At 41.5% G+C, this 72,089-nt stretch overlaps 1 long non-coding RNA gene across 1 annotated transcript; it reads right to left on the minus strand.

Moving 5' to 3' along the window:
* Nucleotides 1–15,027: 15,027 nt before the first annotated feature.
* Nucleotides 15,028–44,448, minus strand: LOC138760607 (uncharacterized). Its single transcript, XR_011355738.1, has 3 exons — nucleotides 43,821–44,448; nucleotides 37,088–37,208; nucleotides 15,028–16,479 (listed from the first exon to the last, which is right to left on the minus strand). It is a non-coding gene; the product is annotated as an uncharacterized lncRNA (long non-coding RNA).
* Between the last annotated feature and the right edge of the window lie 27,641 nt (nucleotides 44,449–72,089).

Here is a 72,089-nt window from a genome sequence, read left to right on the forward strand (position 1 = left end):
AATGCTGGCATGCCAAGAAAGGTCCTTGATTCCATGACATCTACACCTCCTCTCCTCCTGTGGGTGACAGCATACCTACTTCCTGCTGTCCATTCTATTAGTTCCTTTATTCATGCCATTTCCATCTGGCCCCTGAGATGCTGTAACCTGCCACTTGTCTTTCAAAGCCCACATCTGCTTGAGATCAGTCACAGCAGTATCCCGAACATCAAGTTCAAATTTGTTATCCTCAATGGAAGTTCAAGAACCTTCCCAGTTGAAGTCGTTGGAGAAATGCATTTTATGACTAGGGTTGGTAAATCAACAAAACTCCAGAATTAATTATGAAATAACTGGATTCTACATTGAATGTAAGAGGAATCTTAAGAGAGGAATTAGGAAAGCTAAAAGAAGGTACGAGGAAACTATGGTAAGCAGGGTGAAAACTAATCCAAAAGAGTTCTACAAATATGTTAATGGTAAAAGGAAAGCTAGAGACAAAATTGGTCCCTTAGAAAATCAGAGCGGAAAACTGTGTGTGGAGCCTAGAGAAATGGGGGAGATATTGAACAGTTTCTTTTCTTCGGTATTCACTAAGGAGAAGGATATTGGGAGATGTGAGATAAAAAAAGCAAATTGGGTAAATATGGGGAATATAGAGATTACAAAAGATGTAGTTTTAGGGCTTTTGAAGAATATAAAGGTGGATAAGTCTCCGGGACCAGACGGGATCTTCTCCAGGACATTGAGAGAAGTGAAGGAGGAAATAGCAGAGGCTCTGGCGGTAATTTTCCAAATGTCATTAGATATGAGGATAGTGCCGGAGGATTGGCGCATTGCGCATGTGGTTCCGTTATTTAAAAAGGGTTCAAGGAGGAAGCCTGGCAACTATCGGCCTGTAAGTTTGACATCTGTGGTAGGTAAATTAATGGAGAAAATCCTTAGAGATAGTACTTATAAACATCTGGATAGACAGGGTCTGATCAGGAGCACTCAACATGGATTTGTGGGAGGAAGGTCATGTTTGACCAATCTGATTGAATTTTTTGAAGAGGTGACTAGGAATGTGGATGAGGGTAGCGCAGTGGATGTTGTCTATATGGACTTCAGTAAGTACCTTCAGTAAGGTACCACATGGAAGGTTAGTTAGGAAGGTGCAGTCTTTAGGTATAAATTTTGAGATAGTCAAATGGATTGAACATTGGCTGAAAGGGAGAGGCCAGAGAGTGGTAGTGGATAATTGTCTGTCAGGTTGGAGGCCGGTGACCAGTGGTTTGCCTCAAGGATCTGTATTGGGCCCATTGTTGTTCATTATATACATTAATGATCTAGATGATGGGGTGGTGAATTGGATTAGTAAATATGCAGACAATACTAAGAAAGGTGGAATAGTGGATAATGAAGAAGGTTTTCAAGGATTGCAGAGGGATTTGGGCTGCTTAGAAAAGTGGGCTGAAAAATGGCAGATGGAATTTAATGCTGATAAGTGTGAGGTGCTTCATTTTGGTAAGAAGAATCAGAATAGGACATACGTGGTAAATGGGAGAGCATTGATGAATACAGAAGAGCAGAAAGATTTAGGAGTAACGGTACATCGTTCCCTGAAGGTAGAAACTCACGTGAATAGGGTAGTGAAGAAGGCTTTTAGTATGCTGGCCTTTATCAATCATTGCATGGAATATAGGAGTTGGGAGGTGATGTTGAGATTGTATAAGACGTTGGTGCGGCCTAATTTGGAGTTCTGTGTGCAGTTCTGGTCGCCTAATTATAGGAAGGATATAAACAGAGTGGAGAGAGTGCAGAGAAGGTTTACCAGAATGTTACCTGGGTTTAAGCATCTAGAGTATAGGGAGAGATTGGACAGATTCGGTCTTTATTCTTTGGAGTGTAGAAGGTTGAGAGGGGATTTGATAGAAGTATTTAAGATTATGAAAGGGATAGACAGAGTGGATGTGGATAGACTATTTCCGTTAAGAGGAGGAAAGATTAAAACAAGAGGACATGAGTTAAGAATTAAGGGGCAGAGGTTTAGAGGTAACATGAGGGGGAACTTCTTTACTCAGAGAGTGGTAGCCGTGTGGAATGAGCTTCCGGGAGAAATAGTGGCGGCGGAGTCAATTGTATTATTTAAGAAAAGGTTGGGCAGGTATATGGATGAGAAGAAGATGGAGGGTTATGGGCATTGTGCAGGGAGGTGGGACTAGAGAGGGGTGTTTGGTTCGGTGCGGACTAGAAGGGCCTAATGGCCTGTTTCCGTGCTGTAATTGTTATGTTATGTTACATTAAGAGAGAGAAAATCTGATTTGAATTGAGCAATCTGAAACTGAAAGGTCTGCAGAGCTCAGTGTCAAACTGTGTCCAAAGTAATTTGGATGCCAAAAAGGGAACCCAATGAATGGGGTCAGATCTTAATCAGCAGAAAATATTTAACATGATCTATATTAAATAGTTTCCTGGCAGTTGAGACTACTCAGTTATTGATTTGTGAAGGCTTCTGAAGCAGTGGTGAAGAACGCAACAAAATAACGTGTTTTGATGTGCAACATAAATATAAGACACTGGACTCCTCCTCTTCCTTCCTTTCACTCACCCCATCCCATATAACCTTTAACATCTCATTGCTATCTGGAAGATAACCATCTCCAGTTTTGTGCAAGTTCTCCTTCTCAGTTTGCAACTTGTACCATCAGTAAAAAGTCCCACAACAGCAATGTAAAAGTCAGGGAATGCTGACTGATGGTCATGTTGCTTTAAAACCTAAAGAATATTTGTCTGGCTGAGCCTATATAAAAATACTGAATTGGTATGAGTTCAACAGAAGAGTTCTAAGTTACTGGGATAAACTGAGATATTTCAGCAATATCCTTTTGAACTTGAGCAATATGGAACGAGTTCTGTTCCAACAGTTCAAGGCAAATATTCAGAAACTTAATGACATCTACTGAGTCACAAAATTAAGGAATGAAAAGTCAGTTTAAATTTTAATTTTTGATTTTGTTTGTGGAAGTCCTCAGCTCTCCCAATTCATCCACACACAGCTTCGGTTTCCAAGTATGAGTCAAATTACATTGATCCTTTTCTGAAACAATTATGTGGGATTTTTTATTTGTTTTAACTTTTAGACATAAAATATGGTAACAGGCCCTTCTGATCCCTGAACCCATGTCGCCCAATTGACCTACAACCCCGATATCTATTTTGATGGGTGGGAGGAAACCAGAACACCCAGAAGAAACCCACCCATCCAGACACTGGGAGAATGTACAAACACTTTACAGACAGCGCTAGATTTGAACAGAGGTCGGCTGGAGCTGAAACAGAGTTGCAGTAACTGCTACTCTAATTGTACCACCTATGATTTTAACACCATTATCATGATTCTGGAACTGATCTTGCAGAGAATGTGCAATTTTCGAAAATGTTGTCGCTACCGGAGCTGCTGTAATGGCAGCACTACCGCTGATGCGGACCCACAGGGAGCGAGAAGTGGAGATACAGTGCTCCCATGGGGTCCAACCACCTAGTCAACTGCCTTCAGCTCCATACAGGGTTTGAATGGCCCATTAAAGGAACTAATGGTAGTTTTGTTTAAAATCCCAGACCATGGGTTCTGCACCCAAGATGGCGGTGCCCATGATCGAGGGGTTGCAGTCTCTGGGGAGCAGAGGCCTGGCACAGGGCACCAGAAAGCAAGGTGATCATTCCCCCCCTCAACCCTTCCCCCCACCGTTTGAGAAGACAACCCATGGGACAGAGACCATGACAGTGACCATGGCAGAGGACTCTGTGGCTGAAAGACCCATGCATGCAGCGGGCTGCTGGCAACTGGAGGCGAGGAACCCACAAAGGCTATGGACTGCTGGAGACTGCGGTCGAGAGACTTGCACTGGGTTGTGGACTGCTGGAGATTGACTTGGGACCGGCTGAAGGGGGTACCAGGTATTGGAACTGAGATGTGAGAGGGTGCTGAAGGCGCTGAAAAGTTCCTGAACATGTTGGAGTTTCATAATGGTTTGTTCTGGACTCTGTGTGGCTGTGGAAGTGCTGGAGATGAATCTATGGACACTTGTTGACTCTGGGGCTGGTGGGGGGTGGGAGGGGGTGGACACTCTCTTTTGCTTCTCTTTCTCTGACTGTAAAAGGCACTACAGGCAATTTCTGCCGATGGTGATCTATCTGCCTCATAGCAGGAAAAAGCAATTCCATGTAATATGACACTGATTTATTACATGACAATAAATTGAATCTTGATCTTGAAATGACTCAAGTCATTGTAGTAAATCAACAGCTGGATTCAGATTAATGTCATTTTCTTGTAGCTGCAATCTAGTAATTTTAAACCAATTGAGAACCGTGTTCCAAAAGATGGTTTTCTATTGTCATATCTTGCTCTGAAGGGTCAAGAAAGGTCCTCTGAGATAGTGACTGCAAGGAATTTAAATCTACTTACCCTCTCCACCACTTATCCCCCAATGATCACTGGATCATACACCTCTGGTTTTCCATTCCTAAAGTCTACAATCAGCTCCTTACTTTAGTTGACATTGAGTGAGAGGTTGTTGTTATTACACCTTTCATCCAAGTTTTCAGTCTCTCTCCTACACACTGATTCATTGTCCCTTTTTATATAACCCACTATTGTGGTATCATCAACAAATTTGTAAACAGTGTTGTTGTCGTACCAAGCCACACAGTCATAGGTGTAAATTGAGTAGAGCAGTGGGCTCAGTACCTAGCCTTTGATGTTCCAGTACTGATGGAGTTGTGGAGAAGATGTTGTTACCAATCCACACTGGTTGGGGACTGGAGGTGAGGAAATCCAGGGTCCAATTACACAGTGAGGTATTGAGATCCATTTGCTGATCAGTTTTAATGGGGATGATGGTGTTGAATATCAAGATGACACTTTCCTTATTTTAATATATCCTAATTTCAAAGTATCATCTTCCACAGCGTGAGCTACAATATCTCAAATTTTGATCTCTTTAATCCAACAAATCAAACTCTGTTACTTTATATAGTCTTAATTCATTGATAAAATGGATAAACATTTTTCAGTTTCATATTAAGACTTTAATTACAATGAATAACAATTTCATTACAATGAATAACAAAGTATTTACTGTATAATGAAGATATAAAAATATATGAAGAATCAAATGATATAAAAAGCTTTTAAAGAAATACACAAATTTTAAAGAGATACACAATTCAAATAAAAATTTCTCATGCTTATACTTCCTTCACATTCTGTAGAATAACGAGCAAGCCATTAGTCTGGGCGGATAGTACATATTGCATCTTAGTCACTATGGTAACATTACAAACAATAGTTAACTTAAAAGACAGGCACAAAATTAACTAAGAATCAAAACACAAGGTTTTAACCTTTACATTCCAGCCCCTAATTATTATAATAGACATTAATAGTTAATATATAATAATTACTTTTACAGATATGAAAAGTAAATATAGTAAGTATAAGATTAAAAATCAAAACTTTCAGCTTCCTGTAAAAGAAATATTTTAGTATAGGTCTATTTAAGTAACCAGTCTTAGTTGTAATCCACACTTGCCAAACAAAACCTTTCTTGTCTGGAACTATTTCCCTAGCAACCAATTCTTGGTGAAGAATTGTCCATGATAATTACAATATCTCCACATACAAAATTTCATTTAGATGATTTTTGTCATTCTTGTAATAACGAAAGATATTCTTTAATCCATCTTTTCCAAAATAAATCTCCAATAAATTGCACTTGTTTCCATATGCATCTTGCATAAATACCTTCCTTTTGAAATTTACCTGTTCTACTTCTGGCACTATTGCTTTTTCCAATCTTCCTCCTAGTCTCAATTCATAATTTTCAAGAATAGGATTTAACTTGTAAACATGACTTGTTTTTGTAACATTTAGATTCTTCTTCAATTTTGATATCTCATTATCAAACACCTTTTTCTGACAAATATGAATTATCTCCAATTCAGCATTTGCCAACTCATCAACTGTTAGACTCTTTTGAGTCTTCAGATTCTCTTTCTTGATACAAATTCAAAGCATAATTTTTAACCTAAGAATTCATGCTACTGCCTTTTTCAAATGAAACTATGAAGAGTGATAGGAAATTAATTGAGAGATCAGATCATTTTCATGAGATATATGAATAGTATGTACATTAGTGTTTTGGATTTCAGGACCCTCCATTGAAATTTCTTACAACTCTTCTGGATTTTGAAACCATTCTTCTTGAGATTGCAAAAGAAATTGAGGACTGGACTGTTGGTTTTTTTCACAAAAGATTGAACTTTTAATCCTTGTGAAGCCATATCACCTGGATTATCCATTGTTTTAACATTGATTCGCATGCAAAACCTTTATGATTTCATTAACTCTGTTAGTCACAAAGGTACGAAACCTTGTGGTTTTTTTATTAATGATTTTAAGCACTGATGCACTATCAGTCCAAAACATAGAGTCTTCAAACTCCAGCTGTAATTCTCTTCTTAACACAGTGTCCATTTTGCTCGCCATAGTAGTGGCAGTCAATTCAATTTAACATAACAATTAACAATTACAGCACGGAAACAGGCCATTAGGCCCTTCTAGTCCGCACCGAACCAAACACCCTTTCTAATCCCACCTCCCTGCACAATGCCCATAACCCTCCATCTTCCTCTCATCCATATACCTGTCCAACCTTTTCTTAAATAATACAATTGACTCCGCCGCCACTATTTCTCCCGGAAGATCATTCCACACAGCTACCACTCTCTGAGTAAAGAAGTTCCCCCTCATGTTACCTCTAAACCTCTGCCCCTTAATTCTTAACTCATGTCCTCTTGTTTTAAACTTTCCTCCTCTTAACGGAAATAGTCTATCCACATCCATTCTGTCTATCCCTTTCATAATCTTAAATACTTCTATCAAATCCCCTCTCAACCTTCTACGCTCCAAAGAATAAAGACCCAATCTGTCCAATCTCTCCCCATACTCCAGATGCTTAAACCCAGGCAACATTCTGGTAAACCTTCTCTGCACTCTCTCCACTCTGTTTATATCCTTCCTATAATTAGGCGACCAGAACTGCACACAGAACTCCAAATTAGGCCGCACCAACGTCTTATACAATCTCAACATCACCTCCCAACTCCTATATTCCATGCAATGATTGATAAAGGCCAGCATACTAAAAGCCTTCTTCACCACCCTATTCACGTGAGTTTCTACCTTCAGGGAACGATGTACCGTCACTCCTAAATCTTTCTGCTCTTCTGTATTCCTCAATGCTCTCCCATTTACCACGTATGTCCTATTCTGATTCTTCTTACCAAAATGAAGCACCTCACACTTATCAGCATTAAATTCCATCTGCCATTTTTCAGCCCACTTTTCTAAGCAGCCCAAATCCCTCTGCAATCCTTGAAAACCTTCTTCATTATCCACTATTCCACCTATCTTAGTATCGTCTGCATATTTACTAATCCAATTCACCACCCCATCATCTAGATCATTAATGTATATAACGAACAACAATGGGCCCAATACAGATCCTTGAGGCACACCACTGGTCACCGGCCTCCAACCTGACAGACAATTATCCACTACCACTCTCTGGCCTCTCCCTTTCAGCCAATGTTCAATCCATTTGACTATCTCAAAATTTATACCTAAAGACTGCACCTTCCTAACTAACCTTCCATGTGGTACCTTATCGAAGGCCTTACTGAAGTCCATATAGACAACATCCACTGCGCTACCCTCATCCACATTCCTAGTCACCTCTTCAAAAAATTCAATCAGATTGGTCAAACATGACCTTCCTCCCACAAATCCATGTTGAGTGCTCCTGATCAGACCCTGTCTATCCAGATGTTTATAAGTACTATCTCTAAGAATTTTCTCCATTAATTTACCTACCACAGACGTCAAACTTACAGGCCGATAGTTGCCAGGCTTCCTCCTTGAACCCTTTTTAAATAACGGAACCACATGCGCAATGCGCCAATCCTCCGGCACTATCCCCATATCTAATGACATTTGAAAAATTACCGCCAGAGCCTCTGCTATTTCCTCCTTCACTTCTCTCAATGTCCTGGGGAAGATCCCGTCTGGTCCCGGAGACTTATCCACCTTTATATTCTTCAAAAGCCTTAAAACTACACCTTTTGTAATCTCTATATTCCCCATATTTACCCAATTTGCTTTTTTTATCCCACATCTCCCAATATCCTTCTCCTTAGTGAATACCGAAGAAAAGAAACTGTTCAATATCTCCCCCATTTCTCTAGGTTCCACACACAGTTTTCCACTCTGATTTTCTAAGGGACCAATTTTGTCTCTAGCTTTCCTCTTACCATTAACATATTTGTAGAACTCTTTTGGATTAGTTTTCACCCTGCTTGCCATAGTTTTCTCGTACCATTCAAGGTATGGTGACTGAGTTTAATGGAGCCACACTGGCTTTTCCCATTACAAATCCACAATGTACTTGCTCTTGGTTATTTTGTAGTACTAAATAACTGACCATACCAAAACCACATTTGCTTGCTTCAACAAAGTGGTGTAACTGAGGAAATGCGGCAATTCCAAAGTCTGTTGGTTTAAAACATTTGTTACTTTAAAATTTTCTAACATTTTAAGACTCTCAATCCAATTTATCCAATCTTATGCAATAGATTCTGGTATAGTTTCATCCCATCCAAATTTTCTTCTGCACAATTCTTGCAAAATTTTCTTGGCTATTGATACAACTGGTGCCAATATTCCCAACGGATCATATATTGAGCTTATGATCAACAAAAAAAAACTCTTCTTGTTAAAGGCTGTTCTTTCAAAATAATTTTGAATATGAAAACATCAGAATGAACACATCATTGCACCGCTAGAATTCTTTCAACAGGTAGAACATCACAATCCAAATCAACATGTTTTATCTCCTTTACTCTTTCTGCCTCAGGAATAACATCCAACATATCTTGACTGTTGCTAATCCATTTCGTAAGGAAAAAACCTCCTTTATTACAGCTCTCCTTTAACTCTTGATAAAGATCTATTGTTTCTTTTTCTGAAACAACTGAAATTAGACAATCTTCAACATAGAAATTATTTCTGATGTTACTTATAGCTTGAAAACTAAATTGTTCTTCATTACCTTCAGCACATCTCCTGAAAGCAAAATTTGCACAACTCGGTGATAAAGTTGCTCCAAATAGATGAACTGTCCTTTTATATTCAGTCATGTCTTTACTGTAATCTCCATTGGGTGACCATAATAATCGTAAAAAAATCACAATCTTCTGATGGTACTTTTACTTGATGAAATATCACTTCAATATCTGCTGCATTCACAATAGGTTCTTTACAAAATCTTATCAGAACACTTATTAAAGTACTGGTTAAGTCTGGACCTTGTAGAAGTTGTGAATTTAATGAAATTCCTTGAAATGATGTTCCACAATCAAATACTACACAATGTTTCTCCTTTTGTGGATGATGAGGTAAATACCATTTTTTTTACCATCTTTACATTTGAAGATATCTTTTGATACCTTTTCTACATAACCCTTGTTTATCATGTTCAACATGACATTGATATATTCCAAATGAAAGGAAGATTTTCTCTTGCATTTTCTCTTCAAATTCAGCATACGCTGTCCTGCAATTATTTTATTATCTGACATAGGTTTCTCTTTTTTTCAAGGGTAATGCTATACAATAATGACCATCAACATGTTTCATAGAATTTGAAACTAAATCCAGAAACTGCTTGTCTTCCTTTGAGGCTTCTTGAATATCTGTGAGACATTCAAGAAAATCAATTTTAAACTGTTGTTCCTACAGATCATTAAGTTTCACAACTGAAATTCTGTTGATGTTCACATTCATTATTCGTTTATCATCCTAATGGTTTTTCATCCTAATTGTCCATTCAAGCAACATTCTCACAGCATAAATTCTGTCATTTTGACTCCTTATGACTTCTATAGGTTCGTGAGCTTTTGGTACATCTAATCCAATTAACATCTCAATCTTGGCTTCAATCATAGGTAAGCAAACATCTTTTAGATGATCCCACTGTTTGATATCATCCTGATATGGAATATTCTCCTTATTCATAGGCATAGTCTGTTGAGTGTATATAACACTTGGCAGATCACAAAAATATATTGTTATTCAATCCAACAATCTCTAAACCTGAAACTATATTAGCTTCAATGTTCCTTTCGTCATTCATTGTCTTCAATAAGACCTGTGATCTTTTTCCATGAAGATTAAGGTTATCCATTAATTCAACAATACAAAATTCCTGGATCAAGAAATGCATACATCCTCAGTATGAAAATCCCCTTTTTAGCTTTAACTTGCTTGGGAACTACTGAGAGGGCTTTGTCAATGGCCCCATTAAGGCTGTTGGTCTGAACCGAAGCTGAAGCATACTCTCTGACTGTCTCATTAGTCTTGGAAACAGATTGTTTGACTTTCTTCTCAACTTTACCTCATTGAGTATGCAGTAACTTGCGATGCTTTAAACTGCATATATCATAAGTGAGTCGCTTATTACAAGTTTTGCTGATGTGTCCTTTACACAAGCAACCAAAACATATTCTATTCTTCTGAGCCAAGGTTAATTTCTTGTCATGTGACTTTTTCTCCAGTCATGAACATTTTACGAAAACATGCTTGTATTTGCAATACAAACACCTTTCCTGAACAATCTGATCTTCCTTTGCTTTCTTGTTCTTTCCTGCACTTGTATCGGACGCAGCAGTAACAAAGGTACTTCCCTTTGGTTTTTGTTGAGACAGTGACTTAGACTTCTTTACATCTTTAGGAACTATTGAAATATTCTTAATATTTCCAAATACTGGAACAGTGCTAACATGCACATGCCATTCCAAAAATTATACAACATCCTCAAAAGTGGCCTCCATTCCGGGAAGCATCTTAAGTTCTGCAGCTATGGTTCTCCATAAATCCTCCAGCTTATAAGGTAATTTGTTAATAATAATTGACAAATTAGCAAGCAAATTCAGCTCTTGCAAATGTACACTTCTTCCCATTGCATTACAACATCCTCTCAGAAAGAGCGTATATGTTTGTAAAGCCTTTGTATCCTCTGATTTTATTGTTGACCAAGAAAGAATCTTGTCTATGTGGGCCCTTGCGATTTTATGTTCCTGGCCATAATGTTTATGCAATAATTATTTTGCTCTTTTAAAACCTTGTTCTGGATTCATATATTGTCAACTTTTGGTTAACTCCTTCACCTGTCCTCCAGTGTACTGTTCCGAGTAATACAAATGATCTTTAGCGTTTCTAGTATTACTTTCAATGTGATGTTCAAAAGATTTCATGATATCGTAATGGATCTCCATTAAAAACTGGAATTTTCTTCTTAGGTAAACCATATGAAGCTCGTTTTGTTTTGCTATGGTAGTGATATGTAATTACACCACTAGGTCACCAGGGGTCATCCCAGTGACCTTGTATATAAAGCAGTCCAGAGCTATAGTCTAACCATCCAGGTTCATCTTGCAGAGGGACAAGACCTCCTAGTGTACATAGTAGTTTATTAAAGCTGTCTTATACTCACACTGCTGGTGTGATTATTGTCAGTACAGCTGTATTGTCTTGCCACAATGACTTGCGACTGATTGTCTTGAGATGAATGGAGAAAATGGATCTTGAACTGGTGCCATAAGTGCAGGACCTTGACTTGTAAGTGATGGCATTAATGAGAATCCTTGGGTTGCAAGTGGTGGCACTAGTGGAGATCCTTGACTTGTAGCTGGATCTCCAGCAACATGAAGAGACATTGATGTTTGACTATGATCAACTCACATGGTTTAACTTTTTAAAAATACCTTCTTTTCAGGAAGATCCTTATATTGTGCACTCTGGAGAGATTGAATGTTGCTCGCTCTTTCCATAGAATTGGTCATTGTCATTTGAGCACGAGCAGTGACACCCGTGGCTCCTTGATCGAGTATACAATACTCAATTCTTGTGGCTGCGGTACCCACATGCTACAGTAGACTCTGCTGGAAGGTTAGGTGCTATCCTTTTGGGTATGTCATTTTGAGTGACAAATCTTGCAGAAGCCTGAGCTAATGCTTTCACTTTGGCCATATTCATAGCACGTTGTTCCTTAAACTCAAGTCTTTTCTCTATTCAATAATCAATTTTGTTCTTCACTAGAAATTTGTAACCTTTTACGTTGCTCTTCTTGCTCCAATTTTTTCTTGATTTCAACTTCTTGCTCAGTTGCAGGTTCTTCATTTGAATCTCCTTATCTTCTAAAGCATATCTTTTCTCCACCCACTCTTCTTGTGCACAGACAGTAACCAAGTCAGCTTGTGCCTTGCATGCATAGCTGATATGATTGAAGTACGCAAAGCTGTACTTGCTCTAGAGGCCTTTGAAAACTTTGAAGATCTTCCTGCGCTTTAACATTGGAAATACTATCAACAGGATGCACATCTGAACTTTCAGATACCGCTGATTGAACCTATATCTTCTGCATTTCATTCGGTGCATCACCAATGGTACTGCAACATACATTCATCTGTTCCAGTTCCACTACCCTTTAATCAGTGAATGAGGCCTGCAGTGCCTTGACAGAGTCTTCTTCTTACTTGCTTGTTGAAGCCGATCTTCTTTGGCCATTGGCTCCAACCTCCTGTCAAGGATTGTCAGTCTGCTTTGCTGTCTCAACTCACAATCATATGGTTCTTTGAGAGCAGCTGTTTGCTCGAGGTCTTTAGCTTCACGAGACTTCTTCTTATCCATCTTGGTTCTTCAGACTGCAACTTGACTTCTGCCCTGGCTTCCTCTGGTTCCTGGGAACTGTAAACAAATTTTGTATCTTACTTGGTCCCTTTAAGAGAGTTGCTGCTGGCTGAAGTATCTTTGTGGTTCGGCACACCAACTTTCTTATCTGTTGTTTAGAATAACATCTTCTGGGCTTCCTGCCAATTCTGCTACTAGAGCTAATTTATCTTTTACAAGGTCGCAGGTGTTTGGCCAGACCTTGGTGCAATTTAAAACTGCACAATTGACAGACATGCTCCCAAAGACTTCCAGAATATGCTATTATTACGGCATGAATGCCTCTTGACTTTAAATCAAGTTGTTAATTCTTCTAGACAAATTTTATGAGCCTTTCTTTCAAATAAACTTCACAATTAAATTTTACTTTGAATCAAAATATAGACGACACTTTCCTTATTCTAATATATCCTAATTTCAAAGTAGCATCTTCCAAAATGTGAGCTACGATATTCCAGATTTCGATCTCTTTAATCCAACAAATCAAACTCTGTGGCTGTTATTTTATGTTGCTTTAATTCATTGATAAAACAGATAAATATTTTCCATAGCATCGTATTAAGACTTTCATACTGATGAATAACAAAGTTTGTATAATGAAGATATAAAAAGAATATGAAGGTATAAATAGCTTTTAAAGAGATACACAAATTTTAAAGAGATACACAATTCAAAGAAAAATTTCTCGTGCTCACGCTTCCTTCACATCCTGTAGAATAATGATCCAGCCATTAGCCTGGGCAGATATTATGACATATTATATCATAGTCATTATGGTAACACTACAAATAGTTATCTTAAAGAGACAGGCACAAAATTAATTAAGAATTAAAACAGAAGGTTTTAACCTTTACAGTCAATAAAGAGCAATGTAATGTAGGAATTTTTGCTGTCCTGGTGTTTCAGGGTTTTGCTTAGAGCCAGTGAGATGGCATCTGTCATAGACCTGTTGCTGTGGAGGGAAATTGGAATGGATACATTTTGCCACTTAGACAAGAGCTGATATGCTGCAGCAGCAGGCCTCTCAAAAAATGTAATCACTGTGGATGTGAGTGACATTGGTTGGTAATCATTTAAGCAGGTTACGAGCAATATGCTAGCACTGTGCAGAAAGAATATAGCAGAAGGAGACTCCAACAAATAACTAATAGCATTTGAACAGTTGCAGTTAATGCTGTTACCATGCATTAGGTTTAAGATCTGAACAGCTTAAGGAAAGTAGCAAAAAAATGGCTTTGGTTATTTTTGATCAGAATCAGAATTTATTATTATGAACAGGTCACAGAATTAATTGTTTTGCATCAGTGTCACAGTGCAAAGGTTCACATAAAACCATCTTTCAAAAATAAATAAATAGATATATTTGGTTTCAGAGAGAGAGATTTGTGGCTCATTGGACACACACAAACTGATTACTTCCGATCAGTCACTTCTGTGTCTTGATGAAGAAACTTGCCCCATCATGGGTTTTCCAAGTGATAACATCTTCTTCCAGGTCACCATAGAGTGTATTTAATTTCCCTTATTTCAGGATAAACATTCTACCCAGCCATTTCCTCTGTAAGGATGACAAGTGTTTTCAACAGGCTGTACTCAGAACTCACACCCATCTTCAAAATGGAGTTTTCAACAAGCCTGCCAGCTTGCCATGTTGCAGCCTCAAAAGCAGAACTCAGAACTGACTTCTCTCTCTCTTTCTCTCTCTCTCTCTCTCTCTCTCTCCCTCTCTCTCTCTCTCTGTGACTGAGGGAAATCTGTTTTTTTGCTTTTTCTCTCTCTCTCTCTCTGCTTGTAAAAACCAACTTCTCCCAAGGCTCCAAATCCAATCCTTGAAAGATCTTTATCAGCACTTAAGCCTGGACTTTGTTCCATTTGCACCTACATTTGAAGTTCCTTCCAAAGCAGTTCCATTGTCTTTTACAAAGCCATTGGTGGCTGCATGTCTAACTTCAGCAAAGCTCTTGCATTTTAAATGAGATGTGAAGTGACCTACACTAAACCCACACAACCTATCTCTTTTAAAAACATTTCTATATAATATAATATATAATATAACCCATAACAGTGTGTTCTCCAAATGTCTGTGTGGGTTTTTTCCCTGGGGCTCTGGTGTCCTCCTGTCTTGGGTAAACTTGTACCTCTCACTTTGTTCATTTTATATTGGTCACAGTGTTTGAGCTACCGAAAGAAAATAGACACACACACCGAGAGCAGTTCAGATTATACAAATGTTTATTACAAATTCAAAAGCTGATTTCACACTACAATATGCAAGCCCTTCCCAACTATACTTATCAATGCTTGGACTGGTCCCAACTGCCGAAGCGAGGCAATGACTGCACACTTGTAGTAGGTTGTCAGGGCGCCGGTAGCAGTTTCTCCACCTCCCCTGACCAGGACGTTGGCTGGACTCCAGAAGTTCTTCTTCTTCTTGCTGAGAGATGTTGCCACCTCTCGGAGAGTCTCAAACTTCAGCAGTGGAACCATGACTTATATTACCCAAAAACTGCTTACCCAAGCACCTATTCCCAGCACAGCAAGAAAGATAAGCAAGCAAGCTAGCATGCTAGGCTACTAACGAATAACATAATTTTCAGCTTATCACTTTGAATACAATGGTTTATTTTGCATCGTCTAGGCCTCTGACAGTCTGTGACCAAAACAAGCAGGAAGATTAAATGTTCTTGGTACACAGATGTCCTTTCTTCAGATTAAGAAAAAACAGGTTAGAATCTTCCTTTACACCTCCCACCATTCAAAACATCCAGGGAATTATAGGTCATTTGGATGTAATTGCACAGCATGGGCTTGTGAGCCAAAAGGTCCTGTTACTGTGCAGTACGTCTAAATTTGTAAAAATTAAATTGAACTGAAATTAAAAATTTGCTTAAGTTGTGTGCTGCCACGTGCTGAAGAGCTTCTCTGCATTTGTGACATTCTAAAGACAGACTGATCTCACCTGCAGACTTTACATGTTTTCTTCCTGCCGTCATACAATTTTGAAGTTCCAAGCTTCCCTCATGTTACAACAGGTGTTCAGAATTGTTTCCATAAATGTGCATACTTTGGTAGAAGAAGCAATGATTAATTCCAATAGACAGTGAAAGTAAGTCAGTCCTGCAAAACAGGTTTGTCATTGTACAAATGTCAAGAAAAAAAATACTTTTAGACAATCGACGCTGTTCCTCAACTCCTTGAAACTCACTAAATCAGAGCAGTAAATTGTTTAAAGATTTTACTTTGACAAGCAGCAGAACCCAGAAAGTCATGAAACCAAGATCAACATTAGTGCAGCGTACAGGATCACTACTAAATTGTGCTACTTCAGTCGTTTATGTTTCACCTGGATTAGCTGGTCCTGGTTCATGCTAATTTTTTAGGGGCTGGAACTCACCAAAATCGGCGACAAGATGGTGCTGGAGCCGTCCCATGAGGTGTCAGACTGGCGTTCCGGTGAGCTCCAGCAGCACTGTACCCCTGTTTATGCCCTGCTGTTTTGTGCTCATCTTGGTGGCTGATATAATCAGAAATACCACCTGCTGACTAGCGTTGCAAACTTTGAGGTTATCTGCTTCTTGTTTCTCTTTCTTGTTGATACCTTCTGAAGCAATTTTTAATCTCCTCTGAGCTAACAATGAGATGCTGGAGGAACTCAGCAGGACAGGTAGTATCTATGGAGAGAAATAAAAACACAAAGTTGGAGAAACTCTGCATGTCAAGCAGTTCCTTTATATAGCAAAGGTAAAAATACATAACCAACATTTCAGGCTTGTGCCCTTCATCAAGGTATGGAAAAATGTCGGAAAGTATCTGAACAAAAGAGTCAGGAGGGAAGAGGTGGTCGCAAGGCAAGAGGTGATAGGTGGAGAAGGGAAGAATGGGACAGCAGAGATCAAAGGGAGGTGGAATGGCTAGGTGAAGGGAGTGAGGAGAACTGGAAAGGGGAAGGGAAGGAGGGAGGGGGAAAGGAGAGCAGGTTAGCAGAAACCAGAAAAGCTAACATTAATGCCATCCAGCTGGAGAGTGCCCAGGCAGAAAATCAGGTGTTTGTTCCTCCAATTTGCAAGTGGTCTTGGTGGGACAGTGCATAAGACCGTGGACAGACATGTGAGGGTGGGAGGGTGACATAGAACTGAAATGGTTGGATACCGGGAGGTCTCTGTTACTGCAGTGCAGTGGTTCTTAACCTTTTTCTTCCAACTCACGTACCACTTTAAGTATTCCCTATGCCATAGGTGCTTTGTGATTAGTAAAGGATTGCTTAAGGTGGGATGTGGGTGGAAAGAAATAAATTTGAAAACCACTGTTTTAATCGTGCCTAATTGACTTGTTATGTGCATGGTTTCAAAACTCCAAAGGAAATTGGCCAATGACAATTTTCCCCAAGCAAAATATTTCAATAACAATTGGGTCTTGAGCAGTGATGCTCAACCTTCCCTTCCCATTCACATACCACCTTAAGCAATCCCTTACTAATCACAGAGCACCAATGACATAGACAATACTTAAAGTGGTATGTGAGTTTGAAGAAAAAGATTGGGAACCACTGCTGTAGTGAATGGAGCGAAGGTGCTCAGTGAAGCAATCTCCCAATTTGCACCCAAACTTTCTTGACCTGCTGAGTTTCTCAAACTTTGAGTTTTTACTTCAACCAGAGCATCTTTTTGTTAGGAAATATTGAAGGACAAGGTCTAAATTAAAACTAGCAATATATCAATTGAAATTTGTTAAAGTAGTGTTAGTGATGGTGAGGAAATGTATTGCAATTACTTGGAAATCAGACATATTTTAGGTATGCCAAGATGGCACTCAGAAATTCAAAGTTATATTCCTTTGGAAAAAAAATTACAAATAGCTTGAGAAATTTGGTGCTCGCATACCCAAATATTAGGCTTAAATTTGTAATAATGTCCTTTCTGTCCCTCTAGACCTGCAAGATTCTCCTCTGCGTTATAATGAGGATTATTATTTATGTTTTAGTTGACATCACTCTGTGCAATCTTGAAAAATTTTCTTTCTTTTCATTCTCTTTTGCTACATTTACATAGCTATATTATATCTTTTATATTGACTATGATTATTTTGTCGGAGGGGGCTTTGGGAGGGGAGGGGTTTGTAAGGTGGGTGAATACCATCATAAATGTGTGGTGCAACATGGTATTGCATGCACATTCTCCAATGAGCTGGGCAAGCTGGCCTGCCTGCTGAACCTGTAGCCCTTCCCCTTAAAACCCCTATTAAAGGTCGAGAGCCCTAGTCTCCTCCCTCACACCTGCCCTTGGACTTGAGCCAGCAGCATGCTGAGGCATACTTGGATCTTTAGATCAATAATGCCTTTGGCCCTTACTTCGTGTCTGTGAGTGATCAATGATCGCCCTACAGTATGTAACTTTCAATTTGTTTCTTTTGCAATTTGTATTACTATATTAACTTAGATTACTACATGTATGGAGGAAATTTTAAATAAAATGTTAAAAAAAACCACAGAGTCTGCAGATTTTCATGTTTTACTCCATGGAGAGAAATGGTTAGACTGAAAAACCTCACAAAGATTAGCGTATACAGAGCCGTTGTCATACCCACACTCCTGTTCGGCTCCGAATCATGGGTCCTCTACCGGCATCACCTACAGCTCCTAGAACGCTTCCACCAGCGTTGTCTCCGCTCCATCCTCAAAATTTATTGGAGCGACTTCATCCCTAACGTCGAAGTACTCGAGATGGCAGAGGCCGACATCATCGAGTCCACGCTGCTGAAGATCCAGCTGCGCTGGGTGGGTCACGTCTCCAGAATGGAGGACCATCGCCTTCCCAAGATCGTGTTATATGGCGAGCTCTCCACTGGCCACCGTGACAGAGGTGCACCAAAGAAGAGGTACAAGGACTGCCTAAAGAAATCTCTTGGTGCCTGCCACATTGACCACCGCCAGTGGGCTGATATCGCCTCAAACCGTGCATCTTGGCGCCTCACAGTTTGGCGGGCAGCAACCTCCTTTGAAGAAGACTGCAGAGCCCACCTCACTGACAAAAGACAAAGGAGGAAAATCCCAACACCCAACCCCAACCAACCAATTTTCCCTTGCAACCGCTGCAACCGTGTCTGCCTGTCCCGCATCGGACTTGTCAGCCACAATCGAGCCTGCAGCTGATGTGGACTTTTACCCCCTCCATAAATCTTCGTCCGCGAAGCCAAGCCAAAGAAGAAAAGAAAAGGGAGATAGCAAGTAGAAACAGGGTGGGGAGTGTGGTAGGTTTGAAAAATCTGTGAAATTCTTTAAAGTTACAACTAGCAGAATAGATTGAGTGAAACATGACTGGGTGTATTTGGTATTTCTGAAGATCAAGAGCATATGATATTGTAAAGTTAAATTAGACCCATGTAATTCAAGCTAATGCATATCATGGGCTAGTTAAATGACAGAAGTAAACTTATCATTATGTAGACTGGGCAGAATGAGAGGTGACGAGGTTATGAAATGTTCACATTTGCTCTGGGGCTTGACATGGATAGATGCAGGAACCTGGGATTCCTATACCTGGGATGATTAAGACCAGGAGCCACAATCTGACATTCTGGGCTGAGAAGGTAAGGAACCTTTGGAATTCTTTATCCAAGAGGCAAGCGCATTTTAATTAAAAATTGAAAGTATCTTTTGACGAGAAGTGAATCAAGCGATATAGAGCTTGTGTAGGAAAGCAGTACTAAGAGAAGGATCAACCATGATCTTACTGAATGACAATACCTTGATGAAGGGCAAGCCAAAACATCAATTCTGTATTTTTATATTTGCTCTATAAAGGACACTGTTTTACCTGCTGAGTTTTATTTAAAAAATTAATAACAGGTAATTTCGGCCAAGGAGTCCATGCCGCCCAATTTCCACCCCATTAACCTATACCCCTGTGTGATAGTACAGATCTATCACCAATGTACATAGTGTATATAGTTACTGTATCTAGACTGTGCTTACAGTGATTGGCTGAGAGCTAAGCCACACCTACTGTCTGGGCCTTAAAGGGTTGTGACCCTAGCCAGGTCGGATCATTCCGGACTGGTCGGCCACCTGTGAAGAGCTCCTGTCTTTTGCTAATAAAAGCCTTTGATTCTTTCAACGAGCTCTACACCCTGGTACATTTTTGAATGGTGGGAGGAAACCAGAGCCCCTGGAGAAAATCCATGCAGACATGGGAGAATGTACAAACTCCTTCCAGGCAGCGCACAAATTTCTCCAACATTGTGTTTTTACTGAATGACAAAGCAGGCATTAGGAGCCAATAGACCTGCTTCTGCTTTCATATCATGTTCCAAAGTAAGCACCTCCAATCTAACTGAAGACGCAAGTAACTGCAGACGCTGGGATGAGAGGGAAAAATCAATCTGCTGGAGAATTAAATTTCAGCCCAAAACACTGACAATTCTCTTTCCTCCCACTGATGCTGCTGAACCAGCTGGCTCTGCCAGTAGATTGCTTTTACTCCCATTCCAATTATCTTCATACCTGAACTATTCCAAAGATGTATAAGAAACAAAGTTTATTGAGATTTAAGCTACCAGAAGGAAAAGGCTAAACCAAGTTGCTTACATGTACCAGACATTTTGCTTATAGCGCTCCTGCCACACTCCATCTGATGTGCTTTGGATGACCACAATCCCTGCAAAGACCCCCCCTCCTTGAACATCTTTACCCCTGTCTGAGTGCCTGCCCTGACCTTGATACTGCTCCAGTTGCTTCCTCTTACATGTGCTGCAGGATGATCTGTGAGTTCTGAGTGTACATGATAAGGGCCTCTGGTAATAAGGACAGGTGCCCAGCAACTCCACTGTTTGATTTCTTCTCCTTCAGCTACTTCCTAAACAAAGCCACATTTTCCAAGGAGCACCTGACTGACAGGATCCATCTTCTGGATTCTGCAGATTGCACTCATATCCAAACTTGGTGTTCACTCAGTCCTGAATCTGTAAAGTCTCTTTGACCTCACCATGATTCAACTATTTTCTTGATGTAATGGTTTCACTTGTACTGGTGTGTCTTTTCAACCAGGTATTTTGGAGGAAGCTTTTTTCACTTTGGATCCCTCATAGTTCTGACACCCACAAGGAAAGAAACACTGAACTTAAAAGACCTCTTGCAATGCTCTTTCATAAATTAATATCTGCTCAGTAGAACTGAATGTAAATTAATGAGTTTCTGGTAATTGTTCTTGGTTAGAAACCTTGCCTGCTAGGAAACATGGAAATAAAGCCCCTCTATTATATATAATAGCATGTTTTTAAATGATTAATATAAACAAAAATAATTTTCAATCATTTGTTTGAAAATAAGCCATATTTTTTAAAGTTTATCTGCCAACAGATACCATTAGTGACTCTCCTCCAGAAAGCACTTCACTGTCTTATTTGACATAAAAATGTAAAGTTAACAGCATCTCATGTAAGCATTTCCAGCCCTTATAAATAAAAAAACAATTTATTTTGAGTGTGGCTGCATCAAATATCCACTTTGAGTAAGAGTAGGCTTGATGTGAAGGACACGGTACTTTCCAAGTTGATGTGAAAATGGTGTGGGCTAAACCCCAATGCTAAATCGGGTTTTCCCATTTCGGTTCATTGAAGACAATAAATTTGCACTCCAAGGTGTTGAATCCCCAAAGAAAATTGTGGATGTGATATGTATGCCTGTGTCAGCTGTTTTTAAAAGGACACAGTGGAAATGAAAATTGGAGGGTTAGGGGGTATTCCCTAATAGTAAATGTACAGAGAAAAGGAACTCAGATTTAATGCACGGTTATTGCAAGGCTATTACAGTGCCAGTGACCCAGATTTGAATGTGGCACTGCCTGTAAGGAATCTGTACATGGGTTTCCTCCAGGTGTTTCAGTTTCCTTCTACCCTCCAAAATGCATGGGGGTTGTAGGTTAATTGGTTTATTTGGGGGGGGCATGAGCACATAGGCCAGAAGGGTCTGTATTGTTCTGTATTTCTAAATTTAAAAGTAAACGGTGCATGCATTAGGTTATTACTGCAGAAAGAGAATTCCACACTTCCTAATGGATAATGGGTGGGAAAGGGAGATAAATCTACAGCTCTGTGAGATGGTGTGGTGGCAGTTGCTGAGGGTGTGAAAATGGCAGGACCTGAGTGCCATGGAGGCAGTTTTCCTAACCATATCAGGCAAATGATTACATTTGCTAATTCACATATCTGATGGATTGAGTGCTAATTCCTTCAATCAATCTTGCAAAGAGATTTCCTCCTAAATCAGTGTGTGACAAGAACTCACTGCAATTATGATCTGATGATGCCTTTTGAGTCTGTAAGCTCAGGCTTTCAGAAGTTCCCAGGTTCCATGATAAGTACCTCAAACTTGCCACCCTTTAGTTGAACAGTTCTCCCATATGGAGAAGCCTGTCCTGGAGACGCTGGATTAGATACCAGGTTAAAATCTTATCAAAGGGTATCATTTGCATCTAGCTATCATCCCACATGTATTCCTTGCTGTTTGTCAGTACCAGTAATCAAGCAGTCTTTGGTAGCAGGCAGATACCTCAATAAAACTCAAAATCAACACCAATGCTTTTTTTTCTCTGAAGTTAAGTATACACCCAATTTCTAACTCACTGTTTCTCCCTTGTGATATTCCCTCCCAGCTTCACTTCAAGGACCTTTGCAAGAGCAACAAAAAATCAACACAAGTGCTGGGAGGATGAAAGCAACAAATGGCGAGCTACTCTTCATCAACACCTAGAGGAAGGCAAAAGACTGAACTTAAGTCAGTTGGAGAAGCGAAGAGCTAAGTGAAGAGCACAGCGGACAGCAGTCAACAATTCAACGATATTTGCAGCAACTGTGGCAGAGCCTGCGTTTCAGGATTGGCCTCCATAGCCACAGTCGACGCTGCTAAACAAACCAGTGACTACTAGAGGTAAAATACCCATGGTCAATAACGACCGATGGAGGCCTAGAAGAAAATCAAGAGAGTTTGTAGCATGAAAGTCACAGAGCTAACTAACATCTGTTTAACATGTGACACATTGTTATGACTCTGGAGGGCAATGTTGGCTGGATGGTAATAGTTTTACCCCCTCCATAAATCTTCGTCCGCGAAGCCAAGCCAAAGAAAAATAAAACAAAGTTGTTGCTTTTCTTAGTGAAGAGCCATCTAATTTCATCATATAAAGTTGAGGCTTTGGAAAGCATTGGTCAGACTACATTTAGAGCATTGTAAACAGTTTTGAGCATCATACCTAAGGAGGATGTGCTGCTGCTAGAGAGAGTCCAGAGAAGTTTTATGAGAATGATTCCAGGGATTAAAGGGTTATAGTATGAGAAGCGTTCGATGGCTCTGTGCCTCTAATCACTGGATTTTGGAAGGACGAGGGAGAGTCTCATTGAAACCTATCAAATAATGAAAAGGATGGATAGAGTGGACATGGAGAAGATGTTTCCCGTGGTGGAAGAGTCTATGACCGGAGGGCACAGCTTCAGAATTAAAGGACATCACTTTAGAACAGAGATGAGTAGAACTTTCTTCAGGGTGATGAATTGGTTGAATTTGTTGCCACGGACACCTGTGGAGACTGTCAATGGGTATATTTAAAGCATTGGTTGATAGATTCTCGACAACTAAGGGTCTTGCTGGTAATGAGGAGAAGGCCGGAGAATGGGGCTGAAAGAAAGAACCGTTGTTTAGAATGGCGGAGAAGACTTGATGCACTAAATGGCCAATTTTTGCCCCTACGACTTAAGGTCTCATTCTCTGATATCAGCAGAACTTACTGAACAAACTGGATAAAGCATACTCAAGTGCGAGTATTTCTGGCACTCTCAGCTGAGTAACGTTATCATTTCACATCAACTCACTAATTTGAAACTGTTGAAGACACCTTACAGGAGATGAAGCATAAACACCAAACAAACAGGGTGATGTTTTATATTAAATCCTGAATTGATTTAAAATATTGCACTCATGAGAAGCATATTTGGTAGGCTTGAAAAGAACACCCCTGCCCGTATATTTGTGATGAAAGAGTGTGGACTAGATGTGTCAGATCTATGGTTGTGGTGTATATTGAACCCTACAAATCTAATCAACTATGTCCTGCTGACATTTTTGTTAATCACCAGCATGGCCCTCTTTAAATTGGTGGCACTTTCATCAATGACCCCTTGTTGTTTGCCTAGACTGAATTAAGAATCTAAGTAACTTCAGTATCCATGTATGATTCATTGCTTAGTTGTACCTCCATGGTATTGTCCAGAACTGTCCTTAATTTACTTTTATTTCTGATCTTAATATTGCTGGTGTTTTTCTTGTAACTCTCCAAAGTTCTACTCTTATCAGTTGCAACTATCCAAAACTTTGCTGCCTGAATGATATAGGTCACACATGTCAAACTCTGGCCCGCGGGCCAAATTTGGCCCGCGATATAATTATATTTGGCCCGCAAGATCATTTCAAAATGTATTAGAGGTGGCCCGCTGGCCGCCGCGCCAGTATAGCGCATGCACAGTAATACAACAAATCCCAGAATGCATTGGCGTCAGCCTGCTAATCGCCCCCACCTCCTCTGTTTAGGTTGCAGGGTCTCACCGTGGACTCTGGTTTTGGGGCCTGGCCGGTGTCAGCGGAAGCCAAGGCCGCTTCCCAGCGCCCAGAACCGGAGGCCTCGGGCCTGACCTCGCCAGGACCGTTGCCCACTCCCCCTCCCTGCCGCAGGCCGATCCGCGACTCACGGTGACGGGGCCGCTGATCCGCCGAGATGCCGCCCTGCAGCGGGAGCCGATGCCCCCGCACTGTCGTTGTCCAACCCGATCGCCCGCAAACCCCGCCCTCCCGCACACAGGCCTGAGTAAGGATTATGAACTTTAATCTCAGGATAAAACGATCTTCCAATAGTTTCATGTCACAGTGATAAATATATTCCTGGTTAAAAATGGTCCTGCACCTGGATACAAGCTCATTAAGCATAAAACTTGAAAAGTGTGTAAATCAAAGGATATCTGTACCAATGGAAAAAGGGCATGGCAAATAACCCTGCTAGAGTTCATGCCCACAATCAGTCACCCATTTGATTGTTTCAGGAATCATGTTATTCCCCCACATTCTCAATAGCCCTCAGATTTTACTATTCGACAGCACACTAGCAACATTTGACAAATCCTCTATAGAGAAATATTATTTATTGAATATTTTATTTCTCATTTGTTAATGCTTCTGGAAAGAGTTTATCCAAAACTATTATTAAACATTTTATTTTAATAAGAAAAAGTTTAACATTACATATGTTGAAAGAAGAGAAAACATGCAGATGTTGTTGAAAATTTTCAATAAATATTTAGTTCGGCCCTCGACTTAGTCCAAGTTTTTAATTTTGGCCCTCCGTGAATTTGAGTTTGACACCCCTGATATAGGTGGATAACAATAGTCTGTGGGAATATGAAGAGTTTATTTGACTCCAAAGATAGATCTGGTCTGGTAACTGGAGTGCCCAAGAGCACAGAAGGCTGCAGAAAGTGGCAAACATGGCCAAGTCCATCATGGGCACCGACCTCCCACCCCCTGAAGATGTGCAAGCAGAATGCTGCCTCAAGAAGGCAGCCAACACCCTTCACCCTGGTCACAATCTCTTCTCATTGCTACCTTAAAGCAGATGAGACAGAAGACTAAAATTCAACATCTACAGCTTCAGGAACAATTTTTATCCATCAGCTATTAGGCCCTTGTCCCTTCCAGTACTACCCTAAGCCTAACCCCAGCCATAAACTATGTCAATAAGAAAAATTATGAAGTATCTGATTTATTTTGAGTGAAGGTTCATCTGAATATTTTTTTGTTGTGTGTTCTTAAAATGAATCTTGTTTCCCCATAGAGTGAGTTAAATGGAAATTAGTACTATACCAGCAAAACGGTTACTCGAAAATAAAGCAGGGCTATCAGTTTATGGTGATTTGAAGATACAAGGGTTTTTAATATGGCAGGATTAATTTACAAATATATATATTAATAGATTGGGTGATGGCTAATAGTGTAACATATAAATTTCAGTGGAACCAAATGTGTGGCAATTCACTTTGAACCAAAATGTCATACTTCCTGAATAATGAACATCAAGAAGTAAAGATAGATGGGGCCCTGTCCAGATTATGTTCACAAAATAGCCTCAAAATAACCATAAGAAGGCCTATACTGTACAAATTTTCATATCCCAAAGGATCATAGTACAAGGGAGATACAAGTTACTACAGAATTATATGAAGCTCAACTACATCTGGAGTACAATGATCAGTGTTGGTTATCATACCTTAAAAAGAATAAATTGGATTTAGATTTTGTTTATCAGAATTGCACCCAGTACAGATTGAACAAACTATGTTTGTGTACTCTGAAATTTGGAAGCCTGATGGAATATTTGAAATTTTAAAGGAATTGAGGAGAGGATCATTGTTGTAACCTTATAAAAGTCTGCACCTGACATGGAATTTGCATGGATTTTGGTCAGTAATCTAAATATATCAAGAAACATTGCAAGTGTGAGAAATGCTGCTTCAGTGGCATTGCCTTTATGATAGAGGTGGAGTGAGGCCGCTCCAGCTCTGACTCAACCCCACCCCGCCCTCGGAGCTATCCACCTTTTGTAGTCACTTTTTTTTCCACTATAAAAAGGCCTTTCGTTTCCATCCTATCACAGACATTCTCTTTGTTCTCACGATCTTGCCCACTCCCTGAAACAATGTAAAATATTCTTACTTTCTATCAATTCCTCATTCTTGTTGAGAGTTCTACAGCACAGGAACAGGCCCTTCAGCCAACCAAACTAGTCCTATTTGACTGCATTTTACACATACCATTCCAGACCTTTCTTGTCTAAATCTCTTTTAAATGTTCAAGTCATTAAGTTCATAAAGTTCAAATTTATTATTAGAGTGCATACATGACACAACATAAAAGCCAAAGACTTTTTTTCCCTGTGCGCTAGGCAGAAATTCTGCTTATTGATAGTGTAAACTGCACTCAAGAAAAAAGATTTTAAATTTTAAATTTAGACATACACCACAGTAACAGGCCATTTTGGCCCACGAGTCCATGCCGCCCAATTTATACCCAATTAACCTACACCCCCTGTACATTTTGAATGGTGGGAGGAAACTGGAGCTCCCGGGGAAAACTCATGCAGATACAGGGAGAATGTATAAACTCCTTACAAACAGTACAGGATTCAAACCCCGGTCCTGATCGCTGGCACTGGAAAGGTGGTGCACTTGTTGCCCATACGTATACAAACAAGAGAACTATAAGCACACAATGAAATGTAAACAAACTGACTGTGCAAACAGAGAAAAATATTCAGTTATTTAAAAATTTGCAAAGTAAGAGTGTTCAACTGAGTCTCTGTTTGAGTCTGTTGTTGTGGAGTCTGATAATGGAGGGGTAGCAACTGTTCCTGTACCTTGTGGTACAAGTCTTGTGGCATCTACACCTCTTTCCTGTTGGCAGCAGCAAGAATCTTTGATGATTACTGCTACTTTCTGATGGCAGCACCCCATGTAGACTTTCTCAATGGTGGGGAGAGTTTTGCATGTGATATACTGGACTGTGTCCACAACCGTTTCCAGGGCTTTCCACTGAGAGATGTTGGTGCCCCCATAACAGGCCATGATGTAGCCGGTCAGCACAATTTCCACTACACATGTGTAGAAGTTTTCCAAGGTTTTAGATGTCATACAAAAACTCTGCTATCTCCTGAGGGAGTAGAGGCACTGATATGCTTTCTTCATAATGTTATTTGTCATTGAAAGATCCTCTGAGAAAATGACTCCCAGGAATTTAAATTTGCTCACCCTGTCCACCTCTGATCTCCCAATGATCACTGGATCGTACACCTCTGATTTTCCCTTCCTAATGTTTATAATCAGCTCTTGCACCTTGAAGAAGGTCTCAGGCCGAAAATGGTGGTTCTTTACCTACTATGGACACTGTGACCTGCTGAGATCTTTTAGTATTCTTGTGCTTTTCTACAGTCATAGCATCTGTTTACTTTTATTGCTGTCCTCTATTCTTAAATTAGTGCTTGGCTATTTCAAATCATTATTCTGTTTTGTTTTCAGCATTATAAAGTTTGTGAAAGCGTTCTGATTTTATATATCATGTAATTGCTCATTTCAGCCTTTCCACAGCACTTCAGTGGTTTTCTGCTGAGCAGAATTTATATCCCCCACATAGGCTCCTGTAATAGTAAATGAGGACTTGCAGCAGCGTTGACACGGCAAGCTGGTCCTTGCCCATAATCCAACATTCTGTTTAACTAGTTTGATTGATGTTCTTCTAGCAGGATGCGATAAATTGTGAAGCGACTCAAAAATCACCCGCACAATATTGGATATTCTCCAAGACTGACCTGAAGTCGGTATATCACCAGCTCCCAATTCACCCAGAGGGTCACCAGTATATGGCTTTCGAGACAGACGGCTGCCTCTACCACTTCCTTCGGGTCCCTTTCAACGGTACAGATGGGGGTCGCTCTTTAAGTGGGAAATGAATCGCATGGTGGACTGCTATAATCTACAGGCCACCTTCCCATTCCTAGATAATGTAACTATCTGTGGCCATGACCTGCAGGATCAGGATGCAAACCTCTGCAAGTTCCTTCGGGATAAATATGAGTTACAGATAGCACACTTAGCCAGACTTGGCTGCGTGCTTGAGAACAACATCATTGGCCCTGACCTGGACTACATGCATCAGCTGATGGAGCTACCCCTCCCACATACCCTCAAAGCTCTGAAGACATGCCTCGGATTCTTCCCATACTACACTCAATGGGTCCCCAACTACGTGGACAAGATTCGCCAATTGGACAAAGCTACCACATTTCCCCTGCTAGCAGAAGCCCAAGCTGCATTCAACAGTATCAAAGATGACCTCTCCAAGGCAACCATGCATGCCATAGACAAGTCCACACCATTCCAAGTAGAGGGCAATATGTTTGACTTTGTCCTGTCTGCCACTCTCAATCAAGCAGGCAGACCAGTCACCTTTTTCTCACACACCCTCTAAGGCCCTGAAATTCGCAACTCCTCCATCGAGAAGGAGCCCTGGCCATCATGGAGGCAGTGCGCCACTGGATGCATTGTCTCACCGGGAAACTCACAGATCAGCGAGCAGACCCATTTATGTTTAATAATAAGCAAAGGGGCACAATCAAGAATGATAAGACCCTCAAGTGGAGAATCGAGCTGTCCACTTACAACTATAACGTTCTCCACCAGCCCTGCAAACTAAATGAGCCCCCAATTGCTCTTTCCCGAGGAATTTGTGCTTGTGTTCAAATGGACAGGCTGTAGGCTTCCATAATGACGTTTGTCATCCCAGAGTTACTTGGTTTTTCCATTATATCAAATCTTGGAATCTACCATACTCCATTGAGGAAGTCCAGACAATGACTAAAAACTGCCAGGTCTGCGTCAAACGCAAACTTCAATTCTACTGGCCCAACTAAGTGCATCTTATCAAGGCTGCCAACCCCTTCGAATGCCTCAGTATTAATTTCAATGCCCTCTTCCAACTGGAATGTCTACTTCCTTACAATCATGGATGAATATTCCCATTTCCCCTTTGCCATACCTTGCCCGGACATGACCACGGACACAGTTATCAAGGCCCTCAGTAATATCTTCACACTCTTTGGGTACCCTTTCTTCATCTACAATAACCGAGGGACATTATTCATGAGTAATGAGCTACGGCAGTACCTGCTGGCCAGGGGCATTGCCACAAGCAATACCACCAGCTAAAACCCTCGGGGTAATGAGCAAATAGAAAGGGAGAGTCGCACAGTATGGAAGACCATCCTTCTGGCACTGAGGCCACAGGGTCTCCCCATCTCTCAATAGCAATAAGCCCTCCCAGACACACTCCACTCCACTTTTATGTACGGCCACAAACAACAGGCCTCATGAACGTATGTTTGCTTTCCTGAGTGTTCCTGTGTCAGGGTCTATGCTGCCCACCTGACTTACCTCCCCAGGACCAATCTGGGGAAGCATGTCAGGCAATCTAAGACTGATCCACTGGTCGAGATGGTCCGCCTTCTCCACAAGAAATCCCAGTACGTCTACATTGTCTTCCCTGACAGTCGCGAAGACACAATCTCAATCCAGGTCCTTGCTCCATCAGGGGCTTCCACAACCACCAGTGACTTTCCCACTTCAACCTTAGGAGTCCTAGAACCTGCAGCTGACCACCTCCTACCTCTGGCCACTGTGGTCACTAACGATGCACCAGCTCCACATTTCCCCCACCAATCCCACCTCTCCCCACCCCCTCGAAATACTGTAACAGTCTAACCTCACAAACTGCTCAGGATGCTATGGCAGCGGCCCAACCATTGCCACATTGTTCACTGTGGCAGAGGAAACCCCCTGATAGACTTGAAATGTATAGTTGTTTCACCTTTTTTTTAACCTCACCCCGCAGGATTTATTTAAAAAAAGGTTAAATGTAGTAAACCTTTGTTGTACCATGATTGGCTGCTGCCGACTGGACACGTCTCCCGAGACTGATCCTACCTATAGTCCCTTGCATACTCCTCCTTTCACTTTGCTTTGATCAGTCAATGAGGTTGATGACTGTTCCAGTCTTTAGTTAATAAAAGCCTGATAGTTCCAGCCTTTTGTGATTATTGATGGCGCGTCAGTTGCATAATTCTGTTTCCCAAAAATATGATCAGCAATGGCAAAAGAAATGCCAAATTCTTCAAGTTTCTGAAACATAGAGGTATGGTGGAGCTTGTGCTCCTCTTCATCCACACTTGCAACCAGAATATCGTCGATGTAAATAAAACAAAATCAATGTTGGTGAGTACCTGGTCCATTATCTGCTGGAATGGCTGAGCTGCATTCTATAGACTGAATGGCATTCACAGGAACTCAAAGGGATAATCACTGACATCCTCGCGACATCAGAAGGTTCAACTGGAATCTAATAGCAAGCTTGAACTAGACCTTTTTTTCACAAATACAGGCAGTCTCCAGGTTAAAAAAGAGTTCTTTTACTTAGGTCTGTCTTTAATTCAAATTTGTATGCAAGTCAGAACTGATACATATACTCCTTATTTCGCATCAGTAAGTTAAATGTTTATCTAAGTATATAGTATATATTTTATCTTTATATGTATAGAAAACACTTTCCAATACACTAAAACATCTTAATAATCCAGTACATAATAATAATGAGGTAATAATACATTACTGTAGGCAATAATAAAGGTAACTACATATGGCCATAAGATCATGATTAAAAGTTAACACTTACAGAAGTTGATGGAGAGATGGCTGCATTACAGCACAGGTACTTTCAATTTTGAATTCCAAATCTATTCCCGCTCTTGAGATATGCGGTATGCATACTCTGCTCTCTCGTGATGCTGGGCGATGGCAGCGCCCCCGATCCCACAGGCATCCCGCACCTTTGCTCCTTCTGATCTGTGCCTGGCTCCTTCGCTCATTCTTCGCTCCCCCCTCCCTCTGTCCTCGGTGGCGTGATCGCACTTTAAGGACACGCTGCCAGTTTGTAGAGCCGAGTGGCGGTCCCAAGCAAAGCTGTCATGGTATTGAAGGCATTGCGATGAGGCATGCTGCTTCTTTTTCTTCCCCTTGGTCCCTCCCCTATGCCGGGCCATTCTACCTCATGCCCGCCTGCTGCTTTGCCCAGGCCTTATGTGGTGTAGCCTGACAGTGGATGCATGTCACCGGCTGCCTGAGGGGACAGTGAGGTAATGGAAAACAAGCTCTGCTTGAACCAGAAGCAGATATCATTCTCCTTTCAGCTGGCTTTTTGATTTGTAACTATGGGTTATTCATAAATCAGACATTTTCATCTCGGGGACTGCCTGTATATGTTTCTCATAGAGATTTGCTGAAAATTCTTGTAAATTGGAAATGTTGTATTGGTCAGACATGGTAGAATAGTTTATGGCACGATAATCATCGCAAGGTCAACAATCCTCTGGAGATTATTGTTTTGGAACCATAAGCAAAGGTCAAGACCAGCAGCTGTCAGATCTACAGACTATGACCAACTCTTTCATGTGATCGATTTCCAATTTTGCAAATTTAAGATGGTCTGGGGGATAATCGGCGAGCCTGCGCTACAACCAGAGGACCCAAGTCTCTATATGGTAGGTTATTGTATGTTTAATGTCTGTCTGATTATACAATGGGGTCACTAGGCAAGGGAAACACTTGAGCAAGACTTGGAAAGGGCAGAAACCAGGAAGAGGGCTTGTCAGGCAGTGAATGACAAATGCAGCTCACCTGCATACAAGAGCTGCAGTCCATGACAAGGAATTTTCCAAATCCACCAACAAAGAAAAATATGACAAGAAATCTGCTCCCAAAATGGAATTTACAACGTTTGGAACCGTGAAAACCCACCAATATCCTTAGTTATAATTTTTCTTCACTTACTATTCTCTCTTTGGCTTGGCTTCGCGGATGAAGATTTATGGAGAGGGTAAAAGGTCCACGTCAGCTGCAGGCTTGATTGTGGCTGACGAGTCCGATGTGGGACAGGCAGACACGGTTGCAGCGGTTGCAGGGGAAAATTGGTTAGTTGAGGTTGGGTTTTGGGTTTTTCCTCCTTTGTCTTTTGTCAGTGAGGTGGGCTCTGCGGTCTTCTTCAAAGGAGGTTGCTGCCCGCCGAACTGTGAGGCGCCAAGATGCACGGTTTGAGGCGAGATCAGCCCACTGGCGGTGGTTAATGTGGCAGGCACCAAGAGATTTCTTTAGGCAGTCCTTGTACCTCTTCTTTGGTGCACCTCTGTCACAGTGGCCAGTGGAGAGCTCGCCATATAACACGATCTTGGGAAGGCGATGGTCCTCCATCCTGGAGATGTGACCCACCCAGCGCAGCTGGATCTTCAGCAGCGTGGACTCGATGCTGTCGGCCTCTGCCATCTCGAGTACTTCGATGTTAGGGATGAAGTCGCTCCAATGAATGTTGAGGATGGAGCGGAGACAACGCTGGTGGAAGCGTTCTAGGAGCCGTAGGTGATGCCGGTAGAGGACCCATGATTCGGAGCCAAACAGGAGTGTGGGTATGACCACGGCTCTGTATACGCTTATCTTTGTGAGGTTTTTCAGTTGGTTGTTTTTCCAGACTCTTTTGTGTAGTCTTCCAAAGACGCTATTTGCCTTGGCGAGTCTGTTGTCTATCTCGTTGTCGATCCTTGCATCTGATGAAATGGTGCAGCCGAGATAGGTAAACTGGTTGACTGTTTTGAGTTTTGTGTGCCCGATGGAGATGTGGGGGGGCTGGTAGTCATGGTCCACCGGCTGGTTCGCTGCAAGCTCAACCTTCACTTCAAGCCAAACCCCAGGAACAGTAGAGCCCCCAGAAAGAGGTTCAATGTTGGAAACCTGCAGTCAGACGAAGTGAGAGGGAACTTCCAGGCAAACCTCAAAGCAAAGCTCGAAGATGCAATCCACCTCACGGACTCGTCCCCTGAAACCCTCTGGGATCAGCTGAAGACTACCATACTGCAATCCACTGAAGAGGTACTGGGCTTCTCCTCCAGGAAAAACAAGGACTGGTTCGACGACAACAGCCAGGAAATCCAGGAGCTGCTGGCAAAGAAGCGAGCTGCCCACCAGGCTCACCTTACAAAGCAGTCCTGTCCAGAGAAGAAAAAAGCCTTCCGTCGCGCATGCAGCCATCTTCAGCGCAAACTCCGGGAGATCCAAAATGAGTGGTGGACTTACTATTAATGCACTAATATTAACCATATAACAATTACAGCACGGAAACAGGCCAATTTGTCCGCACTGATCCAAGCACCCTCCTCTAATCCCACTTACCAGCACTCTGTCCATATCACTCCATCCCCCTCCCATCCATATACTTATCCAACTCTTTCTTAAATGACAAAATTGACCCTGCCTCCACCACCTTTCCCGGAAGCCCATTCTACACAGTAACCACTCTCTGAGTAAAGAAGTTATCCCTCATTATCAGATGTGAATGTCAAATAACACTCTGCACCCCCAAAGCAAAATGTTCCTTTGCTGGTTTTAATTAATGGAAGTCACTGATTTTGCATCCAGAAACTTGGATCTCCTCTGCAAGCCCCATCAATTCCAATCTACCAGGTGAAATCAACAGTCATACTCAGCTATTTGAAAAGTAAACCATCTTCTCACAACAGAGCTTCTTATGCTGTTAATTGTTGAACATTTTAATGATCCCTATGACTCAGCATAATTATTCAAATAAAAAATCCTTAGTCTTTAAAAAATTGATGAATTTAAGTGCTTGAGTGACTAGAATGTTTGATGGGAAAAAAGTTAAGAAGTCTCACTTTATTAGTTTCCCAATGCACTCCCACAAACTACATTTTAATTATTGGTGGCATAAATTGTATATTTGAGAGATTAACTTTCGGTTAATACAAATTCGTACAATTTCCTAAATTGGCATTGTATATCTACATTGGAGGGTGTTAAGCCACCTTTGCTCAGGCCAAGACGGATTGGGGAATGTGGAACTTGGTGTTACATCAAAGAGAAAGCTGCAGTTACCATTGTTTATGTAGTTATTGAGATTTTACCTTAAAGGTAAGACCTCTCAGCTATGAAGGACCAGTCTGTGAAATGTGATATAGCTATCCACTCTCAGATTTGGCCATTCAGGTCAGACGGAAGTCATGAGGATATGGGGGGTGGGGGGTGGGGGGGTGGTTCAGCTCAGGGAACAGAGGGATGGAGAGAAAAGGAATTGTATCTCAGAATAAACCAACAAAAAATACAAAATGCTGGAGAAACACTGCAAGTCAAACAGTGTCCTTTATATGACAACGGTAAAAGTACGTCACTGACATTCTCTCAATGTCAGGTAAAGTCATTTCATCACAGAATAAGGATTTCTAGCATTTTATCATATAGTGAAATGTATAGTCAGGACTTCTTCATTGCCAGGAGTAAATCAATTATTTCCTTCAAGCCATGAGATTGCTTGGGCTTGCAGTTAATGTTGAGGACTCCCAGGTTCTGATTATCCATTCACTCTGCACATGCTGTTGATCGGAATATGAATGATGAATGATGTTGACAAAAGATTGTACTGTTCTGTTGCAGAATGAATGTGTCATGACTGCCACCACAAACAAGCATTGACTTGGATGTTGACAGGAGAATATTCCCTGGCATTTTCAGAAAATATCAATGTTAATGTGCAAAAGCATACAGAAAAATGTCATCAAAATTAATGTCATCCTGCATCAGTGTGAAATCTTTAAACCTTGCAAAACCTTGGAGTCAGCCTGCTTACTTCTCTTTGACGTCAGAAAATATCCAGTGACAGCCTGCAAGGAACCAGATGCAACAAAGATCATAGCAAGAGTCACCTTCATAATCATTGATAGTGCAATTTCTGCCCCACTGCGAGTCTCAGTGGCTCCCTCCTTAGTGAATATTGTTTGTTTTTGAAGTTCAAGAAGGCATATTTTTTCCCTGACCACTCAGGCTCTGATGCTCCTGTATCTCTTTCCCAACAGGAGTAGCTGGAAAGTGACTCAGAGTAATTATTGTCTTCCTTCTCCTCCTCCTCTGTGGTGTTACACCACCAGCCTACTGCAGGGGGCAACCTCTGTACCTGCCGGAGTGTAAGGGGACAGGACATCACCTGGCCGGCTGCCAATCAGGCGGCCTGAATGAGATCAAGCCCCACCCGGTCGGGTGTCAATCATGCTCCAGGATATAAGCCTGTGCTGGCCTCCCGAGGCCTCACACTGAGTTGCTGCAGCCACAGCCAGCCTGGCTCTGTGGAGGTTTTTGTGGATTAAAAACTGTTGTTCAGTCTTTACCTTGTGTGTGTCTGATTCTGTCTAACAGTGCACCATATCCTCCCCTCCCACTATCTCCTCTCCCTTCCACTTCCTCCTCCTCTCCACTCCCTCTCCCCTTCTCCTCTCCCTCCCCTTCTCCTGCTCCCTCCTCCCTCTCCCCTTCTTCTATGCTTCCCATATCCTCCCCTCCTGTTCCCCATCCACTTCATCTCTCTCCCTCTTCCTCCCCATCCCATTTCCTTCTCCCCCTCCAACTTCCTCCCCTCATACCTCCTCCTCCTCCACATTCCTCTCCCCTTCTCCTCTCCTTCCCATTCTCCCCCTCAACTTCTCCTCACCCTTCTCCTCTCCACCCCTCCCACTTCATCCTCCCTCCTCTCTCTCCCTTCCAATTCCTTGTCCTCCCTCCTTCCTCTCCCCTTCCCCTCCCACTTACTCCTTCTACTTTCTGCTCCTCCTCCAACTCCCCTTCCTCCTCTCCCTCCTACTTCCTCCTCCTCCCCCCACTCCTCCTTCTCCCTATACCCCTCCCCCTCTGACCCCTACTCATTCTCAAAGAAATGTTGTGCTAGAAGAGAAAGGCCGATGGATGCACACTTGTCTGGAATAACTGGTTTGTCCAGACGCCTTGAAATTGCCAGAAGTCCTTTGCTGCGGCCACACCTTTCCTTAAATGTTTGCAACTTGAAGCAATAATGTAAAATACTGAAAGCCTGTAAAATTGCAGAAGATGGCAGAAGAAATCCAACAAGAGGTTGACAAAACTCTTATGGGTGGACATCCTTTCTGCTGCCTCATGTCTTTTCATTTCATTTCATATATCATATCACTCTTAATTTACAGGAATGATTGTACAAAAATGTACTGAAAGTCATGTCATGTGAGATACACAGTTTTTTTTAAGAGATTGAGCCCAATAATTTGCCAGTGAAAGAACAATTTACATGCATAAAATTATCTCATCAGTTAACTCTTTACAGAAATGTAATTATGCACTTGATAAAATCTGGAGTAAAAATCAAACAGGCAGTACCTTTAAAGGGAAGGGAATTGTCAAAGATCTTGGTCAAGTCTCTGCATTTGAACTGAGAATGGAGGGGGAAGATAATCAGTATAATGTGACAGAGGTCACTAGGTGATCGGTGGACCAGATGGGGAAAGGGTAATGAACAGGTGGAGCCAGGTGGGGGAGGGGTGGAGTTCAATTTCCTTCAAATTCCTGGGTGTCAACGTCTCTGAGAATCTGTCCTGGAGCCTTCATTTTGATGCAATCACCAAGAAGGCTCACCAGTAAAAGCTTGAGGAGATTTGGTATGTTACCAGACTCTCAAAAACTTCTACACGTGTACTGTGGAGAGCACTCTGGCAGGTCAAATCACTGTCTAGTCCAGAAGTGCCAATACTCAGGACAAAATAAACTCCAGAGGGTTTTTAACTCTACCTGCAACATCACGGGCACCAGTCTTCACTCCGTCGAGGATATCCACAAGAGACGGTGTCTTAAGAAAGCAGCCTCTGTCCTCAAGGACCCCCACCACCCAGGCCATGTCCTCTTCACTCTACTACCATCAGGGAAAAGATACAGGAGCCTAAGGATGAGCATTCAGTGGCACACGGACAGCTTCTTCCCTGCTGACTTCAAAGTCCTGAATGAACAATGAACCAAAGACACTGTCTTACTTTCACTTTCTGTGCATTATTTTTATTTATTGTTGTAATGTGGTTTATATGAATGTTTGCTCTATGATGCCGCTGTGAAACAATGAATTTCATGACATGTTTATGACAATAAATTCTGATTCTGGTTCTGAGCTGGATGAGGCAGGTGAGTGAGAGATGGAATCAGACAGAGAGGAAAAGAAAGGGCAGATCAAACCAGGTAGGAGGTGAGAGGAAAGGGCAAGGGACAGCTGATGAATGAGAACACAGAGGCTGTCAGTGGTGGAATCTGATGTGAGAAGGTGACAGTGGGAACCATTAAGGGAGAGGTGAAGGGCTGATGAAACCAAATGGAGGCAGGTATCTTGTGGGCACTTAGTGGGTGAAATGTGTGTATAGTATGTGGATGGAACCAGGAGAGGAAGGGGGATGAGAAAGGGTAATGTGATGTTGGGGTGGGGGGGGGGGGGAATATGGGAATGTGGATGAAAATGGGAGTATTGGAGATGGATCAGAAGGAGGGAGTAGGGGAATATAGGAGATAATGATATGCTGCAAGTTCAGTGTTCATATCATTCGGTTATAGACTACCTAATATTCTCCCAGAATCACAGTGCGGCTTTCGCGCAAACAGAGGAACCACTGACATGGTCTTTGCCCTCAGACAGCTCCAAGAAAAGTGCAGAGAACAAAACAAAGAACTCTACATCACCTTTGTTGACCTCACCAAAGCCTTCGACACCGTGAGCAGGAAAGGGCTTTGGCAAATACTAGAGCGCATCGGATGTCCCCCAAAGTTCCTCAACATGATTATCCAACTGCACAAAAACCAACAAGGTCGGGTCAGATACAGCAATGAGCTCTCTGAACCCTTCTCCATTAACAATGGCGTGAAGCAAGGCTGTGTTCTGGCACCAACCCTCTTTTCAATCTTCTTCAGCATGATGCTGAACCAAGCCATGAAAGACCCCAACAATGAAGACGCTGTTTACATCCGGTACCGCACGGATGGCAGTCTCTTCAATCTGAGGCGCCTGCAAGCTCACACCAAGACACAAGAGAAACTTGTCCGTGAACTACTCTTTGCAGACGATGCCGCTTTAGTTGCCCATTCAGAGCCAGCTCTTCAGCGCTTGACGTCCTGCTTTGTGGAAACTGCCAAAATGTTTGGCCTGGAAGTCAGCCTGAAGAAAACTGAGGTCCTCCATCAGCCAGCTCCCCACCATGACTACCAGCCCCCCCACATCTCCATCGGGCACACAAAACTCAAAACGGTCAACCAGTTTACCTATCTCGGCTGCACCATTTCATCAGATGCAAGGATCGACAATGAGATAGACAACAGACTCGCCAAGGCAAATAGCGCCTTTGGAAGACTACACAAAAGAGTCTGGAAAAACAACCAACTGAAAAACCTCACAAAGATAAGCGTATACAGAGCCGTTGTCATACCCACACTCCTGTTCGGCTCCGAATCATGGGTCCTCTACCAGCACCACCTAGAACGCTTCCACCAGCGTTGTCTCCGCTCCATCCTCAACATCCATTGGAGCGCTTACACCCCTAACGTCGAAGTACTCGAGATGGCAGAGGTCGACAGCATCGAGTCCACGCTGCTGAAGATCCAGCTGCGCTGGATGGGTCACGTCTCCAGAATGGAGGACCATCGCCTTCCCAAGATCGTGTTATATGGCGAGCTCTCCACTGGCCACCGTGTCAGAGGTGCACCAAAGAAAAGGTACAAGGACTGCCTAAAGAAATCTCTTGGTGCCTGCCACATTGACCACCGCCAGTGGGCTGATAACGCCTCAAACCGTGCATCTTGGCGCCTCACAGTTTGGCGGGCAGCAACCTCCTTTGAAGAAGACCGCAGAGCCCACCTCACTGACAAAAGGAAAAGGAGGAAAAACCCAACACCCAACCCCAACCAACCAATTTTCCCTTGCAACCGCTGCAATCGTGTCTCCCTGTCCCGCATCGGACTTGTCAGCCACAAACGAGCCTGCAGCTGACGTGGACTTTTTACCCCCTCCATAAATCTTCGTCCGCGAAGCCAAGCCAAAGAGACTACCTAAGTGGAGTACAAAGTGTGTTGCTCTAGGCCTCACCTTGGCAATGGCAAAGGCTGAGGATGAACAGGTCAGTGTGGGAATGGGAAGGGGTGTTAAAATGGCATACAACTAGAATTCCTGTGTACAGAGTGCAGGTGCTCTGCAAATTAATCGGCGAGTCTGTGTTAGGTCTCACTGATGTAGAGAAGGCCACACAAGGAGCATTGATTGCAGCAGATGAGGTTGGAGATGCATGGGAATCTTTACCTCACCTGGAAGAATTCTGGATGGAGTTGAAGGAACAGATGTAAGAACGAGTGTCAAACAAGAAAATCTACGGATGCTGAGGTCAAAACACAAATATGCTGGAAAAATTCAGTAGGTTACGCGGCATCCAAGAAAATGTTGGTTACCTTTTATATCCTTTGAATGCTGCATTCAACTGCTGCATGATTGCTGAGTTTCTCCAGCACATTTGTTTATTGCAGGTAAAAAGGAGCTTTACCAGGAGGCAGGAAGGAGCGAATGGGAGGGATGAGTGAACCAGGGAGTCACAGAGCCTTGAGGAAGGCAGAAAGGGCTGGGATGTGGAAGATGGTGCATGTGGTGGGATCCTGTTTCAGCTGGCAGAAATGACAGAGACCAGCAGGGTGAAAGGTGAGCACTGGGTGTATTCCTTCTATACAATGGTGGAGAAATCTAGAGGAAAGGATGGCATTCTTATAAGGGACAGGGTGGAAAGAGGTGTAGTTTGGGTAGGTGTGGGAGGCTATGGATTTATAGCAAACGTCAGTGAATAATTTGTCTCTTGATGTGGAGTCAGCAAGATCCAAAGGGGGAGGAAGGAATGTGTTAGAAATAGTCCAAGTGAATTTGAGAGTGGGGTTGAATTTAGTAGTGAATTCCGCAGAGGTCCAAGATAAAGCACCAATGTTGCAAAGAAAGTTTGGGGAGTAGACCCAGAACAAGGAATGTTCCACATAGCCAATGAAAAGACAGGCACAGTTATGATCCATGTCAGTCCACAAGGCTTTGATTTGTAGAAAGTGAAAGGATTCAAAAGAGAAGTTGTTCCTGGAGGGAAGGTGTTCTGCTGGATGGATGAAAGTGTTTTGGAGGGAAACAGTTGGATCTTTGTTATAGAGGTAGAGAACTTTTTGATGGGGGTGGACATCTATAAAGACTAAACATCCATGGTGAAGTTAAGACAGTGAGGCCAGGGAATTGGAAGATGTCAAAATGATGGAGGGCTAGTCAGGTGTCCCAGATAAGGGTGTGAAGGGATTGGGCAAGGGAGACAGAGTTGAGTCAAGATATGAAGAGATAAGTTCAGTAGGGAAAGAGTGGGTAGAAACACTGAGCCTATCATTGTTCTAATCAATTGGTGGATCCTGGATAAGAGATAGATGCAGGAAGTGTGGGTTTGGTGTACTATCAGGTAGAAGATGGTGGAGGAGAGATCTGCTGATATGATGAGATCTGTGACAGTGCTTGTTGTGTCATAGTCCAGTAGAAGGTAGGAGGAGATGTGTAAGATCTTCCATTTAGCTTCTGCAAGGTAGTGTTTAGTCAGTCAGACCTTCTCTTTTTTTTTGTGTTATTTATTTTGAAGTCACTTCCTTTGACTTTCCATCCCTGAATTCTGTTGTGACTACTTTCAGTTTGCTTGTTGCACCTTACCTATACAGCATTGGATTGATTATAAATATCCATGCCTTTGTGACATCTATCACAGGATCGGCAGAACTGCTTCTACATCACAATGTAGTTCTCACATAACTTTCTCTGTTGTAGGCTGAGATTGATTCAGCATTCTATGCATTCTATAAACACTAAAAACCTTATAAGTACACTGCTTCGCCAATCTCATCTTCTGCAGCAGCTGGTCCTATTCCAGGCATATTTGCTAGCTAGCTTTTGCCTTCCGTTTTTTTCTGTGGATTCCTGCCATGACACATCCATTGTCCTGAGACTGCAATGAATTGCCTCTATCACGCTGTACATGCAAGATATAGATTCTCCCTCTGAACTGCTAGATCTGGGGGTTCACAATAATCACATTTCTCTGAAAATGTCCAATTACTCTTTAACTGATCTCTGGACTAATGCTGCTCATTTTGGAGTGATCTTCCATCTCACCTTGTTCTAATTCTCTGACCAACCTGGTAAATTGCTTTGCAGGCTTGTTTATCAATCTTGTGGTGACTTCTGCTGAGGTTCTCCAAGTTGCTTCCAGAGATAAGCGGGTTAGCTGATGACGAGAGATTGTAACCCCCCCCCCCTCCCCCCCCCCCCTCCCACAGCCATACTCACTGGAATTCAGAAAAATGTTTCATGGAAACATATAAATTTATAAAAGGCATAGATAAGGTAGAGGCAGGAAAGTTGTTTCCACTAGTAGGTGAGACTAGAACTGGGGGAAATAGCCTCAAGATTTGTAGGAGTAGATTTTGGATTGCGATGAAAAGAAATAGCTTTTCCTAGCGAGTTGTTTATTTGTGGAATTTTCTGCCCAAGGAAGCAAAGGTGATTCCTCATTAAATGTATTTGAGACACAGATATATTTTTGCATAGTAGGGAAATTAAGTTTTACAGAGAAATGGCAAGTACGTGCCATGATCTTATTAAATGGCAGAGCAAGCATGACAAGCAAGCTGCCTTACTCCGTATGTTCTTATTTAAGTAATGGACATTCTATGACATTATGGTCTGCTTTTTTTTAACTTGAATTAGCAGTGTGCCCACTCCTGCTAGCAGGCATCAGAACAAGTACTGTACTGGAAATGCATGGCTTTCTTCATATCATATATATTCTATGTAAACACAGTTGTGTTTAAAACCTTCCTTCTGATGATCTTCCAGTTCAATACACGGCATGCAGTTTCAGTATAGTTCTTCGCTCTCTTTTGCTTTATATTTTCTTGATCGCTTTATAACATAATTTTTGCACATAATAACTAATTTCTGTTTCACCTCTTCTCACAAATATCTTGCATTTAACCAATTAGCAGGATCTTTAGCACAAGATTTAGCTGCCCCATTAGGTGGAATGTTGTCACATTTTATATGCACCTTCTACTGGGAACGCTGGTGTAGCTGAGCAGCAGCAGTCATCAGGGACCCACAACACTCAGCACATGCTCTGTCTCACTGCTCCCATCAGGAAAGAGGTCTAGGTGCTACAAGACTCACACCACCAGGTTCAGGAACAGCTGCTGCCCCTCCACCATCAGTCTCCTCAACAACAAACTCAATCAGGGACTCATTTAAGGACACTTAGATTTGCACTTTATTGTTTTTTTCTCTCTGTATTGCAGTTTGTTTACATTTCTTTATTTGTTTACATGTGTACGTTAACTCAGTTTTGTTTTTCCGCACTATCTTTAATTTGTATTTCTATCTTGACTGTAGTGTTACGAGCCCAAAGGACCCCAAAACCCAGCAGCAATAGATATTCACCACGACAAATGGTTACTTAAACAAAAGTTGTTTTTAATTACTTTTAAACATGGAAACAGAATCAAAGTTTAACTTATCACTATTAACTAACCCAAGTTAACCCCTTTCTAATTCTAAGCGCACGTGTATGTAATGTGTGTGTAAATTTAAGAAAAGTTCATTGGTTCTCAATTCTTCCAAGCTCACTGGTTGCAGGCAATTCTTATACTGTGCACAGAATTTAACATGTATAAAGTTCACCAGGTTTTGGTGAAAGGTAAATGTTTACCGCTCAGGAAGGTTCTTGTAGGTTTGCAGAGAGATATGCAGTTCCAGGATTTCCACAACTGAGGTACCACCATTAGTCACCTCAATGTCTTGCTGATTAAACTTGCCCCATCAGGGTTCTCAAGATAATAACCTCTTTCTTTCAGGCTATCACAGAGTTTCTTTCTGTTCCACTTATTCCAAGAGAAACATCAGACAGATAGCACTTCCAACTATTCGCCTCTCTGGAGCTTCTGTTTAAGATCCAAAAAGCTTCTCCTGGCTTGTTATATCTTTCTGTGTCACACACAGTCAAAGACTCCCTTCTCTCTCTCGACCTGAGATTCAAACTGCCACCAGCATGTCCTTCTCCATCAAACCCCCAACATTCTCCATCAAACAATAGGAGTGTTACGAGCCCAAAGGACCCCAAAACCCAGGAGCAATAGACATTCACCAAGACAAGTGGCTTTCAAAACAAAAGTTATTTTAATCAACTTCAAATATGAAAATAGAATCAAAAGTTAACTTAACTCTATTCTTATACTATACTCTATACTAACCCAAATTACCCCCTTCTAATTCTAAGCACACGTGTATGCAATGTGTGTGTAAATTCAAGAAAAGTTCTTTGGTTCACAGTTCAATCTTACTTCTCCTTCTTCCAAGTTCTCTGGTTGCAGGCAATCACCATACTGTGCACAGAATTTAACATGTATAAAGTTCACCAGGCTTGGTGCTTGAAAGATAAATGTTTACCACTCAGGAAGGTTCTTGTAGGCTTTGCAGAGAGATATTTGTTGCTCCAGGATTTCCACAACTGAGGTACCACCACTAGTCACCTCAGGGTCTCGCTGATGAAATTTTCCCCATCAGGGTCTTCTAGATGGCACCCTCTTTCTTCAAGCTACCACAGAGTTTCATTCCTTCCTCTATTTCAAGAGAAACATCAGACAGATAGCACTTCCAGCCATCTACTGCTCTGGGAAACTTGCTTTCATCAGTTTCAAACAGTTTTCCCTGGATTGCACTTTTCAGTTACTTGTCAGTGTCCCCACACACTGACTGACTGACTGACTGAATTGTTAACTCAATTCTCTCTCATTTCCAATTCAAACTCCAAAGAGAGCATGTGACTCATGTCTTGCAAAACTCCCAAATTCTCCAGCAAACAACAGTTGTTTCTTCTTCTCAAGTTGTTATCTTAGGTAAACAATCCAGAATTGACCTTACTGATAGACAGCATGACTCCAGCAAGACAATCATCAGGCATTTTATGACATCAGTTTAATTAACACCTACTTGTGAAAGGTGCTACATTCTCCAAGAGATCCTGTAATGTGAATTCTTCAGTCCTTCAAATAAGATCTGTTTTAAAATGTGTGTATGTATGTTACCTACTCTAAATCTTATAAATTCTCCTCAAATATAAATATTGTTACAGGAGTTAGTCTTCTGTTCTATCTATTGTTTTAGGTAAACAAACCTCTCAATGACCTCTGAGTGAGCACTTTGCAGAGAGGTCAAAATCCTTGCAAAAATGTCCAAAACACACAACCTGGTTCTTGTTGTTCTCCCAAGACAATGGTCTATTCATTTTATGACATAATTTCAATTAGTATCTACTTGTGAAATGTGCATAGCATTCTCCATACTTTCTGTAAAGTCATTGAATATGAATTCTTCAATATTTCAAATGAGATCTGTTTTAAAGTGTGTGTATGTATGTAACCCTCTCAAATGTTACCAGTTTATCTCCAAAAAACATTCCCAAATATTCCATCACAGCAAGAAAAAGAATTTCAGGGTTGTATGTGATATCATGTATGTACTCTAACAATAAATCTGAATCAATATGGCAATTCTTCACTACCTGTTCTTTGATCAGCACATATGCTGGTGTTCATTCTTGGAACAGAAAAGGCGCAGGGTTTTCATGTTAATGTTACGACTGGCAGAGAAAAGAAAACAAGAAATTTAATCATTAGCTCTGAACCTGTATCACAGACTTCAAACCATGTCTTGCAATGATAAAATATATGCCATTAAAATTTTTAAAAAGTCTCCAGCATCTAAATTCCATCAATTTCCAAGCCGCTGCTTGGAAAGAGATTTTTCAAAAACAACAGATATAACACACTAGGGACATATTAATTATGTTAGATAGACGGGGCTAAAATCAGAACTTCAGCCGACATGATTGGTGTAGCTGTTAGCGCCTTTACAACACCAGCGATTGGGTTTGGACAGGGGTTTAAGTCCCATGCTGTGTGTAGGGGATTTGTTCGTTCTCCCCGTGCTGGCGTGAGTTTTCCCCAGGAGCTGCAGTTTCCTTCAGTTTCCTCCCACCATTCAAAATGTACCTAGGGTGTAGATTAATAGGGTGTAAATTGGACAGCAGGGACTCTTGCCCAGAAATGGCCTGTCACTGTGCTGTATGTCGAAATTTAAAATTGAAATTTATGGATTTTGAATAATTTATGTGTTTTATTTTGCAGCACAAGCCTTTTATGTCACTTTCATGCTTAAAAAACAATTCAGTAAATTGTCTCTGAATAATTAACTTTTGCTATGTAGTTTATCATGGAGATCATTTTTACTAAAGACAAGAAGATGTGACTTGCAATCAGTGTTCTTCCAGACAGTGATTTCCATAGTTAGGGCCCTATTTCATTTTTTTCCTTTGCCTTGAAGAATATTTTGAGAAAAATGTGAGATAAACCTCTTTTGTTTGCCTATAAACACAGCTGATAACGTAAATCACAATGAAACACATCATGGTATCACATGGGTTGTAATATCAACCTGCAAAATCTATTTGACCCTTCCATCTGTTCCCAAACATGAGGTTTACTAAACATTTTCTTTCTGACAAAGAGCTTGTCAATGCAATGATGTTTGAAACTAAAGCATAGTATGATACATATAGATATTAATTTCTGAAGGATTTTTGAAAAATCTTATTTGAAAAACACTCCCAGAATACAATTCTGAATATATTTAATCAATTTTTCTGGCATTTGTTAGCCCAAGATTTAGTTGGCCATTTAGATGGATTGTTGTCACATTTTTCACATTGAGAGTGCTAGTTATGTGGAACACTACATAAGCAAGTCGTTGAAGTGAATACAAGTCCAACACTCAAAAGACATTTAGACAGATGCATGGAAATACTTTGAAAGGTGTGGGCTAAATGCAGCCAATTTGGTCAACACAGAGAAGTTGGGCAGATGGGCTCATTTCTGTGCTGTAAAACTGTGTCTATGAGTCTAAGACTAAGTGACAGCACTCTTCTTGCTGTCATTTCAAACTTTAGCTAAGAGCAAACTTAGCTTGTCTGAACTTTCTGTTACATGGAGTGGAAGAAACCCAACCACTACTATTTTAAGAGATTGTGAAATACTGCCAAATTAGATAGTGGATTACTTTTCCTGGCTACTGGTGCAATTGTAGATATAAATATTTGGAGGATTGCTGCACTTGACTGAAACTTGAACACTCCACAGGGAGTAGACTGATTGGTATTTCTGCATGATTTTTGCGATATAAAATTTTGTGCTGATAAAGTTGTTTTCAGTCAAGGCATGCTCTGATAATGGTTCCTCTAAGGATTGAACATGCACGGGAAAATGAAGAGAAGCCACATGAAACAGGGTAAAATTCTGGAAGACAGAGCATGAGAAGGATGAAGAGGGGAAGGGGAGGAGAGGGACCCTCTGTAGGTGGGAAAATCTATTTGGGTTTTTCAGGGGGTGAAGAAGGCATAGGAACACTTGCTTTCATTGGTCAAGGCATTGAATAGAAGAATGTTACAATTGTACAAAATGTTGGTTAAACCGCACTTGAGCTATTGTGTGCAATTCTGGTCTGCATACTACAAGAAAAATGTGATTTAAATGAGAGAAAATACAAAAACTACTCACAAGGATTTTCCCTGGATTAGAGTACTTAGATGAAAGATTAGATAGGCTGGGTCAGTTTCCCCTAGAGAGTCAACGTGGTAGAAGTACAGTACTGGCAGTCCTCGGGTTCAAATGAGATCCATTCCTAAGCCTGTCTTTAAATCGAATTTGTAGGTAAATCAGAACAGGTACAGATATTTCTTATTTAGCATCAGTTAGTCCAATGTTTGTCTTAGTATGTAGTATATAGGTATTTTAATATCTGCGGCACATTCATGTAGGCAATTTTTTAACAGCTTTATTTGTTTGCTCCAATGTGGTAGATAGGGTGTATTCATGGTCCTTCTACAATTAAAGTGTATGCTTGATGACATCACACAGGCTGCGCCAACTTTAAGTGGCATGCTAATGTAGTGTCCTGCAGCGGGAGAAGTCCTCCATAATTTCAGCACTGCTCTTAAGGCTGGCAGAATCAGACAGGATATCAGATGCTGGCAGCTGGTCGATGTTAAACGGGGCCACGCTTTAACTGAGACTAGCCTCTTCATGTCCGATGGTTGCAGGCGGACACTGCTGTCAATCCCAAGTGGTCTAAATGATCCTGCATGCTGCTCCATGATCCACACTGCTTCCTTTCTCTTCACTTATGATGAAGCCCTATCACTCTCTGTGGTCTAAAATCTCTTTCTCTCTGATTTTTGCTTGGTGAAAGTTTTTAACTGTGAATTGATGGGCAACAGCAGCCAGCAGCGCTCTCTTTCCTCGAGCCGTAGAACTGCTGAAGCCATGTGTAGTCCATTCTTAAGTACAATTTCTCCATAAGCGGGACATTCGTAACCCAGGGATTGCCTATATATAATGTTATGGGTTATATTATATTTTATATTATATATATATATGAATATGTTTTTAAAAGAGATAGATTGTGGGGGTTTAGTGTAGGTCACTTCACAAACAAACATTAACATTTCACAAAAGACATCTCATTTAAAATGCAAGAGCTGTGCATAAGCAGAGACGCTTTGAATAATATCTATGGACACTTCACAAGTAGGTGTTAATTGGACTGATGTTGGGGGATAAATGGACTATTGTCTTTAAAACAACAGATGGCCAGGCTCAAGAAACTGATTCCAGTGCTAGCAATTGGTCTGCTTGCTGCTGTTCTAAGAGGAGTCATGTGGTTTTGCAGAGAGAGAGAAAAAAAAATGATTATTTGGGAGAGAGAGAGAGAGAGAGAGAGAGAGAGAGAGAGAGAGAGAGAGAGAGAGAGAAAAGACAGTTCTATGGTGGCTTTTGAGGCTGCAACATGGCATGCTGGCAGACTTGTTAAAACCCCATTTTGAAGAGTTCTGAGTTCAGCCTATTCAAAATCTTTGTGGTTCATACAAGAGGAAATGGCTGGCTAGAGTATTTCTCTTAAAATAAAGGAAACAAAAGGAACTCTGGAGTGACCTGGAAGAAGAGGTCATCATTTGGAAAACCCATGGTTGAGCAAGTTTCTTCAGCAAGACACTGAAGTGACTGATCGGAGGTAATCAGTTTGTGTGTGTCCAACAAGCCATAAATTCCTCTCTCTGAAACTGACAAGAACCTTCCTGAGTGTAAGCACCAGAGCCTGCTGAAAATTCATAAATGTTAAATTCTGTGCACAGCATAAGGATTGCCTAATACCAGTGAACTTGGAGGGGTGAGAAGTGAGATTTGGCTGTTAAGCAAAGAACTTAACTGAACATATACACATTACATACACGTGCACTTAGAATTAGAAAGGGGTTAAGTTAAGTTAATAGTAATAAGTTAAAGTTTGATCCTGTTTTTATGTTTAAAGAAAATTAAAAGCAACTTTCATTTAAGTAACCGTTTATCTTGGTGAATTTCTATTGCTGCTGGGTTTTGGGGTCCTCTGGATTCTTAACAAAATATTTATGAGAGGCATCAACAGGATAGATAGCCATAGTCCATTTCACATGGCTGGGGTGTCTAAAAGTGGAGGGCATAGGTTTATGGTGGGAAGAAAGATGTTTAACATAACATAACATAACATAACATAACATAACATAACATAACATAACAATTACAGCATGGAAACAGGCCATTAGGCCCTTCTAGTCCGCACCGAACCAAACACCCCTTTCTAGTCCCACCTCCCTGCACAATGCCCATAACCCTCCACCTTCTTCTCATCCATATACCTGTCCAAACTTTTCTTAAATAATACAATTGACTCCGCCGCCACTATTTCTCCCGGAAGCTCATTCCACACGGCTACCACTCTCTGAGTAAAGAAGTTCCCCCTCATGTTACCTCTAAACCTCTGCCCCTTAATTCTTAACTCATGTCCTCTTGTTTTAATCTTTCATCCTCTTAATGGAAATAGTCTATCCACATCCACTCTGTCTATCCCTTTCATAATCTTAAATACTTCTATCAAATCCCCTCTCAACCTTCTACGCTCCAAAGAATAAAGACCTAATCTGTCCATTCTCTCCCTATACTCTAGATGCTTAAACCCAGGTAACATTCTGGTAAACCTTCTCTGCACTCTCTCCACTCTGTTTATATCCTTCCTTTAATTAGGCGACCAGAACTGGACACAGAACTCCAAATTAGGCCGCACCAACGTCTTATACAATCTCAACATCACCTTCCAACTCCTATATTCCATGCAATGATTGATAAAGGCCAGCATACTAAAAGCCTTCTTCACCACCCTATTCACGTGAGTTTCTACCTTCAGGGAACGATGTACCGTTACTCCTAAATCTTTCTGCTCTTCTGTATTCCTCAATGCTCTCCCATTTACCACGTATGTCCTATTCTGATTCTTCTTACCAAAATGAAGCACCTCATACTTATCAGCATTAAATTCCATCTGCCATTTTTCAGCCCACTTTTCTAAGCAGCCCAAATCCCTCTGCAATCCTTGAAAACGTTCTTCATTATCCACTATTCCACCTATCTTAGTATCGTCTGCATATTTACTAATCCAATTTACCACCCCATCATCTAGATCATTAATGTATATAACGAACAACAGTGGGCCCAATACAGATCCTTGAGGCACACCACTGGTCACCGGCCTCCAACCTGACAGACAATTATCCACTACCACTCTCTGGCCTCTCCCTTTCAGCCAATGTTCAATCCATTTGACTATCTTAAAATTTATACCTAAAGACTGCACCTTCCTAACTAACCTTCCATGTGGTATCTTATCGAAGGCCTTACTGAAGTCCATATAGACAACATCCACTGCGCTACCCTCATCCACATTCCTAGTCACCTCTTTAAAAAATTCAATCAGATTGGTCAAACATGACCTTCCTCCCACAAATCCATGTTGAGTGCTCCTGATCAGACCCTGTCTATCCAGATGTTTATAAGTACTATCTCTAAGAATTTTCTCCATTAATTTACCTACCACAGACGTCAAACTTACAGGCCGATAGTTGCCAGGCTTCCTCCTTGAACCCTTTTTAAATAACGGAACCACATGCGCAATGCGCCAATCCTCCGGCACTATCCCCATATCTTATGACATTTGGAAAATTACCGCCAGAGCCTCTGCTATTTCCTCCTTCACTTCTCTCGATGTCCTGGGGAAGATCCCGTCTGGTCCCGGAGACTTATCCACCTTTATATTCTTCAAAAGCCTTAAAACTACATCTTTTGTAATCTCTATATTCCCCATATTTACCCAATTTGCTTTTTGTATCTCACATCTCCCAATATCCTTCTCCTTAGTGAATACCGAAGAAAAGAAACTGTTCAATATCTCCCCCATTTCTCTAGGCTCCACACACAGTTTTCCGCTCTGATTTTCTAAGGGACCAATTTTGTCTCTAGCTTTCCTCTTACCATTAGCATATTTGTAGAACTCTTTTGGATTAGTTTTCACCCTGCTTGCCATAGTTTTCTCGTACCTTCTTTTAGATTTCCTAATTCCTCTCTTAAGATTCCTCTTACATTCAATGTATCTTTCAAACATCTCCTTAACTCCATGCTTCTTATATCTAATGTATGCCTCCCTTTTTCTTCGAACCAAGTTTCCAATATTCCTTGAAAACCACGGATCTCTCAAACCTTTTGCCCCTCCTTTTAACCTAACAGGAACATAAAGCTTTTGCACTCTCAAAATCTGATCTTTAAAAGACTTCCATCTCTCTACTACATCCTGCCCATAAAACAAATTGTCCCAATGCACACCCTGCAAGTCCTTTTGCATCTCCTCAAATCTAGCTTTACCCCAATCAAAAACCTCAATCCTTGGCCCTGATTTCTCTCTTTCCATAATGACATTGAAGCTGATGGCATTATGATCACTGGACCCGAAGTGCTCGCCAACACTAACCTCCGTCACTTGACCCATCCTATTTGCCAACAGTAGATCTAACACTGCTCCTTCTCTGGTCGGCACCTCTACATATTGTTGTAAAAAACTATCTTGCACACATTTCACAAACTCTAACTCATCTAGTCCTTGCACAGAATGTGTTTCCCAATCTATATGTGGAAAATTAAAATCTCCCATAATTACAACCCTGTGCTTATCACAAATATCTACTATCTCCCTACAGATTTGCTCCTCTAGGTCTCGGTCCCCTCCGGGTGGTCTATAATACACCCCTACAAGTGTAACCTCTCCTTTCCTACTCCTCAGTTCCACCCAAATAGCCTCCGTGGATGTGCCCTCTAATCTATCCTTCCTAGGCACCGCTGTAATATTTTCCCTGACAAGCAATGCAACCCCACCTCCTCTTGCCCCTCCGACTCTATCACACCTAAAACAACGAAACCCAGGGATATTCAGTTGCCAATCACATCCCTCCTGCAACCATGTCTCACTAATCGCTACCACATCATACTTCCAAGTATCAATCCACACCTTCAGCTCATCCACCTTTTTTACAATACTCCTGGCATTAAAATATATGAATTTCAGGGATTTCCCATTTTTTAATCCCTGTTTTCCCTCATCTTTAAGAACAACATTATTTACTTTTCCTGCCAATTGCCCTTCATCTTCTTCCAGAGCATTTCCCTTCTCTTTCACCTGCCCATCCGTATTCAAATACTTACTACAAACTTTCTTTGTTTGCATTCTAACCTTCTCCTTACTGCTCTGTACTATTTTGTTCCCTCCCCCCAACCATTCTAGTTTAAAGGATCCTGAGTAGCCCTAGCAAATACCTCTGCCAGGATTCTGGTCCCCCTGGGATTTAAGTGTAACCCGTCCTTACTGTACAGGTCACATCTCCCCCAAAAAAGGTCCCAGTGATCCAGAAACTTAAAACCCTGCCCCTTACTGCCACTAAGGGGTAATTTTTTTTACAAAAAGTGTCATTGGTGTCTGGAATGAACCATCAAAGGAAGTACTGGAGGCAACTTTTTGATAAAGACATGACATGCATAATTATTGCCCAACACTAATTAATATTGGTCATAATTATGAAGAACAGTAAAGGTCATGGTTAGTCAGCCAGCAAAACTGATCTGATTCCATTGCTGGATTTTGATCTTAATCCACCGACTTACATCTTATATTCACTTTGTTCAACTGATCTCATGTGAAATTGATAGGATAACACACTAGTTGCAGTACAATTGCTGGCTTGTCTGTATTTGCTGTTCCTGAATCAGGAATGTTTGATGTTTTATATATATTTCAAGTTGCAAAAGTTCAGAGTGTCAGTCATTTTGCTGACTTAAGAGCTCCATTACAAACTAGGTAGTGGCAGGCAAAGTTGCTGTAAAATATAAGACATTCCACTTGGATTGGAGAATAATTAAGAAAATGAACAAAGGGCAGAACAGAATGAGCTGCAGAAATTAATTTTCCAAGCTGGACCTGGGCGCAGAACAATGTATGAAATGATAATGGTTGATTTTGGATATTTTCATTAAAATCTCCCATCTGAAGTGTTTTGAAAGGCTGGTGGTGAAGCTTATCAGCTCATGTCTGAGCAGCGATATAGATACGTTCCAGTTTGCCTCTCATAACCACAGGTCTACAGCAGATGCCATCTCTGTGGCTCGACACAAAGTCCTGGAACACCTGGAGAGTAGAGATGCATTCATCAGGATGCTCTTTATCAACTACTGTTTGGGATTTAACACCATTATCCCCTCAAAACTGATCAGCAAACTCCAAGACCTGGACTCATCACTCCACTGTGTAATTGAATCATAGACTTCCTCACCTCCAGACCACAATCAGTGAGGATTGGTAAGAATATCTCCTCTATAATCTCCATCAGTACTGGTGCCACACAGGGCTGCATTCGTAGCCCCCTGCTCTACTCACTTGACACCTACGACTGTGTGGCTTGGTGTGACAATAAACCATCTCTAAATTTGCTGACAATACCACGGCAGTATAAAGAAAGGTGATGAGTCACCATACAGGAGGGAAATTGAAAGCTTGGCTGAATGATGCACCAACATCAAAACTAAGGAGTTGATTGTTGACTTCAGGAAGGGTATACAGTTCAGTGATATTTGGGGGATCGGAGGCAGAGAGGGTGAGCAATTTTAAGTTCTTGAAAGTCACTATATCGGAGGATCATTCCGGGAACCAACACAGCAATGGCATCGTGAAGAAAGCACATCTTGTCCTCTACTTCCTCCAGGGTTTGTGGACTCTTGAGTACTTTATTGATTTTTTTATTCTCTCTGTGTTGCACAGTCATTTTCTATTTACAGTTCTTTGTTTACAAGTATACGTTGTGTTCAGTTTTTTTTGCACTACCAATAAGAGGGAATTCTACTTCGCCAGCAGAAAGAAAAAGAGTCACAGGATTATTTGTGATGTCCTGTATGTACTCTGACAATAAACCTGGAATCTGAAATCCGTAAAGGAGTTCATAGCCACTACTGTGACGGAAGTCAGCAACAATGAACTTACATGCATTTGGTTCCTTCCTTACAGTTTAATATAATTCATGACTAAGAGAGGTCACTGAGCCTGATTCCATTCTGTTCTCACATGTCAAAACCTTGCAGGTAGGGTGATCACTTACCTTCAAGACAAACAATACATGTGCAGTATCTATATACGTATATGAAAAAAACTAAATATTGTTTAATAAATAGTGGAGCTGTGGAGGATATATACGAGCAGTTCATTCAGTCATTCAGCAGTTGCACTGCCTGTGGGAAGAAGCAGTTTCTCAGCATGGTGGTTCTAGCTCTGATAATCCTGTATCTCTTTCCCAATGGCAGTAGCTGAAAGATGCTATGTGCCGGGTGGTAGAAGTCCTCATTGATTTTGCGAACCCTCTGCAATGATTACAGTCTTCCCTGTGGTGCAGATGTCCACTTACTTTATGCAGTTTGCTTGGTGGGCGCTGTGAACAAGTAGCAAACAACCAACGGAAATCTTTGCTGCCTGGCTTGATGATGAAAAATCCAATTGGTGCTAATGACAACAATTTGCTGCTCCAGTATGACTCTCACTAACATTCCCACCCTTGAACTTGTCTGGACTCAGCTTGAGTCAATTCTTCCTGTGATCTCAAATGATAATCTGGCAGAATGTCCACTTTGGAGGTATTTCAATGTCACATCATCATGTGAGATAAGGATATATTTACTGTAATGTAATGTGACATTTTATTAGTGCCTAATAAAAAAATGATGTTTAACTTAATGATGTTCCGAGTGTGGGGCAATGCTGACATTGGGAGAGCTGTGACCCCAGTGGAAGAATTGCATGAAAGTATAATTGCAAAAGTCCTTTCACCTCAGCCTATGTGCTGACATGGGGATTTACCTATAAAGGAAGAGGAATCTTTCCGAGTAATGACAGAAACTGCACCACAGTGCTATTATTCCAATATGAGACTATGTAGGAGATCATTCAGTGGGGGACTGGAGGTGAAAACTAAACTAATTCATGCTTTTAAACAGCTGACTACATTTTGGAATCCTCTTTTAGCCCTTCTGCCAAGGATGACAATGTTGTGCACAACAGAAAAGGTGCAATCTAAATAACGGACATCTGGAGCCATGGGGAATAAAGTTTGCTATTACGTATTTTCCATTTCATATGATAATCTGGCAGAATGTCCACTTTGGAGGTATTTCAATGTCACATCATCATGTGAAATAAGGATATATTTACTGAAATGTAATGTGACATTTTACCAATTCATATGTTACCTTTTCAAGTCAAAGTGCAACATTTTGCCTTTGTTGGATCATTGATATATGCTAAAATAACTGCTGCTGCATTTTGTGTAAATTAGCCTTGAAATTTTGTTTTGCAATGCCAGCATTCAAAGGCTGATCACATTGCCTATCCGTGCATTGATATCTTCAGTTCCTCTGATATAAAGCAAGTGCTCTTAGCATTGTAAAGCATATACCCTGATAATCTGCTCTACAGTCACTTAGAACATGCAAAATATTAAACCAATTGTGTAATATTTAGTCTTTAGAATATTAAAGCAACATATTCCTGTTGTACTATATAAATAACAAGTTAATAACTTTGCTTTTGTTTACAGTGTTGCAGATCACAAATTTCAGATATTTGTCACTATATATCAATATAATAGAGATATAGAAATAAATATAGATATTTATCTATCAATATTTTTTAAAACAATCTTATTCTCTGTAAGCCTTTAAAAATCGAACAGTAATCAAAGAAGATATTTCTGGAAAGTTTCCAAATCACCTTTTATCCTGCGTAGCTTGGTTCCGCAACTGCTCTGCCCAAGACCGCTAAAAACGGCAAAGTTTAAAGTTCAGATTCACATACAATCCTGAGATTCTTTTTCCTGCAGGCCAGCCAGAATTTTTATTTATTGGTAGTGCAAAAAAAAATTGTACTCAAGAAAAGATATGTATATGAAAGAGAGAAACGTAAAAAGAAAACAGTGTAAATAAACTGCAATACAGAAAATAAATGTTCAATAATAAATAATGCCCAAAGTAATTGTTTTTAAATGAGTCCCTGATTGAGTTTGTTGTTTCAGAGTCTGATGGTGGAGGGGTAGCAGCTATTCCTGAACCCGGAGTTACAAATCTTGTGGCAGTGAGAACAGAGAATGTTCTGGGTGGTGTGGATCCTTGATATTTGCTGCTGTTCTCCAATGGCAAAGTCCCATGTCACTTTTCGCCATGGTGAGGAGAGTTTTGCCTGTGATGCACTGCTCTGTGACCACAACCTTATGCAAGGTTTTCTGCTCAGGTTAAAATAGTTACCCACTGGCAGGTCCTTGATATTGCAACAGAGAGAGGGAAGATGCTCAATAAAATGATCTCCCAGTTTACATCCAGTCTCTCCAATGTAGAGGAGACCACAACGGAGCACCATTGTATGTTATATTCACCTAACTGGGCTTTTGGGATCATGCTGTAGGCAGCAGAAATTGCAGAGGATAATACGTTGGATACGGAGCCTGATGAGGTGATAGGTGAGGACAAGTGGAATCCTGTCCTCGTTGCAAACCATTTGTTTTGAAAGAGGAGGACTTCTTGGATGTACTGGAATAGAAGACCTCATCCTGGGAGCAGATGCGACAGAGGTGGAGGAATGGAGAGAACGGAATAGTATCCTTACAAAGATTTCTCTCAAAAATAGCGTGGTCTGGAATTTCGGGTGGTCAGTTTTGATTCTTTTTGTGCAGTTCACCAGAAAACTAATGTAAAAGATTGCAAATTTCAACCATATCTTGTTCAACTGTAAGCATATTCTGAAATCTTTTGTGCTATTTAGAAAAGCAGTGAATTGGAAGTGGACTTGGCCTTCAAAATTGGCCAAATCGACCAAAGTCATGGCCGTGGTGAGTTTTCACCAGTTGAACTGATTTCAAGGATCTTTGAAATTTAATGCACAAGGACACTTAAAGAACATGGTTTAAACATTTTTGAAATATAATATTCTAATATCTTAAGAAACTTAAGAGACCTATGGTATTTTCCATATATCGCGTGTAAAGGTCGAGCTCCCTATTTATGGCTCCCAACCACCATCCCTCATCAAGGACCTGGCTGCCCTCGCATCTGAATTCCCAACACTCAGCCCGCAGACTTTGTCCTAGGCTTCAGCTGCCCACCCTCCCATCCGATCTCCTGATATCCTGGCCGCCTGGCCATCCAAGTTCCGATGCCTCGATCACTGTCCTTCACCGAAGCTCCAGCCGCCCTCCCATCCAAGCTCCAATGCCACAAACGCAGACTTACCCCCTGGTCCCAGCCACCCACCCACCCAGCTGAGAATCCGATGCCCTGAACAAGGCAGGTACTTAACATGGTCAAAAATAGTATGTTTGTAAATTCTTTCCTTAAAATTGGTCCACAGAATTTGTCTAATACATGCATATATATGGTAAGTACAAAAGAGAGATAGTTAATAAATATTCACAGTGCAAGAACGCTTCCACCAGCGTTGTCTCCGCTCCATCCTCAACATTCATTGGAGCGCTTTCATCCCTAACGTCGAAGTACTCGAGATGGCAGAGGTCGACAGCATCGAGTCCACGCTGCTGAAGATCCAGCTGCGTTGGGTGGGTCACGTCTCCAGAATGGAGGACCATCGCCTTCCCAAGATCGTGTTATATGGCGAGATCTCCACTGGCCACCGTGACAGAGGTGCACCAAAGAAAAGGTACAAGGACTACCTAAAGAAATCTCTTGGTGCCTGCCACACTGACCACCGCCAGTGGGCTGATATCGCCTCAAACCGTGCATCTTTGCGCCTCACAGTTCGGCGGGCAGCAACCTCCTTTGAAGAAGACCGCAGAGCCCACCTCACTGACAAAAGGCAAAGGAGGAAAAACCCAACACCCAACCCCAACCAACCAATTTTCCCCTGCAACCGCTGCAACCGTGTCTGCCTGTCCCGCATCGGACTTGTCAGCCACAAACGAGCCTGCAGCAAACGTGGACATTTGCCTCCTCCATAAATCTTCGTCCGCGAAGCCAAGCCAAAGAAAAAGAACAGTGCAAGAATAAAATGTGACTTTTTAATAGTGAAGAGAATCCTTCTGTGATGTCAGAGCAATTGAGGTTTAATACATCAAGGTGAGGTTTATTTATTTTCATTTATGTTTATTTTTTTGGTATGCAAAAAGTTGCAGATTAAATGTTTGGGCCTCCTTGGAGAATGTTTAACCTGGTAACTGTTTAATATCAAGAGACTAACACCATCAGTTGAGAAATTTCTTGGGTTTGGGGAGAGGTTAATTTTAAGAACGCAGGTATGGAAACAGGTCAGTTTGCTGCCATTCTCTATAAACACAGGTTTGGAATCTGATTCTGCTTACATTTACACCCAAGAGGTCATGTTTATGTATGATAAAGTAATGGAATACATGCATCAGTTCTGAGTTCTCAATTCTCATGCAGAGCAGAGAATGAACTGTATTCAGCTTGACTAGGTCTTCCTGAAATGTGCCTCCTCAGTATCCAAAGGCCTACCAGTTGGAGCTTAACCATCAGCATTGAACTAAACTATAGAATTGTCAAAAACAACTCCTGGCTGTGTTTGAGATTACTGCTGTGTCATTGGCATCAATCCATATAGTACTGTGTAGCCAAATGATTATCTCAGGCATATCGGTATGTACCAGGTGATAAAGATAAACCTACTTTTGCACTGTAGCACTGCTCTTTAAAATACTTGCACCAACCACCTGAGTGTGGTATGTGAGAATTGGGTGCGTGGCAGTGGAGTTTTTGGATGTACTTGAATAGGAGAGGAGTGGAAGTTGGAAGGCCAGGAAAGATGGCTCTAGGTTGGTTGATTCTAACAACAGCAAATATAAGGAGATACAGGAGACTGCAGATGCTGGAATCTGCTGGAGGAACTTGGCAAGTTGAACAGCATCAGTAAAAGAAAAAGAATGGTCAACCCAAAATATTGACACTTCTTTATCTCCCAGTGATGAAGCTGTCAGCCTCACTGCAGATTGAATTTGCTTCAATTATAAGGATTTAAAATGGGATTGTTTTGATGGTGGGATAAAGTTATCCTTGAAATGGGTAGAATGTGATTTTTAAATTTCATTATCAGATGATTAGATTGTCAGTGTGGTAAATTACCCTGATGCACCTTCAGTAACTCAAAAACTGAGGTTGAGAAACCAATGGGTTTTATTCACAAAAACAAATGCAATCCATGCTGCTCAACTCTCCTGCACTGATGAGGGGGCTGTGGAACAATTACCTTTATACAGGAGCATGTAGGAGGGGCCACAGGTACAGCCGGCCAATGGGTGTGCCCGACCAGACAAATACATACAACGGTGATTTACCACATTCACCCTTGTTTTTTTTTCAAAGAGTCCAAGGGGTAAAGTGGTGCTTCCAAAGTCACAAATTAAATCTCTCAGGTAGTCTGGTTGTTTGTTAGGACTGTTGTAGTACCAGTTGTGACTGCAGTGCAGTGACAAGGTCCTGGACGGTCTCAGGGCGCCAGTATATGCTCATCGGTGCTGTGCTGTTGGGGAAGAGGCAGGGTACCATGGTTCAAGTGCATCGTGTGTGGTTGAGGGGGGTGAGGGGGTGAGCTGTGATCAATGGAGGTCTCCAGGACCCCTGGAGGAGCCAGATCCCTAACAGAGACAGTGTCCTTATGTCCATCAGGATATGAGGTTGGCATGGAGGAGGTGGACTCTTTCAACTGGGGGGGGTCAGACTAATGGCTCCTCACATGCTTCCAGGATAGGACCGGCCCTGGGGATGTCAAACACGCCTGCAGTGTAGTCCCTGTCATAGATTTCCTGGGAAAGGAAAACACACGTTCATGCGATGTGGCATTCGTGGCTGTACATAGAAGGGACCTGATGGCCTGGAGTACCTCCAGGAGGACCTCTTGCCAACAGGAGAGTGGAAGGCCCCCAGATCACAAGGCCAGGAGGATGGCCTGCCTGACTGTGGTGTCCTCCTTTTCCACTTGTCCATTTCCCCGGGGGTTATAGCTAGTGGTCCTGCTCGTGGCAATGCCCCTGGCTAACAGGTACTGGGGCAGCCCATCTTTCATTAAAGAGAACCTCCGGTCACTATGGATATAGCTGGGGATGCCTAATAGAATGAAGAGACTGTGCAAGGCCTTGATGACTGTGGTAGCTGTCATGTCAGAGCAGGGGATGGCAAAGAGGAAATGGGAACATTCGTCACTGACATTGAGGAAATACACGTTGCGGTCTGTGGAGGGCAGGTGTCCTTTAAAGTCAACGCTGAGGTACTCAAAGGGGCAAGTGGCTTTTATCAACTGCACCCTGTCTGGCCAGTGGAAGTGTGGCTTTCACTCAGTGCAGACCTGGCAGTTCTTGGTCATGGATCGGAGTACGGCAGGTTGCGAGGTTTGATGAAGTGGAAGAACCTGATAACTCCAGGGTGCAGAGATCATTATGGAGAGTTTGTAAGCAGTCAATCTGCACATTGGCACAGGTCCTGAGGGACAGGGCATCAGTGGCTCATTAAGTTTCCCCGGGCGGTATAAGATATCGTAATTGTAGGTATCTTCTTTTTAATTTTGTCCTAGTGAAGGTTGGTCAGTTAGCAGGGTATATCGTTTACTAACCAAGTAATGCTCCAAGTGCCACACTGCCTCAACAATGGCTTGGGCCTCTTTCTCGACGGAGGAGTGTAGAATTTCAGGGTGCCAATAGCACAGGAGTGTAGAGCTGCAACATTACAAAATGTTTAAAGTCTTTATAGTCTGTACCCAGCATGGTTACTGCGCAGTAGTCCTGGACATCGGCTGAATGTGATCTGGAGGCCAAGGAGACCTTCTGTTTCACTGGAATTACTGCGAGGGAGAGGTGATGTACCATGTTGCAGTGTATGAAGCTTTCAGTGCTCCCACTGTCGAATAGCCAACTCATCACGTGGCCGTTTACCTAAATGGCCATTATTAACCTGGTGAGCTAATGCAGGCTGTCCTGGTCGAGTGTGATGGAGGCCAGTGTCGGGTTGCTGCTTGTCACTGTTATGGAGGATGGCAGTGTCCAAGATGGCAGCCCAAGGGCCTGCAAGCAGCGCTGCTGGATCCCAAAGATGGTGCCCAAGATGGCGGACCCCCACGGTTTCCACATGGCTCTGCTGGCTCCTGGCAATGGTATCATCCAGGATGGAGGCCCACACGATCTGCATGTGGCGCTGTTAGGAAGGGGTTTAGACTTACACACTTTGGCATAGTGTCCTTTCTTCCCATAGCTGGAGCAGATCAAATCCTTCTTTGGTCAATAAATCCACTGGTGCTTGCCCAGGCTACAGAAGTAGCACTTTGGGTGCTGGCGGAGTACTGCGGCTGTGGCCGGATCGATGATGGAACCAGACAAAAGTAGTGGGAGGCATTCGCAGAGCACTGCTGCTGTGGTTGACTTGCCAGCTGAGCAAAGGGGTGGCACCGCATCCCAAGATGGCAGTCCCCGGAGTTACCACAAAGCGACTGTGTTGCCTGTTGAGTAGGCCTCCGTATTCTGGAGGACCATCTCCAGCATACCTGCCAGCTCAACTGCTCTCCGCAGACTGAATTCCCCTTGTTTCAAAAGTCTCTGGCAGATGTAATTCAACCTGATCCCAGCAATGTAAGCATCCCTGATCAGGTCATCAATGTACTTAGCAACAGCCATGGCCTTACATTCACAGGCTTTTTCCAAGCATTGTAGGTCCCAAAGGTACTTGGTGTTGGACTCACTGACTCACTAGAATGTGCCTCGCATAGGCAACATTGATCTTACGCCGGTACTAGACTTTAAGAATGCCCATGGCCTCCTAGTAAAACATGGGGTCCTTGATCATGGAGTTCACCAGGGTGCTGACGAGGGACTACAGTACCTGAAATTTATCCATCTCTTACCACACGATGTTTGAAGATGCCCGCAGGAATGCTTCAAAACAGCATAACCAGAGTTCAAAGTTGGTAGATGCTTCAGGTGATTGAGGGTTGATTTCTAGCTTTTCTGGCTTCAGGGTCTGTTCCATTGCAAAAAAGCTTAGAGTGAATAAAATTGATGCACCATCAATTACTCAAACACTGAAGTTGAAAAACAATAGGCTTTTATTCTCTAAAGAACAAAGGCACATCCATACAGCTCGACTGCCCTGCACTGAGGAGGGGGCTGTGGAAATCATATGAAATAGAGGAAATACAGGATATATTTAAAAAAAAACTACCAAACAATAAAACGCCGGGAGAGGATGGACTCCCAATAGAATTCTATAAAACATTTAAAGACTTATTAATTCCTTCTCTCCTGAAAGTAATGAACCAGATTGAAGAAACATAAAACATGCCAGATTCATGCAAAACAGCAATAATTACAGTAATACCAAAGATGGGGAAAGATCCACTAACACCAGCATCGTATAGACCAATATCTCTACTTAACACAGATTATAAGATAATAGCTAAACTATTAGCAAACAGATTGGCCGACTGTGTACCGAAAATAGTAAAACTAGATCAAACTGGATTTATTAAGAAAAGACGAACAACGGACAATATCTTTAAGTTCATTAACTTAATCCATGCAGTACAAGGAAACAAGATGCCAACAGTGGCAGTTGCCTTAGATGCAGAGAAAGCCTTTGACAGAGTAGAATGGAATTATTTACTCAAAGTACTACAGAGGTTCAACCTACCAGATAAATATATTAATTGGATTAAAGAATTATATAAGGGACCATTGGCGAAGGTGACAGTAAATGGATATATATCAAGCCAATTTAAATTAAGCAGGTCAACTAGGCAGGGATGTCCACTATCTCCCTCACTGATCGCGTTAGCTATAGAACCACTGGCAGAACTGATAAGAACAGAAAATGAAATAAGAGGGATAAAAATAAAAGAGAAGGAATATAAAATAAGTCTATTTGCAGATCACATCATAGTATACTTAACAGAACCAGAAATATCAATAAAAGAATTACATAAGAAATTGAAGGAATATGGAGAAGTAACAGGGTACAAGATTGATGCAAATAAAAGTGAAGCAATGTCAATGAATAATGCGGATTTCACAAAGTTTAAGAAAGAATCACCATTTAGATTGCAAACACAAGCAATCCGATACCTAGGTATACAACTAGATAATAATCTAGGCAATCTATACAAACTAAATTATCAGCCATTAATGAAGAAATTACAAGATGACTTAGAACATTGGAAAGACTTACCACTAACACTGATAGGAAGGGTAAATTGCCTTAAAATGAATATATTCCCAAGGATACAATACCTATTCCAATCGTTACCAATTCACCTAACAGAGAAATTCTTCAAGGAGCTAAAGAAAATAGTAAGGAAATTCTTATGGAAAGGGGGGAAACTGAGGATAGCACTAGATAAATTAACAGAATGGTACAAACAAGGAGGCTTACAGCTACCAAACTTTAAGAATTATTTTAGAGCAGCACAATTATGATACCTATCAGATTTTTATCAAACAAGAGAAAAACCAGATTGAACCAGATTCGAGCTAGATAAAATAGGAGAGAAAGTACCTGAACATACACTATATAAGTGGGATGAAAAGCTGGTGCAACATAGGAATTCACCAGTACTGCACCATCTGTTCAACATTTGGAAGAAGATTCACGTAGAAAGGAATAAAACAAATTATCAACCACCAAAATTAATATTGACGCAAAATCAACTAATCCTTTTCACAATAGATAACCTTTCGTTTAGAGAATGGGAGAGAAAAGGGATCAAAAGAATAGAAAATTGTTCTTTGGGAAATAAATTATTATCTTTTGAACAAATGAAGGACAAATATGGTATAACTCACGGTACAATGTTTGCATACCACCAACTGAAAACCTACTTGAAGGACAAATTGGGAAGCAGACTGAGGTTACCAGAAGGAAGCAATTTTGAATATGTGATTACAGACACAATGATAATTAAAAGATTTATAACAAACATGTACATCAAACTGCAAGAGAAAGAGAACGAGGAAACAAGCTGTAAACCCAAACAAAAATAGTAACAAGATCTAAACATAAAGATAAAGAATGAAACATGGGAAAAGCTATGCTCCGGAACCATGAGAAATACAATAAACACGAGGTTACGCATGATACAATATAATTGGTTACACAGGCTGTACACCACACTCCAAAAGTTAAATAAATGGGACCCAACAGTATCAGACAGATGTTTTCACTGTAAGAAGAAAAAGGGAACAACAGTACATGCAATTTGGGCATGTGAGAAAGTGGAAAATTTTGGGAAGATCTAAATCAGGTATTAAAATAAAATCACAAAAAGCAACATACCAAAAAATCCAGAGATATTTTTTCTAAGTAATATAAGAAGTAAAGAACTTGGACTCGATTTGGATGGAGCACAGAAAAGATTTATTATGATAGCCTTAGCTGTAGCAAAAAAATGTACTATGTCAACCTGGAAATTAGAAGATAGCCTGAGAATACAGCAATGGTACATAGAAATGAATAAATGTATTCCATTGGAAAAAATAACATATAATTTAAGAAATAACATCACAGTATTCAAAGAAATTTGGGAACCGTACATGGAACACAACAGAGAAGTCCTACCTCGGACCTCCGCCACCTAAAATGACAGGAGAAGAAGACGAAATGAACTGACCAAGTATGTAAAAGTAGAAGACACAAATTTCTTATTTATTTTCATTGTGTGATGATATTGTTTAATGGGTTTAATGTAGCAAATAGGTTGAACTTTGAATGGGTAGGCGGGGGGTGAAGGAGGGAGGAAAGGGAGGGGGGAAAAGGGGAGAAAATGACACTGTATATATTCAAGAGGGAAATGTTTGTGTGTATTTTGGTCAGTATGGTTTATAGTGTGAAAAATTTAAAAAATTTAAAAAAAGAGGAGGGGGCTGTGGAACAGTCATCTTTAATCAGGAGCCTGTGGGAGGGGCCACAGGTACAGCTGGCCAATGGGTATGCCCGACCAGACAAATACATACAACAGTGGTTGACCATATACCCTAAGAATATGACAGTGCAAATTAATGATATCAGAGCCAACCCATACCTTAAAGAAGGACTCAAGGCCAAAACATTGGTTATTTATATATTTGCTATATGAAGCCTCACCAAACGAACCCAGCTCAGCGCCGACATTGGCAACTTCAGGGGTTTTTATGAGACACTAAAAGCTGTGTACGGCCCTTCACCCCAAGTCCAAAGCCCTCTGCGCAGCTCAGATGGTGAAGTCCTCCTCAGCGACAAGATCTCCATCCTCAGTCGATGGTCAGAACACTTCCAATCTCTTTTCAGTGCCAACCGCTCAGTCCAAGAATCCGCCCTGCTCCAGCTCCCTCAACAACCCTTGAGGCTAGAGCTGGATGAGGTCCTTACCCAGCAAGGGTCATATAAGGCAATTGAACAACTGAAAAGTGGCAGAGCAGCAGGTATGGATGGAATCCCCCCAGAGGTCTGGAAGGCTGGCGGCAAAGCTCTGCATACCAAACTGCATGAGTTTTTCATGCTCTGCTGGGACCAAGGAAAGCTGCCTCAGGACCTTCGTGAAGCCATCATCATCACCCTGTACAAAAACAAAAGTGAGAAATCAGATTGCTCAAACTACAGGGGAATCACGCTGCTCTCCATTGCAGCAAAATCTTCACTAGGATTCTCCTTAATAGACTAATACCTAGTGTCGCCGAAAATGTCCTCCCAGAATCACAGTGTGGCTTTCACGCAAACAGAGGAACTACTGACATGGTCTTTGCCCTCAGACAGCTCCAAGAAAAGTGCAGAGAACAAAACAAAGGACTCTACATCACCTTTGTTGACCTCACCAAAGCCTTTGACACCGTGAGCAGGAAAGGGCTTTGGCAAATACTAGAGCGCCTCGGATGCCCCCCCAAGTTTCTCAACATTGTTATCCAACTGCACGAAAACCAACAAGGTCGGGTCAGATACAGCAATGAGCTCTCCGAATCCTTCTCCATTGACAATGGCGTGAAACAAGGCTGCGTCTTCGCACCAACCCTCTTTACTAGCTTCTTCAGCATGATGCTGAAACAAGCCAATAAAGACCTCAACAATGAAGACGGTGTTTACATCCGGTACCGCATGGATGGCAGTCTCTTCTGAGGTGCCTGCAAGCTCACACCAAGACACAAGAACACTTGTCCGTGAACTACTCTTTGCAGACAATGCCGCTTTAGTTGCCCATTCAGAGCCAGCTCTCCAGCGCATGACGTCCTGTTTTGCGGAAACTGCCAAAATGTTTGGCCTGGAAGTCAGCCTGAAGAAAACTGAGGTCCTCCATCAGCCAGCTCCCCACCATGACCACCAGCCCCCCACATCTCCATCGGGCACACTGAACTGAAAACGGTCAACCAGTTTACCTACCTCGGCTGCACCATTTCATCTGATGCAAAGATCGACAAAGAGATAGACAACAGACTCGCCAAGGCAAATAGCGCCTTTGGAAGACTACACAAATGAGTCTGGAAAAACAACCACCTGAAGAAACACACAAAGATCAGCGTGTACAGAGCCGTTGTCATACCCACGCTCCTGTTCGGCTCCAAATCATGGGTCCTCTACTGGCATCACCTACGGCTCCTAGAACGCCTCCATCAGCACTGTCTCCACTCCATCCTCAACATTCATTGGAATGATTTCATCACCAACATCGAAGTACTCGAGCTGGCAGAGTCCGCAAGCATCGAATCCATCCTGCTGAAGACCCAACTGCACTGGGTGGGTCATGTCTCCAGAATGGAGGATCATCGCCTTCCCAAGATCATGTTCTATGGCGAGCTCTCCACTGGCCACCGAGACAAAGGTGCACCAAAGAAGAGGTACAAGGACTGCTTAAAGAAATCTCTTGGTGCCTGCCACATTGACCACCGCCAATGGGCTGATATCGCCTCCAACCGTGCATCTTGGAGCCTCACAGTTCGGCGGGCAGCAACCTCCTTTGAAGAAGACCGCAGAGCCCACCTCACTGACAAAAGACAAAGGAGGAAAAACCCAACACCCAACCCCGACCAACCAATTTTCCCCTGCAACCGCTGCAACCGTGCTTGCCTGTCCCGCATCAGACTTGTCAGTCACCAATGAGCCTGCAGCAGACGTGGACATACCCCTCCATAAATCTTTGTCCGTGAAGCCAAGCCAAAGAAAGAAATATGAAGTAGACTGTTTGACCTGCTGAGTTTCTCCACATTGTGGTTTTACATATTTTTTTACATTAACCTGGGGTCAGTCGTGACTGTGGTACTGTTGGGCACAGCTCCAGTTGCATCATGCAGTCTTTTTAGCAGTAAATCTCTGCCCCCTCTCCACTGCTATTACTTGTATTGTGGTCATCAGAACTGTTCTATCTGTCTTTCAGCTAATGCTCTATGCACTTCAAACATGTTCACTTTGCCCGATAGTCTATACTTTGGTTCAATAAAGTCAATTGCCTACCTAATCACTTTGCAATTAGTTTAAATGGCTATTTTAAATTAACCCTTGTGTCAGTAGATGGTGGAAAGATCAGAGGTGTATGCTAAAGAGAATAGGTTACAGCAGTTGTTCTCCACCTTTCTCTTTCCACTCACATACCACCTTAAACAATCCCATACTAATCACAGAGCGCTGATGGCTTAGGGATTACTTAAAGTGGTATGTGAGTGGAAAGAAAAAGGTTGAGAACCATTGAATTACAGGGAAGAAAGGGGGATGGTGGTGGGATTGATGGGTTTCCTTTTGAGAGTTGGCTTTCCATTTTATAAGGGAAATCAAATAGTTTAAATTAACACATGGAAACCAAAGTAATTTTCAATTTTGGCATATGTTTTTTCAAGGACAGGAGAGTGATTCTGTTCAGAAAAGGAACTCGGAGGTTACAAATCATCATATTCCAACAAAGTAGACCCTCTTCAAAATCTGAACTTGGAACCACAGCAGTTCTTGGGATTGGGAAGTCCGAAAATAGATGGAAACCCTGTCTCCATCATGACATTTATTCTTTTCTCTTTCACTCAATCTTGCATCCTTCTTCCATAATTTCCATTGAATTCATGGAAATCCACCTCACAGCAAACTGCAAAAATAACATGTAATTTTATTTTGCCTTTAAGAAAGAAACTTGTCTCATATTTCATTATAGAGCATAAGGAAAAAGGAACACCCAATCTCCATTTATCTTCAGCAATCATTGCCTAAAAGGAGATGCAAGCTAATGATGTGCTACTTTTGCCTGTTAACATCCACATTGATCTGAAATGACTGTGTGGAATTGTGATGCACCTTACCAAAATGCCTTTGACAAGGTGCCACTCATAATGCTGCTCAATAGCAAAAGAGCCCCTGGAATTACAGGAAAGATACTAGGATGGGTAAAGCCTTGGTTTATCGGCTGGAAATAGAGAGTGGGAATAAAGTGATCTTATTCTGGTTGACTTACCAGTTATCAGTAGCGCTTCCAATGGATCAATGTTGGGGATACTTCTTTTTACATTGTCTTAATAATTGGGATTGCGGAATTAATGGTTTTGTGGCAAAGTTTGCAGATAGGGTGGCCATTCCAAAAGAGGACATGGTCAATAGTTACCATATATTACCACGTATATTTTGGTGTATAAGTTGACCGGCAAATACTTTGACCCCTCTTTTTTAGCTTCATTTTAATCATTTAATGGGTCAACCCCCCCCCCCCCCCCCATTTTTGGACTGTCTGGTCCTCTCAGTAACAATCCACATTTTGTTGTAGCAGTCCAATTGCCAAGTAACAAATCTGTAAATTAAGCTAGTAAAAAAAAACATTAAAAAAAACCTCAGCCAGCCGGGCAGGAGCAGGAATAGCAGCCTATCGGGCAAGAGCGTCGACCTGGTTCTCCTGAATAGGACCGGCAACCTCATTCTCCCGGCAGAAGCTACATGGCAGAAGCAGCAACCTTGTTTTCCTGGCAGGAGTGGTGACCTTGGCTTACTGGGCAGGAGCATTGACCTCAGGCTCCTGGCTAGGAGCGGGGACCTCGGGCTATACAATTGAGGAATGTCTGAGTGGGTTATGGCAGCGCTTGGTGGTGGGGAGATGTTGGGAGTGGCAGCGCCAGCACTGGGGAGATGATTCCAGGGTTGATTAATATGTCAAATCAGCACTTCCAGGGTCAACTTATATGCTGAATTGGCATCAAACATTTTTTGACCTGAATTTAAGATCTCAAACGTATATCTGGTGTATAAGTCGACCCCATTTTTTGAGTGATTTTTTGATGGTCTCATGACTCAACTTATATGGTATTTTCATATCTCATATGTATATATAAAACACCCACCATACACACAAACACAGTGTGTTTAAAAATATATATTTTATAAAATATAAATGGTATTGCAAAAACAACAAATGCAAACATACTGTATATTTTATATATATATGGTAACCTATAACTATGTTCTCCTTTGGAAAGGCCACACAATAGGTGGAGGGACAGGTAGTGTTAGGAAAACAGAGAGGCTGTAGAGAGACTTCGATTAAGAGAATAAGCAAAAAAGTGGCAAATGAACTACAATGGTGGAAAGTGTATGGTCATCTACTTTGGTAGAAAGAATAAAAGGGCAGACTGTGGTGATGCACATAATTGATGGCCAGGTGAATTGGCTCCATGTGTTTCATGCATGTCATTGGAACAGCCACATCAAAGATGGTGTCGCGTGGCCTTCTTTTCCAGTAGAAGCTCAGTGCCCACATGCTTGCAGGTAGCACGCTTACATCATGATGGCGTACTTTCTGGTGCACTGGAACTATGAATGCCTTAAAAAGCAGCAGCACGCTAGTCAAATTAAAGTTCATGAGTTTTAACAAGCCCACCAACTGCTGGTCTTGTTCATTCACTCAGTTAGCATGCTCGCTACAAGACTATTATTTAGATGGGGATACAATTCAAAATTCAGAGGTGCAAAGGGATTTGGGAGTCCTCATGCAAATTACCCTGAAGGTTAATCTCCAGGTTGAGTGGGTGGTGAAGAATGTTACTGCAAAGTTGGCATTCATATCTAAAGGAATAGGATATGAGCAAAGATGTGATGTTGAGGTTTTATAAGGCATTGGTGAGGCTTCACTTAGAGCAGTGATTCCCAACCTTTTTCTTCCAACTCACATACCACTTTAAGTATTCCCTATGCCATAGGTGCTTTGTGATTAGTAAGGGATTGCTTAAGGTGGGATGTGGTGGAAAGAAATACATTTGAAAACAACTGTTTTCGTTGTGCATAATTGACTTGTTATGTGCACGGTTTCATAACTCCAAAGGAAATGGACTAATGACAATTTTTCCCAAGCAAAATATTTCAGTAACATTTGGGTCTTAAGCAGTGATTCTCACCTTCCCTTCCCACTCACATACCATCTTAAGCAATTCATTACTAATCACAGAGCACCAGTGACATAGAGAATACTTAAAGTGGTATGTGAGTAGGAAGAAAAATGTTGGGAGCCACTAACTTAGAGTATGGGGCAGAGTTTTGTGCTCCTTATTTTAGAAATAATGTCCTGGGATTGGAGAAGGTTCAGAGAAGATTCACAAAAATGATTCCTGAAATGAAGGGATTTGATGGCTCTTGGACTGTACTCCATTTGAGTTCAGAAAAATGAGAGGGACCTCATAGAAGTATTTTTAACATTGAAAAACTTAGACAGAGTAGATGTGGCAAAGTTTTTTTTCCGATGATAGGGGAGTCATGAATAAGAGGGCACAACAAGATTGAAGACACCCATTTAAAATAGAAATGCGGAAGAATTACTTTAGCCAGAAAGTGGTGAACCTCTGGAATTTGCTACCTCAGGCTGCTTTATAGGTTAAGTTGTTGGGTGTCTTTAGGGCAGAGATTGATAGGTATCTGAATAGTCAGGTTATCAAAGGTTCTGGGAAGAAAGCAGGGGAGTGAGGTTGAGTGGGAGAATGGATCAACCCATGATGGAATGGCAGAGCAGAATCAGTGGACCGAATGGCCTACTTATGGTTTGATGGTCTTTAGGCTTTGGAGATGCTACTTTAAAATAAAATGCCAAGGGTGGTTGAATGGGGATTTATGAAATTTCCAGATTCAATCTATTCATGATTGCTTTATACATCTGCTATTTGCCAAATATTGCAGATCTCCCGTGTAACAGCCTGGAATGACCCCATAGCATATGGGTTAATGGCACTAATATGTGTAACAGTTTCTGACAGTCTGAATCATGATGGGAACAGCCTGCAGTTCCGTTTGTAGAATATAACATCACTTTCTGACAGCTGCCTAAGCGAAACAAAGCTACAACAGTACTTGCAGATCAATGATTGCAAGAGCACAACTGACTGTATGCCCTGGCAAGGGATACTGGAGAAAGGGTAAAATGTACAGACATCTCTTGCTGCTTGCTCCCTGACTCCCAAAATCAACAAAATTGGAATAGCATTCCCAATGAAAAGCACACAGGTGGGAAATTTAATGATATCGTATTGCTGTTATTCTAATTCATTGCAGATTTACATTTTGCACTCAACTCATGCTGTTCTGCAAATTGAATAGCATGGTAGTAAGTGTCTGCAGATTAAGGACAAGAGCATGTAATCTGACTCTCACCAGAGTCAATCAGTTTGTGTTCTATGGAGCCACTGTTGTTCTTTCGGTGCAGTTACAAGCAATCCGAGTAATTTGTTGAGCATCTGTGAGCCCCTCAACAAGCCCTATGTCCATTGTTAGTCACTGCCATGAGCCCAATCTTACTTGTGTGCAAGTCATTCATTATTCTGAGCTTCCGTTGCAGCAAGCCTGGGCAACTTCATTACGTATCATTACGTAAACTTACTTGGAAGTATGTGTTAGGTGGGCTTCAAGCTAAAATATTCTCCATTAGTTGCAAAAAATAAACACTTCTTTCACAGATGTAAAACACATAAGTCTGCAGACACCATGTTTTTTTGAAAATTTTATTTATTTAAGAAAATTGTTAAGAGAAAAACAATATACAATCCAATATAAGTAATTATATATATATATATATATATATATATATATATATATAAAATTAAAAACATAAACACAAAAAAAGAGAAAGAAAAGAAAATTATACTCCTCCCACCCTCCCACACCATCAGCCAGCTCTCTTAGGGAGAGCTAAAAAAAAAGGAAAAATATATAATATATCAAAGTACATCTAAATGCATATATTCCAAAT

This window comes from Narcine bancroftii, chromosome 4 (genome assembly GCF_036971445.1).
Source record: "Narcine bancroftii isolate sNarBan1 chromosome 4, sNarBan1.hap1, whole genome shotgun sequence".
Lineage (NCBI taxonomy): Eukaryota > Metazoa > Chordata > Chondrichthyes > Torpediniformes > Narcinidae > Narcine > Narcine bancroftii.